Here is a 72,089-nt window from a genome sequence, read left to right on the forward strand (position 1 = left end):
TTAACAAATATCTCCTCCTTCACCCACCCTCATTAAATGTCATCCACTTGCCTATCCCTAAGCTAATCCTAAACCATCCTAATCCATCCTCTAATCATTTGCACAAGCCTAAGCAAGCTTAAAACCCTCCTAATCAAGCCCAAGTCAAAATTGCTCTCATCTCCCTCAAAATATCTCAACCATAAAACTTTATGAAGTCCACTAGGCCATAAATGACTCTTCCAAGCCCTTTAATTGCTCTTACAAGCCATTATGAGGGTCTTTATGAAGATTTTATCCCTTGAGCCTCCTTTGTTGACTCATCCTTCCCCTTTCCTCCATCTTCTCACCTTGTGACATGTGTCACTCCCTGATTGGCTATAAGGAAGCACAATCCATGTGCTCTCTTCTCATGCAATCTGAGCCCTCCATGAGCTTTTTCCCATCCTTGCATCTTAGCCCTCAATCCCTCAAGCCTCTTGCCTATAAATTGGATCCTTCCCCTTTGCAAAATAACACAATCTATTAAGTAAAGTCATAATGCCATTTTAAGGAGCCATTTTACATCAAAACCATACACCCACACCCAAATTTCAACTCCATTTGAAGCCCTTTTTGAAGCATAAGCTTGAGCATACATCCTATCTATTTAGACAAAGCTACTCAACAAGAGAGCTTCTCATTGAGAGAGCCCATTAGTGGCTCATATTCTCAATTGAGAGCTCATCTTAGTCTATCTTGAAGTTTATGAATTTTTTTTAGTTTGTAGAAGCTTTATTTAAATTTAGTTTCTATTAGCATACTAACATTGCTCATATACATTTTGGCACACCCAGTGGGACCCTGCATGGGTCATCTTCATTAGTTTTTTTAGTCAAATTTTGTATGTCATTTGCTGATTTTGGCTAATTTTGCTTGTTTTTTTTATTGGTAGGATTGTATAAATTAATTTTGTAGGTCTACATGAGCATGAAGAAGACAAAGGAACTCATAGTCTATCTCATAGTATTTGCAAATTTTTCAAGCTTATAGGTGGACAAAGCACTTGGAATTCTTCTTCCTCTTCTTGTCTATATTCTTCTTATTCCATCTACTTCTTCTTCTTCTTCTTGTGGGAGATCTTGGCCATTTTTTTTTAAGGAAGCAAAATCATACACACTTCTTTTTAGTGCCACTTCTAGGAGGTAACCCACCAATCCAGCCAACCACCAATTATTTGTAGGTACCATCCCAAATGGGGGCGCAGCCCACATACCTTGGTCAAACCCCACAAGCCCCCCGATCCTTTCCCCAAGCTTCACAACCATCTTATACCTTACCTCCACAAAGCCATTCATTTATCCCACAGCTAGCTTATGTTCCTCAATCCCAACCTCAAATCCCATATCAACAGCAAGCCTCGCAGCACATGCAGCAATATGCGCCACATCCCCCTCAACAACCCATCATCCACCATGGAGCTGCCCAAACAATGTACAATCCCTATTAGCAAATCCCTCACAGCCATCCATATTCAGTGGCCCCATCTAGCGCATATCTACCTCAAGGAACTCCTACATTGGGGGCACCCCAGCCATCACCTATCAATTCAGAATGGAAGCAAATGAAGACAGCTTTGAAAGCCATCCAAGAAGGGAATGATTCGAAGACATTCAAGTTTGAGAATGTGTGTCCTTACCCATTTGACAGAGCCATTACCATGACACCATTTCCCAAACACTTTGAGGTACCCAAATTTGACAAATTCAGAGGAAAAGGAGACCCTGTCACACATATCAAAGAATTTTACATGCACTACCAAGACATGGCATACAATGATGTCTTCCTCTTGTGCCTTTTTCCCAAAAGCTTGGCTGGACCAGCTCTTGAATGGTTTTACAGAATCCCCTATGGCACAATTAAAAACTTTGCTGAATTATCTGAGGCATTCGTAGCCCAATATGCCCATCTTGTTGAAACAGAGCTATCAATAGTTGACCTGGTCCACACTAAACAAAAAGGTGGAGAAAGCCTTGCTGAATACCTGCAAAGATGGCAAACCCTTACCACCCGTATATCCTGCACCTTGCCAGAGTGCCATGTGGTGAAAATGTTTATTGATAATGCCCATCCCAGCTTGGCTCACCACATGACCATGAACTGTTTGTAGACCTACAAAGATATCAAAGAGAAAGGAATGATCCTTGAGCAAGGACTCATTAAAGATGGTGTGTTCAAGATTTACAAGGAAGCCAACCAAAATCAATCACATTCCAATGACAAGTATAGGTATTGGAACAAAAACAAGCATGTTGCAACAGATGGTGTCACTGACACCAGACATATGAATATTGTTGGTCCTTCTCACAACTAGTCCAACCCACCCTATCAACCAAACAATCAGCAAGCTGTCAACTAACAACAGTAGAATAACCACAGCTATCAAAACCACAATCTAAGGCCAAACTTTCAAGGGTCTAGCAATCAAGCTAATGCCATCAATGTAGCTGCAGGACAAAAGCCCATATTCCAACCTACACCTAGAAACTATACACCCCTTGGTGAGCCATTGGATATCATTTTTGAGAAATTAGTCAAGGAAAACCTCATCAAATTTCCTCCTACCTAGCAAATTGACCCAAGCCAATCCAAAGTTGCATGGTACAAAGACAATGAGTATTGCAAATTTCATAGGGTAAAAGGTCACACTACCCTCAGATGCATGAAACTGAAAGACTATGTGCAAGACCTCATTGATCGGAAGGAAATCATTGTTGGTGCCCAAACCTCTCCCAATGCAGGCTTACAGATCTATCAAAATGCTTTTCCTCCACACAACAACCAAAATCCTAGAAAAGCACCTATCCAAACCAACAACAACAACACCAACAACTGTCAGCCAAACCAACAGCATGGGAAGAACAATGATCACACTTCATCCTATATAGACTATGGTAGCCTTATAGGTTGTATATCCAAGAAAGAGCCTTCTGTCAATGTTATCAATATCCAAGGACCAAACAATGAGTGTGCAGTCACCACTCGAAGAGCGCGATTTAACATTGCAGGCCCACCAGTTTCACCAGCACCATCAGCTCTGTCAAAAAGCCAGTATAATATCTTGGAACACCTTGGGAACATGCTAGCCCAAATCTCCATTTTAGACCTTCTTCGCAGTAGTCCTATGTACAAGAACATCCTTGACAGTGCTCTCATAGAATCTCGTGTCCCTTCTGATATCAATGCTACTGATTTTCGTAATCTTGTTGGACACCTTTCATCCTCATGTGCCCTATCTTTCAAACCCACCGACATACCCGTGGCTAAGTTAGATCACACCCTTCCGCTTCGCATAGCCATCATGGTATCCAATTTTGCCGTGAAAAGAGTAATGATAGATAATGGATCAGCCTTGAATATTTGCACCCTAAAATTCATAAAACAAGCTAGGTATACTGAGGCAGATATCATCAGTGAGGTTATCACCATCAAAGCTTATGACAACTTGGAAAGAACCACAGAAGGAACTATTTTGCTGCCAATCAAGGTTGGGCCCATCATCCAAGAGACACTCTGCCATATTATTGATCTAAACCTACCATTCAACATCCTCCTTGATCGCCCATGGATTCATGCCATGAAAGCCATTCCATCCACTTACCATCAGTGCATCAAATTTTTGCATCAAGGCACTGAGGTAATCATCCATGCCGATCCAAAACCCTTTGCTTACTGCAATGCAGTTGAAGCCTCATATACAAACCATTGCCCTGGAATTGATATCGGCATAGCCATCGCCAGCTCATCCCACACTTGTAATGACCCAGAAACTATCCTCGCCTCCACCCTATCTACCATGAAGATCAATAACAAAGGTTGTGGAGAGTATAGTCTATCAGATGGCTTTGTTGTCGAGGCACTCCCACTTGATCCACATGCCCATGGAAGACCAACATATCACAAAGCTAAGGAGATTCCACCTCCTCGATACAAATAGTTTGGCCCAAAAACCTTTGTATCCTCAAAAATCCCTCTTCATGAGGACCTCACTCTGGATATCAACAATTGGTTACATAAGGATGCACCTCAATGAAATCAAGCACGCCTTGATCAATTAAGCCAAAAGTATCCCCAAGAACATAAGCTCATAACTAACAAATGGAACTATCAAGGTGGTGGTCTAGGACCAGAAGAAAGAGGCATGCAGTGCCCCATCGACGCACACAAGTGGGAATCGAAGTCAGCTCTTGGCTTTGGCATACCCACAACTGGGGGCACCAATGAGAACGGTCACACTTTTTCAAACATTCACCAGGACCTTGTCAAATTTGAAGACATTCTGAAGAAGTTGAAAAGAGAGCCTACGACGATATCCTAGACCAAATCTCCCTCGGAGACTCTGTTCTCCAAGAACTATCCATCCACCTCATTGACCTACCACTCGCCCATCCACAACTCATAGATTGGGACCAACCAAGCATCATACACATTGATGAGTTCACATCAGAGGAAGTGCTTCTGAGATTCATGGGAGCTGAAACACCTCACAAGAAAACAAAGCTAGATTTTTCATATATCTACAAGCTAGATCCCAAGGGGTATTTTGGAGAAAATCCCCAACCTAGTTCCGATACACCCAAAACTAGAGCTAAGGTGAATCTAAGATTAGCTAAGGCAGTGAAGAGAATCCCTCAACAAGAACATCCAGAGCCACAAGCAAAAAATGAAGATTTAGCATTGCCTCCTCAAGATAATCGACTAGAGGTGTCTTCTATTCTAATTGAGGATACTCGAGAAGTCAACATTGGTTCTTCGAAGATCCCCAGACTTGTTCACATTGTTGCATCCCTATCACAAGACCAAGTTGATCTCCTCTTTGAGGTCTTAAGAGAGAACATTGGCCGATTTTCATGGTCATATCAGGACATGCCAGGACTTGATCCAAAGCTTGTAGTTCATCATCTTGCAGTCGATCCAAAGATCAAGCCCGTCAGACAAAAGCTTAGAAAAATGCACTCCAAGGTGGCATTACTGGTCAAAGCTGAATTAGAAAGAATGTTAGCTGCTAAGGTTATTTGACCTATCGACTACTCAAAGTGGATCTCCAACATGGTCCCCGTCACTAAACCTTCCAGTGACATAAGAATCTGCACTGATTTTAGAGATCTTAACAAAGCTTGTCCAAAAGATGATTTTCCCTTGCCCAACATAGATATGATTGTAGATCTTACAGCTGGACATGAAATTTTGTCCCTCATGGATGGATTTTTTGGGTATAATCAAATCAAGATTGCAAAAGAGGATCAGCATAAGACAACATTCACTACCCCTTGGGGAACCTTTTGCTACAACATGATGCCTTTTGGCCTAAAGAATGCTGGGGCTACCTATCAAAGAGCTATGGCAGCCATTTTTCATGATCTCATCCATAGCATTTTGGAGGATTATGTGGATGATATCTTGGTCAAGTCTCATACCTTCATGGATCATCTTGCTGACCTAGAGAAAGTCTTTGATAGGTTAGCCAAATATCATCTCATGCTAAATCCCAATAAATGTGTCTTTGGGGTCACATCTAGCAAGCTTCTAGGCTTTTTAGTTTCTAAACGAGGTATAGAGATTGACCCCAAGAAGGTCAAGGCTATCTTAGACATGCCTCCTCCCCAGACACTACGACAACTTCGTTCTCTTTAGGGAAAGCTTCAATCTATTCGGTGCTTCATCTCCCAGCTTACAGATAAGTGTACACCATTTTCACATTTACTAAAGAAGGATGAGAACTTCAAGTGGGATCCTTTATGTCAGTGCAGCTTCGACCATCTCAAGTAGTATCTCATCAATCCCCCTATCTTGGTTCCACCAGTTCCTGATCGTCTCCTGATTTTGTACATATCAGCAACACCTACTGCTCTAGGGGCACTTCTAGCACAGCTCGATGACTACGGAAGAGAAAGAGCCATCTACTACATCAGTAGAACCCTAGTTGGTTATGAACTCAATTACACTCCTATGGAAAAATCTTGTTTGGTAGTTGTTTTCTCAACTCAAAAGCTTCGCCATTAGATGCTAAGTCATACCATCCAACTAGTCTCCAAGATTGACCCTCTCAAGTATATGCTCTCCAGAACAGCACTTACAAGCCGTTTGGCCAAATGGGTTATGCTCCTTAGCGAATTTGACATCCAGTATGTGGACAGAAAGGCAATCAAAGGGCAAGCTATAGTAGATCACCTAGCTAATGCACCTCTAATAGATGCTTATCCGTTGATCACAAAATTTCCAGATGAGCATATCTATCTAATTGAAGAACAACCCCCATGGAAACTTTATTTTGATGGCTCATACACATCTCATGGATCAGGGGCAGGAATATTGTTGGTCACACCTCAAGGAGATTACATTCCAAAATCCTTCAAGCTACAATTCCCTAGCACCAACAATATAGTTGAATATGAGGCCCTCATAGCAGGATTAAAGATAGCTGCAGAATGGAACATTGCTGAGCTACAAATCTTTGGCGATTCTCAGCTCATCATCAAGCAAGCCCTAAATGAATATCAAACCAAAGATGAAAAGCTATTACCCTACAAAGAGCTAGTTGATCAACTAACCCAGCATTTTACAAGGCTTTAGTTTACACAAGTGCCTCGAATACAGAAAAAAGTAGCAGATGCTATGGCTAATATAGGCTCGCTCTTGGAAATTCCCCAAGCAGCTACACGGTATGATTTTTTAGTGGAGCGGCTCCTCACACCCACCTATGCGAATGAGGATTCAAACTGTGTTTGTATCTTGGTTGGTCCCCAATCCCCTTGGTACCATGAGATTCACGCTTACCTTAACGATGGTATCATATCCCATCACCTCACACGTACCCAACACTAGAACCTCATCCAAAAATCATCCCGCTATGTTATCATAGCCAATACCCTATATCATCGAGGTTATCATGATACTCTCTCTCAATGTTTAGACCAAAACGAGGCCGCGATGGTGTTAAAGGAAGTACACTCTGGACTTTTATGTGCCCACACGAGTGGTATTGTCCTAGCGTGACAAATCCTTAGAGCAGGCTACTATTGGCCTACCATTGAAGAAGACTCCTGTGACTTTGTCAAAAAGTGTCTCCCGTGTCAGCAGCATGCAAATCTTGTGCACGCTCCAGCACAGGATCTACAACCTATTGCACCACCTTGGCCTTTTGCTTGTTGGGGCCTTGATCTAGTTGGAACTATCACACCCCTCTCATCTGATGGACATAAATGGATAATAATAGCTACAAACTATTTCACTAAATGGGTGGACGCAATCCCCCTAGTCTCAGCTACAAGAGTTCAGGTCTTCAAGTTCATCATGTACCACATTGTTTGCCGCTTCGGCATCACCATCTTCACCGACCACAGAGGTAACTTTGAAAATCTCAACATGGAAGAATTAAGCACTTCCCTCTGCATCCATCACCACTTTTCTAGCCCATATTTCCCACAAGGTAACGGCCAGGAAGAGGCAACTAACAAAACCCTCCTCAAAATCCTAAAAAAAGTTGTCAATAATTTCGGCCGTGATTGGCACCTACAAATAAATCCAGCCCTATGGGCCTATCAAACTTCCTTCCATACATCCACAGGCACAACTCCATACTCCTTAGTCTATGGTGCCAAAGTGGTACTACCTATAGAGGTTGAACTTCCCTCCTTGCACATATCTTTGCAAGTGAAAATATTAGATGAAGAATATAGAGTAGTTTGGATCACCCAGCTAGATCTCTTAGACGAGAAGCGACAACAAGCCTATGATCATCTCACAGTCTATCAAACTCATCTCAAAAGGAATTTCAACAAGAAGGTGCTTCCATGACACTTTTAGCCAGGTGACATGGTCCTCAAAGAAAACATGAAAGTCCAAGCAGATCGAGAAAAGAAAGGCAAGTTTGAACCTACATGGCTTGGTCCTTATGTTTTCACTGCTTCCTTTGGCTCTGGATCCTATCAGCTATCTACACCAAAAGGAGAACTCTTGAATGATCCTACTAACATCATTCATCTCAAGAAGATCTATGCTAGAAGATCCTTGGTATACTCAGCTTTTGAAAAATACAAAAAAGAAAAAAAAAATAGTAAAGAGAAATAAGCGTCCAATGGTGAAAACTTGGCAATTCAAGCACCTTGGATAGGTACCTTGGTGAAAACCTAGTAATTCAGGCGCCTTGTGTACTAAGACTAATCCATTATCTATCCCTATTCTATCCCTCATCCATTCACCCACCATCCCATAAAACACTTGCTTGTTCCCTTGGTGTTCCAACCAAATATCCAAAATCTATTGGAGCTTGTAAATACCTCCTGTACATCTTGTAAAATCTTGTACCTCAGCTTGTAAAATCTTGTACCAAAGCTTGTATTATACCTTGTAAATCTTGTACCATACCTTGTATATCCGAATCTTGTCCAAAGTTTGTACCATATTCCAGCCTGTAAATAATCTTGTATCCTAGCTTGTATACTATCACGTGCACACACAAAACCCCATTTTCACTTAAGCTTTTCACAAACCATCTACCTATCCAGCTATCACCTATTATAGACATCCCATCCTTCACAAACATTTCCATCTCACAAAAACCAAAACATGAACAAACTTGTACATTTGCAACATATCTTGGTCCATCAGCTTGTACATCCTCTTTAGCTTAGTACCATTGTATCTATCCAGCTTTTGTGTCAGTTCCTCCTTGATCAACATCTTGCACACATCGCACAAATCTTAGTTAGCTATTCCAATGCACCCTTTAGCTAGATCTCCTATCACGAAAGTGTTATCCTTCTTAGTTCAACTTGCCAGATGTATCACTCATCTAGATCCACCAGCTTAGGTGCTCTCCGATAGATCCTTGTAAGATATAGCTTTCCTCATGTCTGATCTTGGTCCATTAGTACCTCGTCTTACCCATCTCATTGGAAAATGTTTCTCTTTTGGATTTTCACTTTCTTTTGATTTGGAATCTTCCCTTTTGGGTCTTGAAGTATCTTTTCCAAACAATCTTTTTGTTCCCTCCTAAAAGTTTCCACGATCTTCCATATCATGGTATGCTACGAATGGGGCTCTCTGAGTGTATGGTTTTGATCAAGTCTTTCGTTTGTTTCTTTTTTGCTTGTGGGTTACCCAGTGTCGGTTCTACACTATTTCCTTCAGGAATCATGTGTGATGCTGAGGCAATCCTTGTGTGTTTGTTTTGAGTCAGTTTTTCAGTCCTATGGATAGTTAGTGAAAAGGCCTTGATGTTCTTGGTAACCTTGGCAATTAACCAACAGTCCTATAGCAAATCTAGTGCTCAACTACATAGTGGTACTTTTCTTTGAAGTATCCCCCCGCTCAAAAAGCTTCAATGGTTTTCCTTCATCTCCATTGTCCCCCATCCATATCCAGCATCTGTCTCTCCTACCCCAGCTTATGCATCAGTATCTCTTTGAATCACTCCTCACCTTTAGCTTTAGGGATCCACAATCCTAGTCTTAGGGATCCACCAATCCAAATCAATCCACCAAGCCTCATCTTTCGAGATCCACAATCCTAGTCCTAGGGATCTCTGAAACCCATCTTCCGCCAATCTGACTCTTTGAAATCCTGTTGCATCAGCTTTTTAATCCCCTCATCCATCTCCCCATCCTAGATTCCTTTTATAGCGCTCTGCTCCTTCATCCTCTGCAATCTCTGAGATCTTAAGCTTGCTTCCTCTTGTGCCTCTGATTCTCCTTTATCATTCTCCCATAGTGAGAGTTTGAGTTAACTAAACCTCTTCTCTTAAGCCAATCTGATTCTTCTTGCTCATCTCGGATTCTTGTACTTTTCAAGAAGTCGTCGAGCCTCGCTTTCTCTCCCTGCCGCCTTCTTGAGGGGGCATCTTGCAGTCCATTCTCTCCTCTTCTGCTCTAGCCTTGGGCATCTTATTTTCTTATCTTTGATGTCATGCCACTTGCGGCATCACATCAAAGAGGGGCAAAATGTAGACACCTAAAAACCTTTAGAAAATAAAGTATTTTTATTTTCTAAAAAATTCCTGATGACATCATCATTTATTAATTAATTAATTATTTTATTTATTTATTTATTTTTATGCCATTAAATCCCTTTATCTTAATTAAAAATATTTAATTAAGGAATCCCTCCCAAAAATGTTTAAATCTTATTTAAACATTATGTCCTTATTTATTAATTATTTAATTAATAAATTGACCAAAAAACCCAAAATAAATAAATAAATTATTTTTTGCCCAAAACTTGGCCAATTTCCTTAAGACCACTAACCTCTTCCAAAATCTTCTAATCCTTCTTTAATTTTGATTAAAGGCTAATCCCATCATTTCCTACCCCTAATCCAAACTCAAAATATTTAATTAAGATTAAATATTAATCCTCATGTTTATTAAAAAAGTTTTAATAAATATCTCCTCAATCCAAACCCTTGAAATAAATAAAACTTTATTTATTTCCTAAAAATCTAATTTATCCTCATCCTAAGAAGTTCTAGACTCTTCTAGAAAGTCTTCATCCTCATCCTAGGAAATTCTAGACTATTCTAGAAAGTCTTTATCCTCATCCAAAGTCTAGACTCTTCTAGAAGATGTCTTTAAACCTAATCCTAATCCCCTCCTAACCTTGTCACATTCCCTAAACATGGGTTAAAACTTACTAACCCAAGCCAAAGTTAACAAATATCTCCTCCTTCACCCACCCTCATTAAATGCCATCCACTTGCCTATCCCTAAGCTAATCCTAAACCATCCTAATCCATCCTCTAATCATTTGCACAAGCCTAAGCAAGCTTAAAACCATCCTAATCAAGCCCAAGTCGAAATTGCTCTCATCTCTCTCAAAATATCTCAACCATAAAACTTTATGAAGTCCACTAGGCCATAAATGCCTCTTCCAAGCCCTTTTATTGCTCTTACAAGCCATTATGAGGGTCTTTATGAAGATTTTATCCCTTGAGCCTCCTTTGTTGACTCATCCTTCCCCTTTCCTCCATCCTCTCACCCTATGGCATGTGTCACTCCTTGATTGGCTGTAAGGAAGCACAATCCATGTGCTCTCTTCTCATGCAATTTGAGCCCTCCATGAGCTTTTTCCCATCCTTGCATCTTAGCCCTCAATCCCTCAAGCCTCTTGCCTATAAATTGGATCCTTCCCCTTTGCAAAATAACACAATCCATGAAGTAAAGTCATAATGCCATTTTAAGGAGCCATTTTACATCAAAACCATACACCCACACCCAAATTCCAACTCCATTTGAAGCCCTTTTTGAAGCATAAGCTTGAGTATACATCCTATCTATTTAGACAAAGCTACTCAACAAGAGAGCTTCTCGTTGAGAGAGCCCATTAATGGCTCATATTCTCAATTGAGAGCTCATCTTAGTCTATCTTGAAGTTTATGAATTTTTTTTAGTTTGTAGAAGCTTTATTTAAATTTGGTTTCTATTAGCATACTAACATTGCTCATATATAGGCACAACACATGGCTTCTACCCAAAACACTTGATCTAGAGACTTATGTTGAAGCATACAAGTGGTCATTTCTTTAAAGATTCTATTCTTTCTTTCAGCTACACCACTCTATTGTGGTGTGTATGCAACTGAATGTTGAAGATCAATACCCTCATGAGTGCAAAAGTCTATAAGCTTGGAGTTGACATATACCCTTCCATTATCTGTTCTTGAGATCTTGATGGCTTTCCAAGATTTTTTTTCAACTTGAGCTTTGAAGGTGACAAAGTTATCAAATACTTCGCTCTTATGAGTAAGAAAAAAGACCCAAGTGTACTATGAAAAGTCATCAATAAATGTCAAAACATAGTGGGCCTTACCAAAGGATGGTACTAGAAATGGGTTAGCTACATCACTATGAACCAATTCAAGAACAAAAATTTCTTTCCAAGACTTCCCCTTGTCATATTTCTCTTCAGGATGCTTGCCTGCTTCAAAACTTGGACATACACCCTCAGAATACTTGACTTGAGGTAGATCAATGACCATTTCCTTGCTGTTGCGTTGTTGAAGATAGCGATAATTAAGATGTCCAAATCTCACATGCCATAGTTTTCTTTGACCATTTGAATGAGTCAACAAGGCAAGGGAAGTGGACTTAGGCACAAAATGTGAGAAAGAATAAAGCCTTGTCTGATGATTAGCCTTTCCAACTTCCACTATAGAATCATCTTGGAGATTTTTCACCACAACTATATCGAGGAGGAACTCTACTTTGTTACCACATCCATAGTGATTTATCTGATAGATGGAGAGAAGGTTGGTGCTAAGGTTAGGAACATGAAGAACATCCTTGAAGATGCCATTTTCCAACTCAACATTCCCTTTACCTTCTACTTGCACTTGATTATCATTTCCCACATAGATGTAAGGTACATTAGATGGTTTCAAAGAGAAAAATTGCTCCCTTGAAGTTTCCATATGATGTGTTGCTCCTAAATCAAGAACCCATTCCTCAGTATTGTTTGTACTTGTTATCAAAGCTTGTCCCTTGCCCTTTGAAGTGGATGAAGATCCCTTATCCTTATATGCATTTGGTACATCAATTTTGTGTTTCCTCGTTATGTTGACCAATTCATCAATCTACTTATCCTTGCACTCATGCTCATCATGACCATTCCTCTTACACTAGGAACAAGTTTTCTTCTCCTTTTTTTTGGAATTGTTCCCCTTTTGATTATTTTTGGAAGAATACTTCTCTTGTTGTGAAGAAGACTGTTGAGTGGAAGAAGATTGATTTGAGGAAGACTGTTGTTTTGAGGAGGATTTTTGTGTGTCATCTTGTGGCTTATCCTTCCACTGCTTCTGTTTCTTCTTGGAGTTTTTACCACTTGAATTACCTTCATTTGGTACCAAGGCTTTGGTCTTGGAAGACTTGAGAATTCCCATACCCACTAGATTTTCATGTTCTAAGATCAACATTTCTAAAAATTTCTCGAATGTAGGCTTAACATAGGCACTACCCATTGTTAATTTGTGTGTATTAAAACTAGAAACAAAAGGAGCATATTTAGGTGGAAGATGAGTCATGATGTGTTTGATCATCTTTCCATCCTTGATGGGTTCCCCACAATCCTTAAGTTGTGCCCTATACATGTCTATTTGGGTAAGATAGTCTTTGATGGTGTTGAAATTCTTAAGATCCAACTTGAGAAGTTTGTCATCTATGGTGTAAGCCATGTCTTCATCTACTATCCCATACAATGCTTCAAGTTTAGCCCAAACCTCTATTAGATTGGTAAGCTTCCTAATGTGAAATTTTATAGGATCAGAGATATTTTTCAACAAGGTTCGTAGGGCCATCTCTTGTTTGGATTCCTAGTCTTCTTTTTGAGCTTCATCAGCATCAGCAGGAGGTTTCTTTGTTGCACCAATTACATAACACAGTAAACCTTTTTCTGCCAATGATTCCTTAATGTTTTCTTTCCAAGTAGCATAATTATGTGGAGTTAACTTTGAAAAAGAACCCATAATGCAAGAGCACAAGATCAAGGAGACAATATACACAATACACACCCTCCTTTTCACTCAATCAAACAACCCACCCCCCAAATGAATGATTTTGGCACTTTATATATAATGTGTTTACAATAGGCTACTTGTCAAAATGGACAATGTGGGCTTCTGATTTTGTTGATTACAACCTTAGTATAGAGTACAAATCTAAAATTTTACAATGTAGCTCAAAAATATAACAATTGTGAAGCAATACAATGCAAAACAGGACCTATTCCTAAAAGTGATATTTATGTCCACACAAGCCTACAATATGATTGCAGATCTAAAAAGTAGACCAAAAAATGGAACCTAAAAAGGAGTCCAGATGAGCCCGTACAGAGCGTTTGAAGTTGCAAAATGTAGGATTGGATAGGTATAGTCACCAAAAAATGTTATTTCTAACAAATCTATGCACCCAAACCAAAAAAAATTGCACCACTAAAAAGTTCAAATTTTTTTACCCAAAATCAAAAAAAAATTGTACCTGATTTGGAGTCCAGATGACCAAGTTATGGCCTCTCAAATTCGGTTTTCCAAATCAAAACTGCATCTGAAAAGGGGTCTAGAGAGGAAAACACGATGTTAAATTTGACAGTTAAACAGCCATCACAATAGTTCAAAATTACCCTAAAATGATGGTCAAATGACCATCAAATTTAATCTAGCAATTTGCTGACATAAGTGAAAATGCAAGCCCCTCCTAATGTGGTGATGATGTCACCCATACAGCTAATGACATTGGCATGCATGGTTGTATAGAAAAAATCAACGTGGCACTGCTGATTCAACGTATGAAAGTTTGACATGTTGTTGACTATTTTCCTGCACAGGGAGTTGACTATACTATTTGCATGGCAAGGTTGGTGTCTTTTGCTAATGTGTTGATCCAATTTTGGAGGGTGAGTTAGCATTGTGTGGGAGGGTCCACGTGCTTGCAGACATGTCCTATATGGATAGCATGGCAAATCAGCTACCCCATGTGGAAGTCATGAGTGGAAGCACAGGAGCAGACTTTCTAGTTGCCGAAGTTTATAAACGGTGGGAGGAGACTTTGACACCGGCAATCTTCAATAAAAATTATCCCACATTCGTGGGTTAAAAGAACCTATAGATAAATAAAAAATGAAGCACACTTTGTTTAAATAACAAAGCCACTCACTACCAGTTGCAATTGCTCACTAAGATTGGGTTCCCGTCCGTCGGACAGCTTTCTGAATGAAATTAGACCACCAGATTTGGTCGATCAGCTTGATGGCTTGCTATTGCCGGATTTAGTGAGAGCCTAAAAATTAATGTTGTTTGCGGGTAAGATTTGGTGATGCCAATCGAATTAAAAGAATATTCCCTAAATCAAATGGAATATTCCACATTGCAGGGCTAGGGTATGACTGCCCAGTGCCTATAGAAAAAAAAATTTCTCTATCCGCCCAACTGGGCTACAAATCTCAAAAAACTATTCCAAAAATATAGAGAAAAATCACAGATCTGAAAATTAATTAAACAAATTGAACAATGACCATACTAGATTTGCAAATCAGGACTTCGGGTTCCAATTTGCAAAAAAATTTTGCCTCACAATCAACTATGGCCTAAAATAGGCAATTTTATAGTCAATTTCACCGAATCGTCACTTTAGATGCAATGGTGAGGTCCGCTTCGGCTCTAGATGCTTCAGATCTGAATTAGGTTCCTTTGAGAGATGAAGCAACAAGTTCTTCAATGGATTTGTGATGAGAATCTCCCTTAGCTCTGATACCATGTAAGAATTTTCCTTAGGAAAAAATTCACCCAAGACCAAGGAACTCAAACACAAGCACAAAATAGACCATAGTATGATCAGAATAATTGTATAGTATTCAATTCAATGTACAAGTACACTAGGAGTGCTTGTATATAAAGGCCTCTGAGATGCATCTAAAATGCTTAAGAATCAGCATCATGATAAGTCATACAACTAGGCACATGTCCACTAGATATGGGTTATCCTTCATTAAGCACAAAAGTAAGTGCGATGACGAGAGAATAAGCCTACAATGGTGTAACATACAAATTAATGTTGTAGACACCATGTGCTAAATTAGGAGTGTGAATGACTATGTTGTCTACATGACAACTCAGTGAATGATGCAAACTCCAGTGTTGTGTTGAATTAGAGTTGCATACTTTTGTGTTGTCAACATGACAACTTTAAAAAGTACACAAACTCCTAAGTGTCTCACAAAATAAATAATAAAATAATGCATTAACCTAAGTAAACTTAAGTAAAGTGTAAATAGTAAATATCTATTTACACCAACAAAATCTAGTTGTTTTGGTCAACATTTGTGCCTTCAAACTAGATTTTTATTGTTCAACTCGATCTCTTCTATCTAACTCAACCTCTTTATCAGTTTAACTTCTAAAGTACTCAGTCCATAATGCATTGCTCAGTCAATATAGACAATTTTACTAATGTTCAACATTGTCTATATACATGATTCTTTTGCTTTGATCCTTTCATAAATATGTTCTAATGCATCTTCACTTATGCAAATATGAACTTCAACACATTTTATGTTAGGAACTAATGTAAGTTATATCATTAAATATACAATTATGTTCATACCTTTCTTACTTAGTTTGAGATGATGTGATCACCTTCTCAATTGGATTGGGTGATCTCAACTCCATTTGTTCCACTGTTTCCATCTTCTTAATTTTTATTCCATGTTTGGTTCATCGTCTTTCTTGTTTTCTCTATGTCCACTTTTCCTTTACCCTTGGTGTTGTTGTGATTTGATGTTGATACTTGATTTCTGTAGTATTTTCTTGAATGTCCAAACTTATGACATTTGGAACATCTATTGTTAGGTGTATGGTTATGCCTTTTATTAGTCCAGTAGGGATTTATCTAAGATTTGCATTCATATGCTCTATGTCCATAGTTTTGACAATTGTAACAATAGCTTTCAAATCTAGATATAGTTGATATATTATTTGTTCTTGTTCTACACTCATGTATTTGATGTCCTTGCTTCTTACAGTAAAAACAATAACCAGTAAACTCAAGTTGAGGATTTTGCATACTATTTTTGCATTGGCAAATGTTTGCAGTATGCAAGTTTCCCACAATGATAACATCTTGGTTTTCACTTTGACTTTCCATTTCTCAGTTCTCCATTTCTAGATTATTCTCCTTGCCCAGTCGATAAATATCCTAAACCAGTAGTACTGTCAAATGACCTCATAAGTTCTTCAAAGTATTTCATTGCTTTACTTGGCTTGTTGAAGCTTTCCACAAGTTATTTTTTAGTTCTAAATTCATTCTTCAGTTAGTCCTTTGTGATATCATATTTTTTATTTCCACATCCTTCCAAGTCTTGATTTGCAAGCATCAGTTGATTCATCATGTCGAGTCGAGTGTTTGTGAGCTTTTATACATCAAATATCCTTTCTTCAAGTCTTGTTGTCATTGTCCTTTTATCTTCCTCAATGACAATCTTGTCTTCCTCAGCTTTCTTTTTTTTATTAGCCATTTCACATAACCTTATTGATTGAATCCCATATTCCCTTTTTAGTCCTCTGACATCTTCATTGAAGAGTTTGTTCTTATCTAGTAGATCTGTAGTTGTTGTGTCATTTAAATTTATTGGTTCAAATAGTCCTTTAGTTTCAAATTCTTCATATGAAAATTGTTTTTTCGAAATAGAAAATTTCTTTCTCCTTTTTAGGGATTTCTTCAAATCTTGTCTTGTTGTCTAAAGTTTCTGTAGTAGGAGCTTGATATCAATCACCTACTTGTCAATAGTTTTGTCCAATCTAAAAGCCTCCATCTCTGAAATCTTGACTCCAAGTTGTTAAAATTCTCCAAGAGAACTCTTCTATGATACCAATTTTTAGAAGTCTTAATTGGACACTAAGATACTGAGAGGGGGGTGAATCAAGATCTATAATACTTTAATCTTTTCAACAATTCTAAAATGCATTTGCCATATTGACCATCTCTAATGCGATTGCTTGTGCAATACTATATTAGCATATAGATCTAATATATCATTTACATGCATGAAAAGTAATCACATGAAATAAAGATTTTAGTTACCTAGAAACACTTAAGAATGAAGGTAAACCTGGGGTAGGGATGGCACCCAAAAATATTCACTGCTATAATAATAAAGTTAACCTGCTAGGGTTACAATGTTTGACCATATCAATGATCTACCTTGTGAGGGGTTGGCCAGATTGTTAGATCTCACCTTGTTATAGGATTTCACACTTACAACAAAGTAAAGACTCTATTAGGAGATTTATAAAAGATCTATGAAGAACACTCTGTTAAGAGATTTTCCTTGAATTAATCTATTAAAACTGATTCAGTACTTGGCTAGGTTGCTTGCTCTATTCTAGAATAACAAAAATCTTTGCCTCTTATGCAATGTTTGCACATTCACACTTGACTCTTTTCACTCTATATCTATACAAAATAGGTTAAGATCTTCTCTATTTAAAGATTTCATAAAGAGTTTTCTAGATGCTTCCTTATTTTGCCTCTCCATCTAAATCATTCATCATAGGACATAGGGATCTATGATCCATGTTATAAAATGCATAAAACTCTTTCTAAAAAACTCTACAAATATTAAATATCATGTCCATGTCATCTTGAAAATGATTTACCTCAAAGTTTGCATCATTCCTGACTTGAATGTAAATTATGTGTTGCTTGGCACTTACTCTTTCTAACACTCAAGACACATTATATATGTTACTGACACTCAGTCTATATTATGCTCAATACATTCTATATAACTCATCTTTAACACACTTTAACTACTCTATTGGCATTACACTTGGTTTACATAGAAAATACTTGGTGGCCATATACTTACTCAGCTCCTATAGAGATCAGTATATACAAGTTTATATACATGACTCGGCCTATATAGAGTAGCTCGGTCACAATGATGACTGCCTAACTCTTCCTAGTAAATGACTAAGTGTTTGACACTAATAGACAACAACAATTAGAGAGACCAACACATTCAATATTTATATCTCCTCGTAGACATTTGCTTCTACAGATTATACAACCATTATCAATCACTTCTCCTTCAACTAATAACTCCACTCTCACACTCTTTGCAAAGTAATTATCTTCAATATGCATATACTTTGCATCATTAGGTAGCCCAAATCCTAAGTATGTTACCCATGGAAATTTAACAAAATTTGACCAAAGTGTGTTACACAATCAACATCTTCCATTATCTGTTGATCTAGCATCACACATCCTTCCTTTTCACTTTTCTAATGACCAAACACATTTCAAAGAAATTCTATCACAATATTTAATGCATAACCAATCATTTAAATTTATTTTCTTCCAAGTTATTACCATATCAACAACAATATTGCCAACTTGAAAGATCTATGATAAATTTAACCTACATGTTATTGGTTCATGACCAAACTTAAAAATTCAAATTGTTCTTCACTTCTCTTCATGAACTATATTCTCAAATCGATCTAAAACATGTTTTCTTATAAAACTAAATATGTAGAAGTTGTCAATCCAACCATAGAAAGATAACCTGTCACAGGGAAGAATAGAATAACAAATAAATCATTTGTGCTTTGAAAATATGAAAGATTATATTATCAGATAAAATGAATACATAAGATATACAATGATCAATCCTTATAAAGGAGATCGAGTACAATTCCAAAAATAAGAAACCCAAAAAAGAAAACATTTAATGATTAATATAATTATTAAATATCACTAATGCATAAAGTGGTATATTAAGAGTGAAGTGAAGGTAAGTTAATAATTCAAGATGACTTAATGATTAAGTTATTACTTTATTCTAACACCCCTTTAAGATGAACAACAATGCAACTATAAACAATGCAAGCAAAGCAAGAAAAACTATAATAAAGCAAACTTTGGTCACAGCATCATGGCCTGATGAGGTACCCAATCACAACTAAATATCTATAAAGCAGAGAAATAGAGAAAATATCATGGTTAAAACTCTACACCAAGTAGAGATGGGAACTAGTGAAGAACATAAGAAGCATCCAAACTAGAAAATGTCTTGGAAAATAGGAACAAAAGAATGGTCATAAAGAACACCACTAAAGCATGAAGAAGCTGCAAAAATTATCTAAGAGTAATTGTTGATCTAAAGAACCTCAACTAAAATAGAACATGACCAGGTTGAGAAGATTATAATATGGATGAGTTCCCTCAAATGATACTACTCAAATTAGGAGAGAAACAAAGAAAAATAATTAAACTCAAAGATACAAATGGATTAAAAAATTAAAGTTTGAAGATTTGATCAATTTCAAACATGGAAGCCAATAGTGGCATGTTGTGATGGTTAAGTTGTTGTGTTGATGTCCTTTCCATCAAGGTTCAAATCTCATGGGGATGAGGTCCCCTGTTTGTGGCCTCACTGGTTCATAGCTCCAGGTCAAAGCATTTACCCCTCTTTAAAAATAAAAATAAAAATTCAAACATGGAAGATTGACTCCAAAATTGGAATGAAAGAGTGTCCATATGGTAATTGATCCATCTTACATGTGTGTGTGTGTGTGTGTGTGTGTGTGTGTGTGTGTGTGTGTGTATGTGTGTGTGTGTGTGTGTGCATGCGTGCGCCTAGTCATCACATCTACCTAATACATAGGAACAAATATTATATACATAGCTCACCTCTAATTAGAGAATAATTTGAACCAATTGATAGAAGAACCCCCTCCCCTGCTCTCCCCAATATTGCAAACAAGGAAGAGGTAACATGCAACTTGAGAAGATGGCCAACAAGAAATGCATGTCAAAAAACTAGGAACATCAAGATGCAAAGAAAGTACATAATAGTGTTGTGAGGTGAACACTCTCTTGATACATATCATGAGGCTAATTTCATGGAAGGAATTCTCACTTGAACAATGTATATGACAAATGAAGGTGAATATCAACCCCATGACACTTTATAAATAAGTGCATGTACACTAAGACCTAAGATGTGGTAGATCGAAAGTATACAAGGCATAGTGGCACTATATTATTACATTTGCATAAAAATTCTTACAAAATATGTCTTCAAAGATCAAAAGGTTGGTAAAATAGAAAGAGCAACTAAAGATGAGTCGTCCCACTAAATGAACATGATCCCCAGACCTAAAACATCCAACTTATTTACTAGAGTGTAAAAATGATATAAACTAAATAAGTTGGAGTAGAACTAGAAAAATAGACATATCATTGGAAAGAGCACAAATCCATCTTTCTAAGATGTAAAATTTTCAAATATGGAGTTTGGATGCTCAAGTTATGTCACTCAAAGTGTAAAATGGAACTTCTGGCTTTGATAGTGAAAAAGATATCAAAAAGAAAAATAGAAAAATCTAACCTCCTGAAATGAATAGATCTTGGAAAGAGATTTCCAATGATACACAATTTGTCAGAAAATGCCTTTATATGCCCAAGATATGACCAAAAAATTGGAGGGTTCTTTAGATGGGCTCAAAAGGGACTTAAAGGGATGTTGATGTAGCATTAATTCTAGTAGTATGTAAAGTTAATTTGATAGTTATATGGTTGTCACTGCCAAAATATCCAGTCGCCAAAATAGCCCGCTCTCCAGAAGAATAAAACCCACTTGCCAAAAAAAAAAATGATAAATGAAAAGATTTCACTTTCCAAAAAATTTAAGGGCAACACCTTTGTGGCAGGTGAGTAATGTTGTTGCAATGGTGTGGAATTAGACCCTAACAGTGGTGAAAAAGCATGGTGACTGTTGTGGAGAAGGCCAACAATAAAGGTGGCTAGCAGAGGAGGCTAACAATGGAGGCCTATGGTGGTTGGTAGTGTTGAAGGGCCCTATGAACTAACAATGACATCCTATAAATCTGACATTGATTGAGCAACTTAGAAACCCTTATAAATCTTGAATTTCATCACTTAAAACAACACAAATTTGATAAACCAATCAATTCATTCACTTTTTTTTATACCATAAATAGACCAACCCAATAAGACTTTCACTTCAATCATTCATAACTCACTCAATACTTTTGTGCAATGCCTAAATTTACAAACATGAAAACTAGAGATATCTTTGAGTCTCTCATACCAATCATACCAATCACATACACTCACTCACCATACAAATCAATTGTATGCTTGATTTTTCACCTACACAATAAGAGCTTAACCTTATGATAAACAATTCAACACACACTATTAATTTGACATCAATGCCAACACAATAACTAATTCAATCATCATCAAACATGTTCTTCAAATATTATAAAATCTTCTATCAACTCTTGAAGACATCTACATCAAATATGTCAACAAACTTCCTATAGAGAGGGTGGTGCATCAGTCATCGAAGGTAAAGCTCAAATGAATGGAAGGATAGTTCACATGGATATCATTTTATTCATAGATATCATTTTATTATTTTGATCAAAATGCGTTCATCATAAATAGATCAATCTTGTTACTAAGATTTATAGGGGTATACATCAAGGATCAAAGATAATCTCAACCATTTTTGTAATTATATTTTCTCAAAATTGATTGTGATGTTTTACATGCTCTTCCACTTCTGTGATGATTTCAAAACCTATGTTCAGTTATTTGGGCTCCTTCAACGAGAACCCCAATTTCTCTAGACATATTTATGAACACAATCCTAAGTTGAAACTTTGTATTGAAACTTATCTACAAATAAAAAAATACAAAAAAACAATTTAAGCTAGCATGAAAGGTTACTCCAGTGATCATTTTCCTAATTTCTCATAATCGTAGATTAGAAATTTTCTTGTCCATAACTCAATGATATATACTAATCCGTTTTCTTGATTATTAATGATTAATTAAAAACTATCTTATTCTCAAAGAAATGAAAAAGTTTTATTTTGCAATAATGAATTTATTTTATATTTGTTTGTAAAATATATTCAAATTTTCATATTACTCTTAGTTTAAAGTTTTGAAGTGTAAAGAATTCATACTTACCTTCTTGACATAACAACTTGCTTCACAGTATGTAGGAGTTAAAAAATCATGCAATGGGATTTATTTAATAGTAGTCCTACGTTTATGAATCAAATTCTTTTTTTCTTTTTCTTTTGAATTCATTCTTTAATCTTAGTTTGGTTTTAAAAGGATGAAAGAGTAGATTCTTTAAAATTTATAGGAATAGTGTCAAATTAGTTAAAGATTTTTACTAGGTATTGATGGAATTTGTTTTATAATTTAGATGTTATTAAGTTAATTGATAGTGGATTGTTTCAAGCATATGGAGTTCGGATTAACATCTAATTAAGTATTAATAAATTAATCATTCTACATATGAGAAATTGATATCTTTTTTAAGGTACTTATATTATAGAATAGATATTACAAATTATTTATTAGTTAGTAATGGTATTTTATTTGTTTAGTGAGTTTTATATAATGTTTAAAAATAATAATTAATTAATATTATTTTGAGAAATTTGGATTTCTTGTTTGTTGGGAAAAAAATCATAAAAGCTTAAAGAATTAAGTTATATTTCTTTCTTTCCTAGATTCTAGATAGATTTTTTTAGAGCATTGTGATGAAATAAATGTTATACCCAATAGTCTAAGGACAATGTTGATCACCTTATTTGGTAATGTTCTAATAGTATATAAGTAGAAAATTACAAGGATAGTATTTTATCATTATATATTGTTTTAAAAGTAGATGAAAAAAATAGAGAGTCAATCACATGATGTTTTATTCTTCTTTGATTCATTTCTTATTTGTAAGTATTTATCCTTGGTTGATACTATTAGTTAATTGAAGGTATTCATGTAAGGTAGGTTTAAACAAGAATACAAGGCTTTATAGGCCACATGATTGTAATAAAAGTTTTCATATTTGAATATAATCACCATCAATCAATTATTGAATTGAATCTATTAAAGTATACTATGTTTTCTTCTTTAACCACTCTCACATAATAGTGCTCTACATGTTAGATTTCTATTAGCACAGCTCTACCAAAGTTGGCCACAACCATCAAAACCTTCTAATCAAACCATGCTTTACAAATAAAGCAACATTCACATCCACCTCATGTAGGATGTCCTCCCTAAAATCAACTTTAAGAGGGGATTTGATCAGCTAAAGATTTTGAGGTGGTGTAGGAAACATCTGATCATGTGGAGGGCACCACCATTCCTCTTCTAATGTGCCCTAGGCATCTTCCAACTCACCTCATCTAAAAGACTTTTGCATTGTGGGATGACCTTAGAAGAAAATTAAGGTCTTCTCTTGTCACTACATCCCCTATGGATAAATATTCAAATCCCTATAACAGTTGGCCCTAACCATATTAGTTATCTTTGATCTTACTATAGGGCTCCATTTGTCCACAACATGGAGAGGTTGAGTTCCATGAGTGGCATAACATAGAATAGAGGATCGTCGCTAGTCATCATTCCAGAAGATTACATGGAACCCTAGCTATGAAAGGATGCGAGAAAGACATTGTAGTAAAATAATTTGCAAACATATTCATAAATATCTTAACAAGTGTTGTTGTTGCTCCTTTATCATGAATTGTCTACACAATAATTAGATGCTTTTTATCATAAATATATCTTTTGCCTTATAAATGATTTGCTAGTCTTATGATGATATTGTGGAACCACATACTTTGATCTCGTCCATATTTCAATAGTAATATGTTTAGATAATAAAACCTTTCTTGACATGACTTTGACATCAATGACAACTAATCCAATAGTTGTTAATTGTTGTCTTCTTTATACTTGTAATCTTATAAATTTCCATTTGTTATATCTCTCTCCTTGTTGTATTCCTTTTTGTCTTAATAAATTTTTACCCCTCTTTTTGCAAAAAATAAAATAAAAATTGACCTTTTAAAAGTATTATATATTGACAATATATCTTTTATAATTACTAGCTACATCTATATCAGACATTAACTCAATATGAAAACCCAACTTTCATTAATTAATTTAGAATGATGTATTGAACATTTATTCCATACTCTAAAAAACCCAACTTGCATTAATGAATAGACCACGACACCGTGTCTTTTGTTATCCTACATTAAAAGAAACGATCGGCATAAAATATGATATCAATGCCACCCATATTACTCGTGAAATTCACATGGTAGAATGCGGCTTCCACATAGATTGGACATCCTATAATATTATATTAAAACTTATCAAATTTATTTATTTTGGAAACAGGCATCCAAAGTCTTGAGGATTGAGATGCTTTTAAAGTAGGTAGGCCTTTAATGCATTAATACAAGAGAACGAACACAATTACTTCCATATTCAAATATACAATCATTAACGTGGAACAGAAGTTGTCGTGATTGATCAATGGGGACCATTTCACTGCTTAGCTTTAGTCTCTATGATGTTTTGTACCCCAGTGCAACTTGTTTGAAGATTCTTCATCAACATGGCTGAGAAAAAATCTGTGATTCCTCCAACAAAAAAATCTGTAATTCCACCTACAGTACGAATTTGTTATATGTGTGAGAATTATATAAACCATTACTTGCTTATGAGTTTGATCAGATAAAGTTCTATTGTTGTCTGCCTCCTCATACTGTTCTCTCAGCTATTAGAGAAAACTGTAATAAAATCTTAGGATCATATGTTCTTCGAGATTATATATAGAGAGAGAGAGAGGAAGAGTTATTTTCTAAGATTTGCAGTAATAGTACTAAAATTTATGAGTGATTGGGTAGTTTTGGATTTGTAAGAGGGATATAGTTAGTACTGTACTTGATAGTATTTGACCTGCTGACTGGTGGCGATTGATAGTCAGAAGTGTGCCCATAATTGTTTCTTGTTGAATTTTTGGCAGTTTCATTGCTGACATCCAAAACCCCACTTTTGAACCCAGAATGGTCATAGAAATAAATTGATTCTGCTGTAGTTAAGTTGTTTTATTAACACCCAAACAGGGTTTTGAACAATTGATTTTATCCTTAGGTAGCAAAGTTAGAGGTGTGATAACACATAATCATGACAATTAAAGTAGATATAGAGAATGGAGAAATTAGTGAGCAGCAACAAGATATCATCCAAGCACTTCTTCCAGCTGAAGAAAAGTATAAAAGTTTGAATGAGAGTGAGAGCACCACAGATGACAATGGTGGATCCGTACAAACTGTCCTTCTCAGCACCCTTGTGGTGGTCTTGGGCTCTTTGGAGTTTGGATATTCTGTAAGTATTTTGGTTAATGATATCTATCAAAATTGTTTTTGGAAACTATTCTGTGTAAGTTTTTTCCGTCATCATCATTTTAGATCATATTCAATGCTCCATCATCAGGATGGAAGAATTGAAGAAATTTGATTTCTGTTCAGCATTAAATATATAAATAAGTAATTCGTACAAGATTGTTTCAGAATCAATTGTATATGTTTTTTATTCTATGAATGTTTTGGATCACTGAAAATGCTCTTGTATCTGATGTTATGGATAATGGACAGCGATACATCATCACTTTTTATTAATTGTAGATCGTACTCAGTAGTCACTCTGTTCTTCTTTGAAATATATTGTTAAGTGTAATACTATATTCATGCTTCTGGGTAAGATTGTATGTGAGTTAATTAGTATTAATATTTTGGATCATACTCAATGATCCATATCATGGACAGTGTGTACTTTACATTCTTGGCTCTTTCATCCTGATGATGGATCATTGAATATGGTCTGAAACATTAATGTTGATAAACTCGTACACAATCTTACCCAGAAATATGAATATAATATCAATAGATTGTAAAAATTTGTTACCTTAAGTACTTTTCATTTGATGTGATGAATCATATCCTGTAACCTAAACATCAAATAACATTATTTTTAAAAAATTTATCACAGGTCTTTTTCAGAAGAATTTTTCTATTACTCTTGGGCTATTATTATCTTAAAACTCTTAGTATATATGCACTGAATATTTTTAAAGAGGTATGTGTTATATATAAAAATTTCTAGAAATAAACTGTGTGCGCTTTTTAAATCCAAATTTCCTGTTGTACTCAGCAATCCATTATCAAATATAGCTCCTGTTTATTATGGCTCCAGTTAGCGAAAGGAACAAGTAGAGCTTTAATGTAATGCACTCACAATCACTATGAGGAAAAAATGATGAGAAGTTTGCAGATTGATTAACATAGATGGCATCCACATGGAAGAATCAGAGATAAATATTTACTTTTAGATATTTTTCTTATAATGCAAGATACTAGGCTTATACTGTATTGTTTCTTGGTGTGGTTTATGCAGGTGGGATTCTCTTCCCCCACTCAGTCTGCAATTATAGAGGATCTTGGCCTCACTATGTCTCAGGTACTTTTCATCAATCTCTTGAATGCCCTGTATCATCTTCTTTGACTAATTTTACTGGTAAGTTGAATACAATTTCTAATAAATGATTTTGGTACGTAAGAATTAGCAAAACGACATAAATACTACTATTGGTTGAAAATTGAAATGCTATCTTAAATAGTATCAGATGTCTTATTCCCTTTTACGTTGTCATCAAACAGAAATTTCATTACACATGTCCTCCAAAATTGGTCCAAAACTAGTCTATTCTAGCAGATTTGTTGGGTTCTGAAGATCTCTAAGATCAATATATTTAGGTTTGAACTGATTGCCTCGACGTTCTTGTGCAGTATTCTACCTTTGGTTCCCTGCTGACCATAGGTGCCATGATTGGTGCAATTACAAGTGGCCGTGTTGCAGATTTCATGGGGAGAAAAGGGGTAAGTGATTTGCCCTGTGATGAGTCCTCGGCATCTTAAAAGTATTGTAAGAATAAGACAGGAGATTAATTGCATTGGATTAATTGTCAATGTTCATCTTTGGGGTTTGTGACATGATTTAATTGTCTACTGTCTTCTATAAGTGCAATGGCAATTATGACTTGTAACAAGTGGTATTAGAGCTTGGTCATAGGTTCGAAATTCTTTGGATAACACTGAGGGGAATGTTGAACTAACCACCAATGTTCTCTTTCAGAATTCATGACATGGTTCAACTGCTTCATATGTTCTTTAAGTCTACTTATTTTATCGAACATTAAGAAGTCAATCTTCTTATACAATGACAATCACTACTTGTAACAAATTGAAATGAGTTCTACTCAGTGATAAAAGAGGGTTCACCGGTCCTGGATCTCCCAATCTAAAATACCCATCTTTACTTAATGCAGGCACTCAGAGCGGCTTCAGCCTCCTATATCATTGGATGGCTTATCATAATAATCTCCAAGGTATTGGGTATTCTTTATTTTCCCTTCTTGATTTGATTGCTCTAAATTAGATTATCCTAATCAAACAGATCTGACATTACTTTTAAGTTAACCTATGGGAGTCTTGAAAGAGTAGATTGTTTGATAATCTTGAGCTGTCTTTCATCCTCATAAATAGTTTGTGAAACCAATATGTTAATAATTTTATCTTCTGCAGGTTGCATTATCACTAGATATTGGAAGGTTGTTTGTGGGATATGGGGTTGGCCTTACTTCGTATACAGTATGTCTCCTTTCTATACATGGTTTTAGTTCTGATGTTTATCCCCTAAAAATAACATGGATAAATCAACATCTTCATTTGCATGGTATAGCTAACCTTGATAACCTTGACTTATTGCATTTTGAATACCGATTATGCTTGTTTTGGCAATTGTTCATAATTCCTTTTATTTTTCAATACCTGGATAGGTTCCTGTCTACATAGCTGAAGTAAGCCCCAAGAATTTAAGAGGAGCACTCACAAATACAAATCAGGTCAGTGTCTTTAATCTGAAATTGTCCCATGTACTATAACTTCCTAAATACTGAATATCTATTTCCATCCTTAGATATGGAAACGATCTTACAAAATATAATTATATCAGTTAAATGCTAGAATCAGCATCATTGTATTAAAAAAGAAGTAATACTATCTGCAAATCTGAGATTTATTGTTGCTCGACTCCTCAACAGTTGTCGGTAACTGCCGGGATACTAATAGTATATCTTCTTGGAATGTTGGTGACATGGCGCGAACTTGCTATTATAGGTAATGTGCTTGGCAAGTTTTCATCACAAAAAAAACATTAAATGGTTTCCATCCAGGTTGAAGATTAGTGAAAATCACAGCATTGAGATTGTACTTATGCATTTTAGAAAACTCAACAATGGTCCACTTATATGTTGCATGAATGCTCTTTGCAGGACTTGTCCCCTGTTCTATTTTGGTCTTTGGTCTCTTCTTTATTCCAGAGTCCCCCAGATGGTTGGTGAGTAGCTTTTTTTTCCTAATAATTTCCTCATGGTCAGTGGTTTATGTGAATTGGTAGTATTTTTAGAATCAGAAACTTTTTATATAGCTTAAATCCCATGATATAAAAACGAGAAATATAACGGCAACGGCAACGTGATGGGAAACAGAGTTTGTAAATGTTGTGTATAACGCCATTGCATTTCTGATAACATAGCTTAAACCTCGTGCAAGAAACCATATTTTGGATATATTACATGCTTATTAGCTTGCAAAACCATACCAGATCTATGTAGGTAATTAGCAGAATGAATGAAGTTCTGAGAAACTTAATCCTAGATTCCAAAGCTCAATTCTACTTAGTGGGTTTAGTTTAGTGAATCCATTTTACAATCCCAATTGATTATGTAATTCACTTACAGGCAAAGGTTGGACGGGAGAAAGAGTTTAGAGAAGCATTGCAAACCCTTCGAGGAAAAGATTGTGATGTTTCAGCTGAAGCAGCTGAAATCAAGGTCTTTATTTCGAACTTAGATTATATATATATGTATGTGTATTAACAGAGAAAATTATAAAAAATATATATATCTAAATCTTGAGCTCAACTAATTGGCCATGAAGAAAGCTTACATATTGATTGATTTAATAAAAGTTAGTGATCTAGAAAGAACGCTATAATCTAATTTTGTTGAATTCGATTCGGAATGTTACTAAAATATGGACCTCTCTTGTTCAGGAGTATGTGGATGAGCTAGAAACCCTTCCAAAGGGTAGAGTATTGGACTTATTTCAACCCAAATATGCACATCACATGATAGTGAGCATTCCTAGTTAACAATGTGGTTTTCTGAATTTGTGTGTCGTGACGAACCGTTCGTTCATCCTTATTATTCTCAAAACATGTATAGGTTGGAGTTGGCTTGATGGTGTTCCAACAATCATCTGGAATCAATGCTCTCATGTTTTATGCCAGTAGAATTTTCAAAGCTGCCGGTAAGAAATTACAATGAAGTCATACTTTTGATTCTATGTAGCCCTTTTTATTTATACGTTGTCTGTTTTGGGTGCCTGAATTGTTTGGGTTGTCATGTAGGCTTCAATTCAGATCATGCAGCATCTGTCAGTATTGCTGCCCTTCAGGTGACAACCTTTTCTCCACTGATGTATTTTTTTTTCAATTGATATTCTTTGATAAAGATGATAGTAAATTTGAGCTGAATAATCCAAGTTCACATTGAGAATTATATATCTACTCACGTTGATCTATCTGTGTTGAATGATTAACAATACAAAGACTATTAAATTTTTTGTAGGAAGTTTATTTATTTTCATTCATTTTTATGAGAGATAGATTCATGTGAACATTCATGAAACAAGGGTCAATTAGTTTAACTCAAAAAACTATACAACTGAATCCTGATAATAATATCGCTATTTGACATGATGTAGAAAATAATATCACTATTTGACTTACTATTGAAAAATATTTCCTACTTATCAAAACCAGACATTTTTGTACTTGAAAGACATTTATATTTTGTACTGTGATAAATCGATGCCCTTTTGGTTTTTTAAGGTGCCAATGACAGTTATAGGTGTTCTACTGATGGACAAGTCAGGAAGGCGGCCACTTTTGATGGTATGTAATGAGAATTTGTGTAACATGAACATATTGCGAGAAGATTGGTCAATACAAATCAAGTGATTCAAACATATATTTTCAGGTCTCTGCTGGAGGGGTAAGCTTAGGTTGTTTCATGGTCGGAGTTTCATTTTACATACAGGTAACTCTCAAGGCCTTTTCAAGCACACGTAATAAAATTACTCCTCTTCTATTAATTAGAGGACTAATATTAACCTCATAGATTTGGAGCCATGCCAGTTAAAATCCTTACATGTGATTGATGTTGTGCTTCTTGACCCTAACTCAGGTGTCAAAATCAATAAGGATTCTAGATCATATGTAAGTATTAATTCATGAGACTGAATTTTCCCAATGTATATTTTTGAGCTATCTATGACAGGGGCATGAATCTTATGCTCATCTTGGGGCGCTAGCAAGCATCTTGGCTCTATGTGGTCTCTTGGTGAGTAGTATAAATCCAAAAGAGTGAAAGACTTCCCATTCGTCTCAATCTACCTTAGATTATCTTTAACTCTTCTTTCCTAATTTTCCATGATCAGATTTATATTGCAACATTCTCCCTGGGCTTGGGTGGAATTCCATGGATTATCATGTCTGAGGTATATTATATATGGAATAATTTAAAGAATTCATTGTAGAATATGTGTAAAAAAATCTTCTTTTTTTCAGAAGACGGATATATCATCTACTCATAGTGTGCACTTATGGATTGGCTTAGATATTTCCAATAAATATGAAAGGAGTGGCTGGAAGTTTGGTGACCCTCGTTGCTTGGTTTGGCTCTTGGGTTATAACCTTAACCTTCAATTTTCTTCTAACATGGAGTGCAGCAGGTAATCCACTTTCTTCAATGAATATGTGAGCTTGAAACTTGGCATTTATGATAAATTGACTTATGAAGTAGCCTATTTGGAATGCTAATTTTATGCTGCTGCCTTGTAGGTTCGTTCCTTATCTATGGGGGATCTGGTGTAGTTGCAGTGTTGTTTGTTGCAAAACTATTGCCAGAAACCAAGGGGCAAACTCTCGAAGAAATACAAGCATCATTCCAAACCTTTTTCTTGAAAAAGACTCCCAAATCTTATAATGGGCTTCAATAAACAATCATTATATTCCAGCGCAAAGCTATGGTTTCATTGTTACCTAGTTATGTTAGTGCTAGCCATCATTCATTACAAGCTCTTGGATCTCATCTCCCATGTCGATTGAAATGTGTTTAGATTCAGCCGTCTCTGCGAAAATTAATATTGATATTATTATCTTTAAGCAAGAGCAGAGTGGAGAGATGATGCGATTTCCAAAGCATTACAAAAGTAAAGATACTTTTGTAGGCGGAATTGAATGTATTCAAAGTGAAATTATTGTTTATTCTTTACAAAAGTAAAGATGCTTTTGTAAGCGGAATTGAATGTATTCAAAGTGAAATTATTGTTTTTTTTTTTAATATGTAAATTTATTGTATTTATTTTAATATAAGGAAGGGACTCTTCATCAAAAAAATAAATTATTGTTATTGTTTTTTTATGTGGATCTTATTTGATTGCCTTTATTCAAAAGTTCGAATTGCAAATAGTGGGAGAACGACATTTTAAACTCAAAAATATAATTTATTTTCAATAACATATTCGCATATTATACCTTGTTCATTTAAGTAAGAATTGTCAAGTTCAAAGCTCAAGTATAAGTTTGAATATCTATGAAGATAAAAATTAGAATTGATACTTTATGAGGAAAAAAAATTCAAATTCAAAAATACAATTTAATTTATAATTCGGTTTGAATTTTTAACAAATGTCAACATTCTATTAATTAGGAAATAAAAATAAAGATGGGTGGATCATAAAAGATTATATCTTGAGACTCATGTAAAGCTAAGATTGGAATAAAATGATGATATCATAATCAAAATTGTTAAGAGGTAGTATGTGTGTGGCTTATCATATACATTGGAAGTGTCTATTATTGCATCAATGGCATCCTACATGTTATTAGTTTCTTTATTTTGTCTTTGTTTTCAAACAGAGTTGGAGAGTTTGTTATAGCCAAAAGGTATCATTAAGAATAACCAACAATTGGCCACGTCAAAATATTACTAACTAACAGCTCAAAACCCATAAAAGGCCAATAAGAAGTAGTGGCTATGAGAGGAGGATAGATAGAAACAAGAGGGCCTTGGAAAATGTGCATGTGGCATTTCCCAAATGATCAAGCAGTTCATAAAGGTGAGCCCCTTCTAGAGTGATATTGTTTTCTTGCACTTGGATCTGTAACTATATATTAGAACAAATGATACTTTAGAACAAAGTAAAATATTCTAACCGGAAATGAAATGAGTAAAAGTAATAGAATTTATATTCTTCTAAATGATAAAGAGAATCTCCACCTTGAAAGAATGTCAAATCTAAGTAAACATGTAATGAATGTGAGGTGAGTCCCCAAAAAGAGGTATGTGAAAAGAAAAAGGCTTTGACCTAAAGAGTTGGAAGAAGTCCTAAATCCAATTCCAAAGTTGTTAAGTACACAAAAAGGTGCTTAAAAGATTTTGGTTGTCCACAAAAATGGTAACGAGGGTCTTGGAAAAGAATATACTAGCCAAAGTTATACAAGCCTTAGAAAAGAATATATTGGCCAAAGTTTGCAAGTTTGGGCTCAACAATAGCTAACCAAATGTTGAGAGATCTATATTGCCAGTTGAGACTAATGATTGAAGATTCTATCTCAAGTTTAAACTGGGCAACATAGAAAGGTGTTGAGATAGCAAATAACAACCAAGATACAACTTGTGGTTATAGAAAGATGTATTTGGACTTCATTTCCAATTGATCCACCAAATCTAAAAGAATGGACACCAATTTTTTGAATCATCTAATAGGCATGACCCTCTTAACATCATCAAACATCTCTAGTAAGGACAAGAGAGACAAAACTTATCCTTGAGTTTTTCCAAAGTCATGAGACTCATAGAAGTTTGGGAGAACAAATTTTGTGCATTAGATACCTTTCTTGTGGAATTGTAAAGCCTAATTTTATCACAATCGTGCTAATGAGAGACCTTAATTTTGCATCAAAGAGGACAATAAAATATTATGAATTGATAAAAGGAGAATTCATACCTAAATTTCTAGATCAATCCAATTGAAGCAAAGGTTCAATAGCTTCTTAAGCATCCTCTAGGTAAAAGTACAAAGTTGTGCTACACTTTTAGCCAACTTATCAACACAAAGAATTTGAGCATTTCTAGTGCAAGCCACCTCCCTAATTTTGATTTTTAGTGCGATTAGAGGTTATTTAGGTTTGTGAGTGTGTAAAATAATCTCCAAGAGTCCTTGGAGTGCAACTCATCCAAATGTAAGACCCAAGTTGCTAAAAAGTTGCTCATTGAACCAAAAGTTTCTCATTGAACCAAAAGTTACACAATACATCAAATAGGATTAGGGATGGGTAACTAAGGGCTTTGATGGTTTAAATAGGTCCTAGGTGTCTTATCTAGAGTCCTAGGAAGGTTCTAGGTGAACCCATTTGACCAAAAGGCCCAAAGAGAAAAAGTTTCTCAAAAGTTGCAAAGTTGCTCAAAAGTTGCTTGAGCAACTTTTATAATTTTTGCAAGAAATTACATTTAGTAGTTTTGAAGGTTGTAACTACCCATGCTCAAATATATAAGCATGGTAGATCATATTTTGATGGCTTGGAAGAAATACCATCAATTTGTGCAAATGAGGGACTACTGTGCGAACATTTTGCAGAACTATCCATTATTTGTGGTGTAGTACGATAGTGTACACATTGGCACAAGAGATCAAGTTTATATTTTTGATAGATTAGTCTTTCTTGGTTATTTTTCATAGTCACATTTTTTCTGGAGTTCTAAATTTTGCAAGTTATAGATTTTTCTTGTTGACTGGCCTAAGAATCATCCTCACAGGGTTGTTTGTGCAAAAATGGTTCTAACCTAATCACCCACTATGGAAAATGTATGAAACTTGGTGGTGTCATAGGTTAGAATGTGTATTTAGTGTTTTTTTTTTTTGTTTTGACCTTTTTTGGTAGGTTTCCAAGCCATGGAATGAAGCCCTAGGCTGACTGCTAGGAGTATGTTAGCCTAGACAGGTTTGTAAAAGATGTTCTAGGGCACACCCATGATCATGTTGGGTCTAACAAATGGAGTTCCTAGAAGCCCTAGGATGTCATCCTAAATGTTCAAGTGGATTGGAGGTTTGATTTGAAGTTTGTAGAGCTTGAGAGGGTTTTAATTGTTGACTGGACTGGAGGCCTAAAAAAATAGCTAGAAACTAGGGCTTAAGAGTAAATAAGGTTATGTGTGTCTTTAAGCTCTAAAATTTTGGAATCTTGGAGTGTTAGGAGATAGCTACCAGATTCCTAGGGTTGTTTATGGGATCGTTTGGAAGAATTTGGAGTATGAGAGCAAAACAAGGTTACTAGACCTAGAAGCCATTAGGCCTAATTAGCCCTATGTGAAGAAACTGAGTTTCATTGGGTTTTGTTGTGACTAGAAGTGTTAAATGAGGTCAAGTAGGTTATGGAGGGTATCTATATCATCTATAGTCTCCAAGGTAGTGGAAGTACAAGATCCTAACTAAGGGTTAGGGTTCTAGGGGAAAGAAGGACTAGTAGGACTAGTGCCTAAGAAGGGAGATTAAGTCTACACTAGACCAACTACACCTAGGAGGCAAGTTGGAGAAGAAGTCTTGGAAGCTTGGACTGGTGGAAAGACAAGTAACAAGAATCATTGGATGATTCAAGATTGAAACCTTATTTAATAATGATCATTGTCTAGAACCCTAGGCCCTCTACATCAGAGTTGTACCAGAGCCTACTTTCAGTTTGGTTTATGTTAGACGAGGAAGAAAGCCAAGAAGTTGATAGTATGCCACCCAAGGAAATGAGCACGGGTGCCATAGTGAATTTGGTCATAGATCTATTGTCCAAATCCAATTAGGTAGACACTAAGAGTAATAAGGGGATCACAGAGTGGGGAGATGAGAGTGTTGAGGAAGATGAAAGCCTCATAGGGGGGACATCTAACAGAAAGGATCTTGAGGTGGATCAAGATAAAAAGGTGTTTTTGGATGCCTTCAAGTCTCTTAATAAAGATAGTATGGAGCACATCCCTTATTATAGTAGTAGCTTGAATGGGAGGAATTGCTAGATTGGTTGGAAGCCATAGACAATCAGTTTGACGACAAGGAGGTACAAGAAGAAAAGATAGTCAACTATGCTAAAGCTAGGCTCAAGGGATCAGCAGTAATATGGTGGAACATGATGCAAGATGATAGGGTAGCAATAGGGAGAAGAAGATAGTGTCATGGGAGAGAATGAAAACTATAATGAAGGTACAATTCTTGTCACAAATTATGAGATCTAGATGTGTCAAAAGGTGTAGAATCTAAGACAAAGAGACCTGACAATAAGTGCCTATACTGAAGAGTTTAATAGATTGAGTCTCAGAGATAGAAGGAAAGAACAAGAGGTGGAAAAGGTAGCAAGGTACCTTAATGGCCTAAGACAAGGGATCCAAGATGAGATCACAATGATGGCTCCTGAGAGTATGCATAAATGCTTTCAAATGGCATTAAGAGCAGAGGATAAAGCTAAAAGGAAGAATGAGTCATATCAGAGAGGAAGAGGCAATAACAAAGGGTTCAGAGGAAGAGGTAGCTTTGGAAGAGGACACAATTCTAATAGGCCTGATGAAGCTTAGTTTTCGAATAGTAGTGGAAATAGACAGTATAGGGGGTCATCTCAAAGAGGAGGTTTCAAAGGAAGGGGACCACTTAGAGGCAAATTCTAGTCACAAGGTAGAGGCATTACTATTTTTACTAGTAGATGTTACCATTCTAACCAAGTGGGCCATACTATGAGAAAATGTCCTAAGAAGGCTTCCTCTTCATCTATGAGAGACAGAAGAACCCAGTTAGTGCAAGAGGATGTCACTCAAAGTGTCACATCATCCATTTCTAAAGTAGGACCAATATTGGATGGTGAGAAGTTGATGTTAAGAAGGACTTTATTGAAGATGCCAAATGTGGTAGAACCACCTCAGAGAAAGAGCCTATTTAGGACTACTTGCAGGTCACATGGAATGATTTGTAAGGTGATAGTGGATTCTTGTTCCACTAAAAACATAGTCTCAACTAAAATGGTGGACAAGAGTTGAAGCTTAGGAGAATACCCCACACCACACCATTAAAGGTGGCATGGTTGAACAAGGGTCAATAGGTCTTGGTGGATGAACAAGCCCTAGTGGAGTTTGAGATTGGGGAATACAAGGGTAAGGTCCTATATGACATAATGCCTATGGATGCATGACATCTCTTGTTAGGGTGTCCATGGCAATATGATGTAAAGGTCATCCATGATGGTGAAGAGAATAGTTATGTTATAACCAAGCAAGGGAAGAAGTATTAAATGGACCCTTTGGTAGAATCTAGTGGAGAGAATCATGTACAGGAAATAGTGTTATGCTATTGAGTGGCAAGGAATTATTAAAGGTCATGAAAAAGGAGAAAAGGGTATGTTGTGCATTAGCTGTGAAGGCAAGGGAAGAAACCAAGGCAAAAGTTAGTATACCTCAAGAAGTGCAACAATTATTGGAGAAATACCATGAGATAGTGGATAATGGGATGCCCGGTGCACTACCTCCTATGAGGGACATAAGTAATCAAATAGACCTAATACTAGGGGCAAACCTACCTAATAAGGCAGCCTACAAGATTTGTTGGAAAAGTTTGAGCCCTTGTGTAGTCCCTACAATCCTTGCACCTAAGAAAGATGACAAATGGAGGATGTGTACGGACTCTATGGCAATCAATAAGATCACCATTAGATATAGGTTCCCTATGCCAAGGATTGAAGATTTGCTAGATAATTTGGGGGCTCTTGCTAATTCTCCAAGGTGGATTTAAAGTCAGGGTATCATCAAATGAGAGTGAGGCCTAGTGATGAATGGAAGACAACCTTCAAGACAAATGAAGGGATGTATGAATGGCTAGTAATGCCCTTTTTCCTAATGATTCAAGAGCTTTTAGTGGCTTTGTAAGTAGGAGCTTTTAGTAGTTTTTTAAAGCTTTTAATATTTTTCTTAGTTTTAATGAAGTTGGTTTTTATTAATAACCTTGAAATATTACTTCCAATTTTGAATGTTAGTTGGCAATTCATCTTATCTCAGTTTTAGGAAGCTTCACGAAAAAAAATCATCTTTTTTGAGTTGTTTTAAAAATTACCAAAAATGGCAAAAAAGTTTTATGGAAAAATTGTCAAAATGGTAATTTAGGATTTGTATTTAAAATTATAATTTCTCTCATTGTAAGAGGAGTATTGGGATGAATGATAAAGAAAAGTTTGGAGTTCTAATATGTATTTTTGTGTTCTTTCTCTCTTATGTTTATGTTAATTATTTAAGGAATTTTGGCTGCATCACTCCTACTTAGAAAGCCACTAAAAGCTCCTACATCATTCTACTCTAGTTGAAAGAACGCAACTCTTGCAAGTTGGTTTTTTTAATGTGTATAGTTTCTTTTCTAGAACTTTTCCTTGTACCAAACATTGATTTTATTGACTCAGAGGAATGCAAGTTTGTTCATTTTTCTTGATCTTCCAATTTTTTGACATTTTATCATTCACCTTTGCAACTGTCACAAGATCCCTCTTCCTCTTATTTTTCTTAACCCAGATTCTACTCAACATCTTCTCAGATTTTAAAATCCAAAATTTTATTTCTTCTATATAAATCTTTGCACCATAATCATTTATGTCTTCAACACACAATATATCAACATATTCTCCATTACCATAATTTTTATAATATCCTTGAATATATATATATTCCATATTAAAAAATAAATTTGAAACATCATCATTAGAAACCTTCTTATAAAAATGCACTTCAACTTTCTCATTCTGAACATAAGATTCAAATACTGGAGAATGATAGGAAGACTCTTCTACGACTATGTTTACTATGTCTTCTTCAATGCTTGATGTCGAAACAATCATAGGTATACTTTCCATTTCATTTTCTACCTCTTCCTCTTGTAATATTTTATTTTTCCTTTCTTGCATTTTCCTCTTTTGAAAAATCTTTTTAACAGGCCATGTGATCTTCTTGACTGGTAGATACCATTTTTGCATTTCTAATTCCATTAGCTTTCTTAATTGTTGCCAACTTTCTTGTAATTCTCTTAACATTTCTTTCAACTCTAATAGCCTCATCTCTTCCTCCTTCATCTTCCTCTCTTTCTCTTTTATTTTATTTTCTTCTCTCCTCTTATGCAAATACATCATCAATAAATCTAGTTCTTCAAATGAGTCTACTAACCTTGCTTCTACTTTGCCTTTGCCTCAACCTAGGTATTTTATCTTCTCTACCTAGTCTTCAGGAAACTAGTTCCTCTTCTCAACCTACATAAACATAAACTCAAAACCACACAACCATAAAGATCTCCTTTTCCCAGACCTTTTGTGTTTTGATACCAGATGATGTAACCAAAATTCCTTAAATAATTAAGAGAATCATAAAAGAGAAAGAACACAAAAATAAATATTAGAACTCCAAATTATTCTTTATTGTTCTTCCAAATACTCCTCCTCCTACAATGAGAGAAATTACAATTTTAAATACAAATATGAAATTACCATTTTTAACAGTTTTTTCATAAAACTATTTTTTGCCATTTTTGGTCATTTTTTAAAACAACTCAAAAAAAGCTGATTTTTTTCATGAAGCTTTCTAAAATTGAGATAAGATGAACTGCCAACTAACAGTCAAAATTGGAAGTAATATTTCAAGGTTATTAATAAAAACTAGCTTTCTAAAAACTAAGAAACCCTCAAAATATTACTTCCAATTTTGAATGTTAGTTGGCAATTCATCTTATCTCAGTTATAGGAAGCTTCACAAAAAATATCAGCTTTTTTCAAGTTGTTTTTAAAATTAACAAAAATGGCAAAAATAGTTTTATGGAAAAATTACCAAAAATGGTAATTTTGGATTTGTATTTAAAATTGTAATTTATCTTATTGTAGGAGGAGTATTGGGAAGAATAATAAAGAAGAATTTGGAGTTCTAATTTTTTTTTGTTCTTTATCTCTTATGTTTCTATTAATTATTTAAAGTATTTTGGCTACATCACGTAACAAATGCCCAAGTACCTTCATGAGACTAATGAATGAGGTGCTGGCAGATTTCATAGGTAAGTTTGTTATTGTGTATTTGGATGAAATTTTAATCTTTATCAAGTCCAAATAGGATCATACGAGGCACTTGGAGATGGTATTGAGGAGGCTACACTAGAAGAAGTTGTTGATTAGTCAAGAAAAATGTGAGTTCCTAAAAATTGAAATAGTGTACCTTGGTTTTGTTATTGCCAATGGATGTATCAAGATGGATCCTAAAAAGGTAAAATCCATATTAAAATGGCCAACTCCCAAATGTATACGGGATGTTATAAGTTTTCATGGGTTGGCATCCTATTACAGGAAGTTTGTAAGAGGTTTCAGTCATATATGTGCACCTACACTGAACATCATCAAGGGAGGGGTGAAATGTCATTTCAAATGGATAGATGTAGCAGATAGGGGGTTTGAAATGTTGAACAAGAGGATAGAAGAATTGCCTAACCTTAGGTTTCCTGATTTTAATCAATTATTTGTGGTGGAGTGTGATGCTAGTAAGCTAGCTATTGGAGCAGTACTAAGCCAAGAAGGACATCCTATGGCATTCTTTTCAAAGAAGTTAAATGAGGCCAAACAAAAGTACCCAACCTATGATTTGGAGTTGTATGCAATGGTTCAAGCCTTGAAGAAATACATGCATTGCCTCCTACCAAAATAATTTGTGGTTTATACAGATAATGATGCCCTTAGTTTTTTGAATGGGTAGGACAAACTAAATCGAAGACACCTCAAGTGGGTAGAATATTTGTAGGCATTCACCTTTGTGATCAAACACAAGAAAGGTGTGACCAACAAGGTTGTTGATGCCCTCAATAAAAGATTCCTAGCCATAAAGGAGGTCCAATTGCAAAGTGTAGGAATGGAGGATCTAAGAGACCTCTACAAGGAGGACAAGGACTTCAAAGAAGCCTATGAGGTATGTGTGAAATTTCAACAAGGCTTTAAAACTAATTTTAATGAGTATATGTTGCAAGAGGGTTTTTTGTTTAAGGGGCACCTATTGTGCATTCCCATTGTTCCATGAGGGAGAAAATCGTCAAGGAAAAACATCAAGGTAGCTTGGGAGGACATTTTGAGGTAGACAAAACACTTGATAGGTACTATCATTGGCCTAGATTGCAGACTGATATAAGGAAGTTTGTGAAGCAACGTCATGTGTGTCAGAGAGCTAAAGGACATGGTAGTAATGCAAGATTATACCAACCACTCACCATACCATAAAGGCTAGGGGAGTGCTTGAGTATGGACTTTGTTTTGGGACTCCCAAAAACACCTAGAGGGAATGAAAGTGTGTTTGTGTTTGTAGATCGTTTTAGTAAGATGGCACATTTCATCCCATGCAAAAAAAAAAAATGATGCTTCACATATATCAAGTCTATTATTTAGGAATATTGTGAGGATCCATAGTTTGCCACTCAACACTGTGAATGATAAGGTTACTAAATTCATAGGACATTTTTGGAGGACCTTTTGGAAGATGTTGGGAACCAATTTTTCCTTTTCTTCAACTTACTATCCTTAGTTTGATGGACAAATAGAGGCAGTGAACATATCTTTGGGCAACCTATCAAGGTGTTTGACCAAGTAGCACGATCAATCATGGGATCATATTATAAGGCAGACATAGTTTTCTTATATTGACTCCATTAATAGGAGCACTGGAAAGAGCCTATTTGAAATTTTGTATGGGGCTCATCCTAGGGGTTTCTTGGAGTTGAGGGGTCTCAACATACATGAAAAAAGGAGTAAACAAGGAGAGTCATTTGCAGAGCAGATGGAAGAGTTGCATGAGAAAGTTAGGAAGACACTACAAAGCCAAGTAGAAAAGTATAAGAGAAAGGTAGATAAGACTAGGAGAGACTTGTAGTTCAAAGTGGGAGATTTAGTACTTGCCTATCTCAAGAAAGAGAGGCTACCAAAAGGACATCCAACTGAGTTGCGGATGAAGAAGATAGGACCTCTAGAAATCCTACACAAATATGGCAATAATGCCTATGAAGTTGAACTTCCTCCTGATTTAGGCATATCACCTATTTTCAATGTGCGTGACTTGTTTCCCTCCAAAGGTACTTATGTTGATGTTGATCACTACACTCTTGTAGATTTTAAAGGGGTTGACTGGGTACAAGACTTGCCAACACCCCAACCTTTACAACTAGATAGCATTGTGGATTCTAAGGTGATCAAGAAGACTAGGAAGGGTACCTACAATACATACTTGGTGAAATGGAAGGTACTACTAGATGCTGAGGCCACTTGGATGACTGAAGAAAACATACTAAAGCATGGAGTCACCATTGAAGACCTCCTAACTCAAGGGACTTGAGTTATTTGTCCCAGGGGATTATGGTGCAAGGCACCTCCCTAATTTTGATTTTTGGTGTGACTAGAGGTTAGTTAGGTGTGTGAGTGTGTTAAATAATCTTCAAGAGTCCTTGGAGTGCAACTCATCCAAATGTAAGAGCCAAGTTTCTCACTAGGTCTTAGATTGCTCAAAAGTTGTTCATTAAGCCAAAAGTCACTCAATAGGCCAAATAAGATTAGGGATGAGAAACTAATGGCTTTAATGGTTTAAATAGGTCCTAGGTGTCTTGTCTAGGGTCCTAGGAAGGTTCTAGGTGAACACATTTGACCAAAAGGGCCAAAGAGAAAAAGTTGCTCAAAAATTGCTTGAGCAACTTTTACAGTTTTTGTAAGAAATTACAATTAGTAGTTTTGGATATTGTAACTACCCATGCTTGGGTATATGAGCATGATAGATCATATTTTGCGGGGTTGGAAGGATTACCATCAGTTTGTGCATGTGAGGGCTTACTACATGGACATTTTGCAAAACTTTTTATTGTTTTATAGTGTAGTACGATAATGTACGGATTGGCACAAGAGATCAAGTTTATGTTTCTAATAGATTAGCCTTTATTGGTTCTTTTTCATATTCACATTTGTGCTAGAATTCTAAGGTTTGCAAGTTATAGATTTTTCTTGCTGACTAGCCTTAGAATCATCCTCATAGGGTTGTTTGTGCAAAAATGGTTCTAACCTAACCACCCACAATGGAAAATGTACAAAAATTGGCAATCTGATAGGTTAGACTATGTATATAGTGTTTTGTTTTTGTTTTTCACTTTTTTGCTAGGTTTCCAAGCCATGGAATGAAGCCCTAGGCTAACTGCTAGGAGTATGTGAGCCTGGACAAGTTTGTAAAAGATATTACAAAGTACACCCATGATCATGTTGGGTCTAACAAATGGAGTTCCTAGAAGCCCTAGGATTTCATCTTGAATGTGTAAGTGGAATGGAGGTTTGATTTTAAGTTTGTAGATCTTGAGAGTTTTTTAACTACTAACTAGACTAGAGGCCTAAAACAAAGGCTAGAAACTAGAGCTTAATAGTAAATAGGGTTATGAGTGTCTTCAAGCTCTAAAAATTTAGAATCTTGGAGTGCTAGGAGATAGCTACTAGATTCCTAAAGTTCTTTGTGGGATTTTTTGGAAAAATTTGGAGTATGGGAGAAAAATAGGGTTACTAGACCTAGAAGCCATTAGGCCTAATTAGCCCTATGTGAAGAAATTAAGTTTCTTTGGGTTTTTTTGTGACCAAAGTGTTGAATTAGGCTAGGTAGGTTATGGAGGGTATCTAAATCATCATTAGACTCCAAGGTAGTGGAAGTACAAGATCCTAAGTGAGGATTATGGTTCTAGGGGAAAGAAGGACTAGTAGGACTAGTGCCTAAGAAAGGAGATTAAGTCTACACCAGACCAAATGCACCTAGGAGGAAAGTTAGAGGAAAAATATTGGAGGCTTGGATTGGTGGAAAGAAAAGTAACAAGAATCATTGGATGATTCAAGATTGAAACCTTAGTTAAGAGTGATCATTGTATGGAACCCTAGGCCCTCTGCATCAATTTCTAACCAAATCAAATTTGATCAATTATATGAGCTACCAAGACTCATTTTAGTTAAGTTGGATATCTCCACAATTTTTTCAACTAAAACTACTCACCAAATACATATGCAACACCTTTTTGAAGCCAATTTACCCAAAATAAAAATTACTCAAATAATATGATAAAAATATAATGCACTAGGTAAAAGATTATGTGTCAAGATCTAGCATAATTTTTTTTAAAGATAAGTTGTAAAGACAAAATATGACATCAAATATAATAGTTGTATTTTGAATACTCACATATTATAATCGTTATTTGCAAAAATGTGGGAAAATTAAATTTGTGCACTAAAATGTTAAGTTATAAATACACAAAACTTGAGAGGCTACTTTACACCAATTTGAAATTCAAACTGTATATGTGACATTTTATTTGTCCAAGTTAAAAAGTTTGATTAGTGTTACTTGATTTTTCATAAAAATATGATAAACTTTTTACTTTTGTCAAATACTCTTAAAAAAAAAAATATTGTTGATATGAACTACATGTCCTTTATTCGGAAAAGAGTTTTCAAACCAATCCCCTTCTAGGAAAGCCTATTGACAATGTAGCAAAAATAAATGCAATCATAATAAAGAATTTTTCATGGTTTGTTTTTTATGAGGGAACGTATAATTCATTTGATGCACAAAGCCAACCTTTGATGCTAAGTACACAATACCCTAAGCTTCTAAGTTCATGATGGAGGCCCAATAGAATTCCAAAAAAGTAAAACAAAAAACCTTATAGTCTTTGAAGAAGGCTTTTGAAAAATCCTAAAAAAGAGTCTTTAACTTTAGGCATGGAGCTTACAACAAGGCTAACATGAGTAATACACATGGATCACTACAAGAGTTTTAGAAAAAACTTGAAAATTTTCCAACAAAGAAAGAAGATTGACAATCTAATACATGCTTTTTTACATTTTGGTATGTAGTGTGTCATCATACTATTAGCAAAGTTTGAAACCCAAAAGGGATGCCTACAAAACCTAAAAAACTTTTTCATCAATATACTTCTACCCAATGTTGTGAAGGCATTTGGAAGAATTGATTGGAAATCTAACACTAGGTCTTGTGTCATTAAATGAAAGAACTAGAAGTGTGGGATTATGTAGATCTAGATTAATTATAGTTCTTGATTGATCATCTTCTTTTCTTCAATGAGAATGAGGAAAGAGTCATTAGAAAGTGAGCATTGACCATTAGTTTGATGACTTGAGCATGAAAATTCCATGAACAAGCCCTCAATAAACATGATAAACTAAGATATAGACAACTATGCGAGAAAAATCAACCAAAAAGTATGTTAATAGATTAAATATCGAAAGTTACCATATAGTTAACCCAACATTTCTCTTGGTCTTTTGTGCAGAGGCTCTCAATTGAGCTTTCACTAGGAAAATAGTGGCATTCATCTTTGATTTTGGATGTTTTTTGTCCTCTCATTTCCTTTTTGTCATTTACTACTTTTCTACCAATTAATAGTTTAATATAGTTTATGTTTTAACATTCCTAGTCCTCAGAATCAATACAAGGTCTCTGCAAGCCTTTCTAGAGACCATCATGTTTTTTGACCGCATAGGATAACGATTTTTCATATAATCATCCACATTGTGCCAATGTTTGAGACATAGAGCTTAGTTGACCATCTAGAAAGTCTCCATCACATCATTCTATTTATGGAGACCCCTTAATTCAATTTTCTTTATGTTGATAATATAAAGAGAAACTTGCAACACTTCTATAACTAAACTGAAAATGTATAACTAATTGGATAAATTTGAAGGTTGTAATTAAATCTTTATTATATTTTAGTTGTGAGAATTTGAGCTTTCAAGGAATAATTATTCTTTAATAGTAGTTCACTTTTCCAACTCTTCACTTTTCAATTTTCTCCTTGCTCTCTCTTGCTTCATCATGATGATGGATCACAGAGTGTGATTTGAAACATTGATGCAAAACTCTAAACATAATCAAACCTAGAAATTCTTACAATAATATAATCGAGACAATTCAATTCTTGATATCAAAATAATATTACTTTACTATCATCAAAGACCAAACTAGATACAACAATTTAATCTATCTAAGTTTTGTATTTAATAATTTCATCCTAAAATGTCTTATCTAAATTAATTGCATTGATCATTATTAATTAATACATATCTATAATATACAAAAGATTTAAACTAAAACTTATATTATGAATATAATCTATTATTCATTTATATATTATATTTATATATAAATAAATAATTATATTAATTTTAAAGGATAATTAAGCACAATTAGCATGTCTCAATATGTAGATAGCTCGAATTTATGGAAAGAGAATATATTTATTTAGCTTACTTGGTTACAAAACCTAACACATGAGATTTGGTGGACAATATCAAAATCCAAGTTAGAGGAAAGAAAAAAATTAAGGCGATCTTCAGTTAGTGCACCAACATTAGGTAGTCTAAAGGTTTGTTTTGTATAACTTAACTCTTGTTATATTTAGATTGAGATGAATTGTCATATTTTTCATTGATATCATAGTCGATGAATTGCTTCTTAGAATCAAAGAATGATTAATATTTTATCTTTAAATACTTTCATCATTATGAAGTTTTTTCCCTCTTATTTTAAAAATTTAATTGATTCTTTTTTAAACATAGACAATGAACAAAACCAAAAACATTTTGACTCTTATTTTAAAAATTTAATTGATTCTTTTTTAAACATAGACAATGAACAAAACCAAAAACATTTTGATCTCTTCTTGTTAAAAATGTTTGACCTTTACCAAAAAATTTCACAATACACATTTGCTAAAGAAACCATTCTCTCACTTTCCTATTTCCAACATCATACAAGAGACGCGATGCATCACAGTTCCTGCCATATGTTCAATGGTTATTTTAAAAATTGGGCAAGATGTAGGAGGTTGAGATATATGTAAAATAGATTTTTGTACCTTGATAGTTTAGTAGGAGTTTATGTAATATACATTGACTAATCAAATAATGAAATATAGATTCAGCGTAGCTAATGCTTGTTTGAGAATATTATATCTAACCGTCAAATAATGATTTGGGAGGAAAACATTTACAAATTCTATTGGCTACAAGAAATCTAGAAAGAAGCTTTTAGAAATGCTTCAAATTAAAAACAATATATAGCATATATATTAATAAAATTCCATCTAATATACTCTCGTAGTCAAAATTAATAAAGAAAAGATAGTAATAAAAATGTAGTACTGTAGCAATTTTATGTGTCATCATGTACGTGGCATACGGTAAAGAGGGTACTGCCTGATTTAACTTTGTTTGAAAATGGCAAATGCAACCTTGCATAGTGGTGTACAAAAAAACTACAACCTGATATCTTATGTACACAAACTCCTACTAATAAGAGATGAATAGGTGATCCTTTTGTTAAGACAAAGAAGACTTATACTGTCTGTGTCTTTAGAGAGAAAATTATAACAACGTAGTATGAAGAGTTCAAATAGTTTCCTCAATAAGATTTCATCTTTTGGATATATCAAATTCCAAGAATAATTGCATTAAGGAAGTAAGGCAAAATTCAAATTTAATCTAGAGAATAGTACATGTAAAGCTTGGAAATATTAATTAAAACTAATTAATAGTCTCCCAATGCACATGAGCTGGAATTGGATCTAACTCTTGCATACCTGTATTTGCTGATAGCTCCACCGAACTTAACTCTAGTTGAACCATTTTTCTTTTTGCAGTAATTGTAATTAACTTGAATAAGTGTTAAATTGTACACCTAGTTCTGCTACATGTCCATGCAGTTTCAAACACATGCAAAGTCCAACTTTCTCTATTTGTATTGAGTAAAATGAAACACATTTACGAAGTTGAAAGGCAAGGAAAAACAAAATGGTGTCTACAACATTTTTGAGGTGCTGCTCTAAAGTTTTTTGCCTCTGAAGAATTTTTAAGATATGGTTGTGTAGTATGTCTCCAAATAATTTTATTTGATCATGTTGACCAGCGAAGTTCTCATTTTGTTCATTCATTTTTGGATTTTTAAGTTTTTCTTTGTGGTCATGATATTCAAATGTAGATCTGAAAAAATATTTGTAATTTAATTTATGAAGGTTGTAGGTGATCATGAATATGAAATGTATTGATATTTTTTAAACCTATACATTGCAATGATGCTAGTCTATATGTTTATTTGGAGTAGGCTGGTTATATGTTTTGTTGTTTAGTTATAATTCTTATTCTATTTTTTTATTAATTTATAATTATCTGTTTCTTTTTTTCAAAAGACATAAGCCTGAAAATTAATATAATTATGTCACTTTGAACATGTTTTCATATATAATAACATATATGAATTCTAATAATTTTGTGACAGAGTGGATAGTTATTTTTTGTGCTTATATTACTTGGAGGCTTCCTTGTTGATGCATAATTGGGATGCTTAAAAACTTAGTATGATAGCTCTAAGTCCTTGTAGAACTTAAATTAATAATTAGTGACATCTTGGTAGTTAATTTAATGTCATAACATTTATATTTAATTTTCTAATATTTGTACTTAAATTATTATAGGTTAAAAGAAATCTAAAAGATTCTAATAGAGAATGAAAAAGATTGGAAAACAACTTCAATTTTTTTCAAGTATAAGATATATTTTTTCAAAAAAAAATGAATAACACTATGAAGATAGAAAAATTTATATTTTTTATTCATGTAATGAGTTTGTTTTATTTTATTGAAAATCGAATTTCTTTTAATTTTTTATTTTAAAAATAAAAACATTGAATAATTTTTTATAGTCTTAAGTTATCTCTCAAAAAATTTATTAATAAAAACAAAAATAATGTATATTTTTAATTACTTTTAATATATATAAATAAAATAATATCATTACATAAAACTTCGTTTAATATAATTGTTATATTATAATATAGTATTATACAAATAATCAAATTTGATAAAAGTATACATAAATAATTATTTTTTGAAAATTATTAATATAATAATTTATGATTCTATTTATTACAAGAAATGATAAAAATTAAATAAATAATTTGTAAGACTCTAAAAAAATATAATTGTCAGGGCTTATGTTGCAACTTGAGAAAAATTGTTTCATGTTTAAAAAAATTGTAAGAGTTTGTTTTTTTAAAGTAAAAATTAGACAGAACGAAAACAATAAAATGAAAAAATATAAAAGAGCACATTAATGTAAAAAATCTATAACGATCAAATGTATAACATTATATGAATTTAGCCAAAACAACACTCAAATCACTTACGACTAAAACAATATTGGTGAAAAAAGTTTTTTATTTCCGGCTGCAATAATTTTGTGTTTCCCTCAACTAGAGATGAGGCGCATGACAAATTGTAAATGGTATTTTTTAATATTTCTTTTGGAGTCTGCGATACAATTGGAACTTAGATGTAGTCTTTTGGCCAGACAAGGCTCCAAGTGAAAATGTCTGGCAATGCAAGTAAATGACAAGTTTCACAATAAGCCATCTCAACGTGTCAAACATGATCATTTTGCCACATTGAGAGAACCTTGAAAATTCATGTTTAATTAGTAGGCACCTATTCAATTCCTGGTTGCTATGGTCTTGAGTCACATAGATGTCAGCAGGGCAATGTGAATTTGATAAATTGAATGCCATTAAAGTTTTTTTGATCTGGTGTTTCAGGCAAATGAGCAGCTTTTGTAATGGTTGGATGCATTCAATGTTTGAACTAGCTATGAATATGCATCTGCCCAAAAACATTAAGGGCACTATGACTGCCACATTTTCTGTGAGCCAAAATAACCAGACAACTTTGGCAACATACTATAGTTTTGGTAACGAGTCAACAAAGAGTGGAATCTTACATCCATTTAGTACCTCATCAACATTGAATCCCCTCTGAAAAAATGGAGAGGCTGCATTGTGAATATGCAAGGAGGATATGCTTTTGGAAATCATCTCATATAGATTGGGTTGATGACTGGAAGCAGTGGTTCTAAATTTATTGTAGATATTGAATGCGTTGCTTCATGTTCATACCCTATTCCCAAGGTCTCATATCCTTAAGCTATCACATCAATAGGATCAGCGACACCATTAATGGAGGGGGAAGATGTGCACCTGGTAAGCATTAGAAACTAGAAGAAGCTTCTAGATTTCCAACTGTACATTGTCATAATAATTAATACAAGCTTATCTGTTCTTTTTTTCTGTCCATAGCATTACAACTACTGCAAACACTAAGCATTGATTCACCCAAGATTGCAGTTAATGTAAAATAATATTGATATAATAAGCCTGTTTCAGGTAGGGTTTCAATGGAATGGCTTAAATGCTATAAGAAGAAACACAGAATAAAGACTTTTTCTGAAACTTGCTTTACCAGATTTCTGAAAAATCAAGTGAAGTTTTCAGGAAAAGAATGAACACCTTTGTTTTCGGTTCTCCCAGCTCAAAGAATGAACACCAGTGTTTTTGGTTCAATTTGGCTAAGTCTAAAATCCTAAAGCCCCGAAATTTGGCTAAGTCTGAATTCTCGAAGCCCTGAAATTTTCTAAAATCTTTAACTAGTAATGGTTTGGAACCTAGTACCCATACAATGCTTTTCTAGAATCGTACGATACTTTTCACTACTGGCATGTGATACTTTTCCAGTATTGCACCATGCTAAACAAATGTCACCCATATTTAGAACATAAGGCCAACTGGCCAACTAAGAGGCAAAGTAGGGTTAGAACCTCCACATCGGGGAGTATTGGAACCACCAAAGTCAAGGAGTAACCACTCGAATGCATAAAAGAAGATCAAATTTTTGGAAATATATGAGTAGTAACTGAGAGGGGAGAGGTGAATTAGTTGTACCACAAAAATAATTCCAAGTCCCTTAGATGTCAATACTAACTTCTTACTAATTCAAATCCTTACACTACTCAATTAGAACTAGATATGCACTATAACTTGGTTACCAAAGAATACTTAAGATATTAATGGGTAGTATTCTTTAGTAACTTAGTTACAGAAACATAAAATAGTAAGCAAATAACATGAACACATGAGACAACAAGATTTAATGTGGAAACCCAATTTGGGAAAACCCCCAATGCAACTAGTTACAACATTTTACGCTTATGGAGTGAGTCGTGTTAGGAGCCAACTCTGTTAAAGGTTACAAAACACACAATTAAACGTGACCCTATTAGAGGATTTGTCATCACCCTGTTGGGAGTGGCCTTCTTAGAGGTCTTTAGACACTTAAATCTAGAAATGTCACCTTGATAGAGGATTTACAAAATGATTGCTCAATCAACTCTATTAAGAGATTTCTTCACTGCTACAATTGTTAAAGAGTAACAATGATTGACCTAATTTGTAATTCCCCGCCCAAAGATCCTTGGAACACAAGGATAAAACATGCACTGAATAATTTTTTTCTTAAGATAGGTTACTTAACAATAGGATAAAGTAACCAAGTGCAATAATGAAACACCAAGACAAGGTGATGAGAATAGGGAACATGGCAAGACTCACATGTTCACCTACACCAACAGAAGTCTTACAACTACTTCCAAAGATCTCCAAGCTCTAAACTGAAACTCACAAACCAAGACCACATGAATCATGAGAATATACTAAGGGGATGCTCTCTTCCAAACCCAAGGTAAAATCTCCTAGCATGGTTAGACATACAGGTCCATATCCACTAAACATATCATACTCAAGAATCACAAGCAGAGACCAACAACAGTCATGTAGAAGACGAGGGCTCAAAGTTACAACCACTCATCTACTAAAAATCATGTTGAAAGATAAATGTTGACTCCTAAAATTTGGTTGTCTGAAATCTTGAAGTCCTATAATTTCCTATAATTTTTATCTTAACTTAGAGAGCTCTAGAACATATCTCAAATGAATCATCTCATATATTAAAATATATCTTAAGTACATGTCAACTTAAATGATATATTTTAAACCTCATAGAAAGTTTGTTTTGAACTAGAAAGGTATGAAATCCAACAAGGTGTACAAAGCCAACATTCAAACATTCCTTGGCCAAGCCTAAATGCCCCATGTTTCTCACACGAGGAAGTACATTGGTCTCTAGTTTCGCACAAGGAACTACATCACTACGTGTGAGGAAGTGCACTACTTCGTGTGAGGAAGTGCATTACTCCACGTGAGGATTTACATCACATCATGCAAGGAAGTACACACTCTATGCAAGGAAGTACATTCTCACGCGAGGCAGATTGTATGTCTACACGAGACAATACATTCTTGGGTGAGGAACTACCTTTCCCATATGAGGATTGCCAACAACGCAAAAATGAAGCAAGAAAAAAATGCATAAATACATAAAACCTCCACACCAGGGAGTACTGGATCCATGTAAATAGAGGAATGATCAATAGAGAGCATAAAAGATAAGATACCATCCAACAGGAAGGAGAAAACATCTATCCATTTAATCTGTAATTACATATGAAAGAACATGCAAAAAGCAACATCGCAATGAACATACGTGATTCATAAACCAAACATCACATGAAGGAAAGCATAAGCATCTAAGCAGCAACACAACTAAAACTTGTGAGTGGTTCCTCCCAACCATAATAGCATCATGAGACCTCCAAGGCCCTAGCCATCCCCCGAGTGTAACATCCCAAACTGCCAACTAGATAGTCAAAGTTGTCTTATGAGGGCATTACCACTACAAAAGTAAATAACATCAAAAGAACAAGAAGATCTAACATGCTAATCCAACAAAGCATAGATACTCCAACTAGCAGTGAATCACATACTCTAACCATATGCTACAACATCATAATAAAGGAATGCACCAATAAAACTATCATCATCTAAACATGATATCCATACATTCCAATGAAATCATAAATCACAAAGAAACATACCAAGTGAACATCAAGCATCAATCTCAACTACAAAATAGACCATCTTTGTACATTGGTCCCTAGAAGTGGTATAGGTAGCTATGCCTCCCAACCACATGGAACCCATAGGTCCACTCTCGCCGTGTTGATGGAGATAATGATCCAACCACAAACACACATAAAGCAAACATTCATGGCTAACACTCATGCCAAATAGTAAAGATCTCTGAAACCAAGATCATGAGACAATGCAAGTACAACAAGTCTTGGTCAGACACTCAATGGGTCAACTATGTAGGTATTCATTAGAGGGTAAATCGCTTGGCATCAAGTACTCAAGCTAAATGTCATACGGTTCAACTCCCCAATGAAAGGCTCTTACACTGTGTCATTGGACTAAACTGGGTGCTCACATATCCTTTTATTATCTTAAATTCATTACCCAATTAATTTATTTAGTTATCAATTGTTTAGAACTTCTTCACGCCAACTTTCTAGGCACAATAGTCACCAGGCTGCGAGAGAGAAGCCCCCACGATTTAATGTGGAAACCCAATTTGGGAAAACCCCCAATGCAACTAGTTACAACTTTTTACGCTTCTGAAGTGAGTCGTGTTAGGAGCCAACCCTGTTAAAGGTTACAAAACACACAGTTAAATGTGACCCTATTAGAGGATTTGAATCACCCTGTTGGGAGTGGCCTTCTTAGAGGTCTTCAGACACTTAAATCTAGAAATGTCACCTTGATAGAGGATTTACAAAATGATTGTTCAATCAACTCTGTTAAGAGATTTCTTCACTACTACAATTGTTAAAGAGTAACAATGATTGACCTGATTTGTAATGCCTCGCCCAAAGATCCTTGGAACACAAGGATAAAACATGCACTGAATAATTTTTTTCTTAAGATAGGTTACTTAACAACAGGATAAATTAACCAAGTGCAACAATGAAACACCCAGACAAGGTGATGAGAATAGGGAACATGGAAAGACTCACATGTTCACCTACACCAACAGAAGTCTTACAACTACTTCCAAAGATCTCCAAGCTCTAAACCGCAACTCACAAACCAAGACCACATGAATCATGAGAATATACTGAGGGGATGCTCTCTTCCAAACCCAAGGTAAAATCTCCTAGCATGGTTAGACATATAGGTCCATATCCACTAAACATATCATACTCAAGAATCACAAGCAGAGACCAACAATGGTCATGCAGAAGACGAGGGCTCAAAGTTACAACCACTCATCTACTAAAAACCATGCTGAAAGATAAATGTTGAGTCTTGAAATTTGGTTGTTTGAAATCCTGAAGTCCTATAATTTCCTATAATTTTTATCTTAACTTAGAGAGCTCTGGAACACACCTCAAATGAATCATTGCATATATTAAAATATATCTTAAGTACACGTCAACTTAAATGATATATTTTAAACATCATAGAAAGGTTGTTTTGAACTAGAAAGGTGTGAAATCCAACAAGGTGTACAAAGCCAACATTCAAACATTCCTTGGCCAAGCCTAAATGCCCCATGTTTCTCACAAGAGGAAGTGCATTGGTCTCCAGTTTCGCACGAGGAACTACATCACTACGTGTGAGGAAGTGCACTACTTTGTGTGAGGAAGTGCATTACTCCACGTGAAGATTTACATCACATCATGCAAGGAAGTACACACTCTATGCAAGGAAGTACATTCTCACGCGAGGAAGATTGTATGTCTACATGAGACAATACATTCTTGGGTGAGGAACTACCTTTCCCATGTGAGGATTGCCAACAACACAAAAATGAAGCAAGAAAAAAATGCATAAATACATGAAACCTCCACACCAGGGAGTACTAGATCCACGTAAATAGAGGAATGATCACTAGAGAGCATAAAAGATAAGATACCATCCAACAGGAAGGAGAAAACATCTATTTATTTAATCTGTAACGACATATGAAGGAACATGCAAAAAACAACATTGCAATGAACATACGTGGTTCATAAACCAAACATCATATCATTTTATTTTAAATAATATAAAATTCAAATTTTTCTTAAATATAATATTCATTATTTTGTCTTTTGACTTATGTGCATAGAATTGACTTAGACTAATTGTTTGTATATGTATTTAAATTTGAAAAGTTTAAATTCATTTTAGAAAAAATATATCTATGTTTTATTCTATTATAGAAATTAGGGTATAAATTATATTAAAAATTAATTAACTTTTACATCATCTAAAGATTCAAATATGTAGAAATTATTACTAGATGATTAATAGTAGATTTTTTTTACATCTGTATATTTTTGGATTAATGTAAAAAGAGATTTTGAGAATACCTGAAGCCTCACACAAAAATTATCCAAGAGTAGGCATCAAGTTCACAGAATCAACAGAAATAGTAGGTTTTGCAAGGACCTGAAACCTAAGTGATAAAAAATTACAATTCATAATAAAATCCCCTAAGGGAAACACCTAACTGCTACTAGATGAAACGAGAGAGAAAAAAGAAACGAATGCAGCAACAACCTTATTCAACAAAAAAATGGTACAGGGTGCTGAAGTCCGGGTTCGAATCTCTCTTGCTTTCATGCAAAGTTTGATTCTTTCTATTCTTCCTTCTAGAGAGAAACAAAGGCGGTGCTAAAAGCTAGAGAGGAATGGCGTTGCAGTGGGCAATGTTGGGTTACGTGTTGGTGGCAGAGGCGTTGCTTGCTTTCGCTCTGACGATCTTTAGTGCAATGGACGTGAATTTTTGGGGAAGGGTATTGGAGACAAAGATGACTATCAATTAGCATTTAATGCACCAGCTTTCCATTCAGTATACGGACTCCACCGCCTTTTAATTTCAGCCCAATTTTTTGTATCGGGAATATATTTTTCCCCTTGCCTAAATTACTCTCTGCGAATCAAATGTGAAATAAATAGTAATTTATTTATTTTAAAAATGTATTTTAAAAATGAACTTTTAAGTAAAACTTGGTAACGTAAAAATACTTTTATTTAATTGGTTAAGTTAATGTGACTTTAGCATCTACATTAATGCGTTAGTATTCCTGCCATGGGCAGGAACTAATAATAGATTTGGCTTCCACCACATACTTTTATTTAACACTTAAAATTTCTTAATTCAAAACTTAAAAAATATATTTCAACACACTCATTACTTCCCTTATCGAAAACTCTCACATCACTATTTGTCATCTTTATTTGCATCAATGTCAATATAGTAAAAAAGGTGCTAATAAAGGCTATGAATATGCTAAAGATATACTACCAATGTAAAGTAGAAGAAAATTCCCTCTTTGTTGGGGATGGATAAAGATGATGTTGATCCGCAACAAAAGTGTTATAATGATGTTTGTACGTCTTATAAATAAGACTCTAGTTTTGAGGATTTTATATTTGAAGTTGGATATTTAGAAACTTCGGCCACTGATATATATATTTTCATGTCATTTGTCACTTATTTTAGCTGTGGACACTCTCTAGATATTTCTTGTTTTAAAAAATATCACAAACAACCTGGAATTTGATGGCCGTATTTGTCGGTTTTACACTTTTTAATCATATAAGAGAGGCTGAAAAATTGTATGACCATATGGACAAATAGGCTAAAATTTTAGAGAAACATCAATATGAAAAATAAAATTATTAGTATACCGTCAATACTTGTTATAGGTAACTTAGTATTTTATTTAATAATATACAAAAATGTGATTTTATAATATTTATAATACATATGCATGATAAATATGTATTATTTTATTTTATACATATTTATATTTTTTTGTTTGTTTCTATTTTGATGATTGTATATTTATATTAATTCAAAATCTTTGTTGAAATAAGAATATAATAGATTTTAAAATTTTATTTTATGTATTTTTATATTACTAATGTAGAAACTTCTTCTTTTATTTGAGATTTTTGTATATATTATTAATTTATAATTTTAAGTTATTCATTAAGAATTTTGCACATATTATTAATTAGTATTTATTATTGTCATTTATAAAATATTTAAATTTGCAATGATCTTTTAAATTATATCTTAAACTAAAAAAATTGACAATCAATTTTTTTCTTAAAACATAATATGAAAGGCAAGGAAAAAAAATTAGCCATCATTGAAAAATCATATGACAAGCAGAGGCGACCGTCAAATTCAAGGCCTGATCACAAATAAACAAATGCATAGACCAAATCTGGTTGTGCTTCCAAATGTAATCGTCATGCTCATGTTTTTGGCTATTCCTTGGATTTTTTATTGGACTTACTCCAATTTAATGGAAATTAAACTTTGAAACATGAATGAGTGAGAGTTTATTAAGACCATTGGTATGGCATACTTTTGTATGAAGCCCTCTATCCTAACACAAAAAGTGACATGTTTGATGGTGAAAATGATATAAAGACATGCGTTCCAAGGATGGTCATCCATTGGGTGTGGGCCCAAGATGACGACTTCAAACTCTTTCTGTCAAACAAATTTTAACGAACACAGATGACCCTCAATGATAAAGAAGAGTGCGCTTGCCAGAGGGAAGAATAGTTAACTATCCAAAAAGAAAAGGTTAAACCACGCAATTTTGAACAAAGGGCAAGAACGTGCTCCATGACTTATATTCACAAACAACTCGTAAGTTGTGTTGATGCAATCATAGCATTTTCAAACTAGTTTTTGCTGCTCATTTTGAGTGGAGCCTCTCTGGCAATCTGGATATGTAACATCTATGCTACTAATGACTACCGTGATAGAGCAAAACTTTGGGACTAGATGGCTAGTTCCCTACCTAAAGCATCTAGTTCCCTACCTAAAGCATACGAGATCATTGCAAGGGATTTTAACATGATTGAGTTCTAGAATGATCAATGTGGGGTTGTTAAAAATACTTGGAAAGGAAGTGAATCTTTCTTTTGGAATAAATTCAAGAGAAGATTAAACCTCTTAGATCCCGTGGTAATTAAAAAAACTTTTTCTTGAAGGGTATAGAGACCATTAAAAAACTTATTCAAATTTTGCATATGGTAATTTCTATTAGGAATGCTTGTCGTCTCTATGCATCATTCTTAAAAGATCAATTCATACTATAGCAAGTTAGTCAGATACAATTTCCCAGGAAGATTGATTATGACAATGACTATGAATTTATGGAAGACTATACTAGCTCTCCACAAATCATGCAAAATCGAATATTTGAGTTCTACTTGCACAGGATGCTGATGGGTAATAATTTTGAATCAATGCTTAATTTGTATGTCGGAGAGGTGTAGTTGAGGTATTTCTTTTATTTCTAACATCAAGTTGATTTGCAAGAAAAGATGGACAATTCTAGGTTAGTAGAAATAGGGTTTGGCCTATTGATTAGAGATGAGTATCCAAATACAATGTCCTTTACAAGTCAGTTCCAGGTCTATCATGTCAGATGTGCCTTTTCTACCATTTTGTACACTCATATTAGCACTCATAATTATATATATTTTGTATATGTATGTTCATATAATGTGTGTATATTCTCGCATTGCAATAATGAATGCCACACATTTTGTATATGCCTAGTCTGACTTGCAAATATATCTCTCATATAAATTGTCTTCTCTATCCATTTATAATGTGCACACATGCATATTATAACGATCAAGTCAATAGCATGCATATTTATGATAGGTAGGCACGTAAAACCTATCACTCTTTCCATTCTCACCTTGGGGACCATACAAAACTTGTCTTGGCATATATGGAAATTCCATAACATCAATAACTACATTGATCATATATGTAATAAATATAGAATGTCCCAGTGTGCATTCAAATACAAATTGTCAAGTGGGAATACATCAGTCATATATGAAGATGTCAAGGCACAAGGTTGTCCTAGAAGATAAAATTATGGCCTGTACATAAAGGATCTTGAGGAGTATGACCTCAAAAGCTCCATTCTAGTTGATACAATGTGTGATTCTATGTTATTAATAGCTAACATGTTCAATCAAATGAAACATAACATATAGAAGCGTGTTCATAAATGTGAAATGTGCCACACAAGTTATGAAAGCAAGACACGAGATAAGAATGCAAAGGGTGATATATGTATCTAATAAACAATAAAATTTGTGAATGGATTGATGATAAGAATGACAACCTCTAATTTATTGATGCTCCCAATGACTGCCAAAGTGTCCTAACAGATGAACAACTTGAGTGGACCACTAGTCATAGACATGGTTTAGAACTAGTAAACAAATCGAGGCACCACATAGGTTTCTTATATTCCCCTAATCACACAAGTTGTGTGTACACTACAATCTCGCGAAGGGAACATGGTAACTGAAAACATGTAGAACATGTGTCATTTATCATTTTTTTTGTAATTCGAAGAAAGGAAATGTATTTTATGAATATAGTAGTGACAACATTTCAGCATGTGTGATGAAGCATGCAAGATATGTTGGTGAATTTTTCCCATGGGGGTGTGATAGCCCATTGGATTGCCAGCTTTTCCCTCTTTCGATACAAGATGAACCTAGCCACTAAGAGAAATCTGTCGCACATTAATAAAGGTTGTGTGTAGATTCAAGAAAAATATGGACCTTATCCTACTACTAATGACTATAATGAAATAAATGACACTTCAAGATCACACTTATCAATAAGGCTACCAGCATCAATATCCTTCTCTTGAGGAAGAAATAATGACTTTTGAGCCTATACAAAAATCAGAGGACTTGTTGCAAGAAGATGAGGAAGAAAATCAACCGTTGTAGCTAGAAGTCCTCCATTATATGACAGATAAGAAAGAGGACCCCAAGGATAGCTCTATCCTTGAGGAAGAACATCTCAATATGCACAAAGTCGCCCTTCACCCTATGCATATTACTGCAAAAGAGAAAGATGGATATGATGACAATAATTTTTGGGATAAGCTGAAAAAGTTGTGCTTATCCACATGCACCAAGAAATCTGTCCTGTCATCAAAAGACAATGATTTGCAACATCAATGAGTGGAGAGTGATGCATCATAAAGGAAGTGGTACATGAGCATCATAAAGAAGATATGGATATCATATCTTCATAAGAAGAAGAGGAGACACTTAGAGACCAATGGTATACCATCATTGCCTAGAATAATAGTTAGGTCAAGGTTGATTCCTTAGACCTTGTACCATCAAGAGGATGCCCCATCAGGCATCTAGCTCTACAACAAAACAACTTGCCCTTGATCATTTCTTGTTTTGAAGTAATAGGGTGAGTTTACCAAGGAGGAACAAGTGTGTCTTGCTCAAAATCAAGGTTTCCAAGTGCTGGAGAGTTTTTCTATTTCAAAGGGTACACTTTTTATCCCTTGCAAAATAGAAAAACCTTCAATCTTAAGCTCATTTCACTATTTAGCAAGGTCAAAAAAGTGTGTCTTGTGAACTAGAAAAAACTCAGTTAACACAATGTTTTCATGATTTGTGACATGTTGGCCCACTTTAACTTCCCAAAATCTACAACTTGAGCAAAAAGGAAAAAGATCTGGAGGGAAAGGTTGTGTACATGCACTTCTTGGAAACCTGAAAAAAATACCCTACTATGTACATGCATTTACAACAAAATGAAATTTAAAAAAGCCACTAATTGGCTTGCCAAAGTAGTTGCCCTTCCTGTAAGTTTTGTGGTCACAATTTTAACGAAGTTGACCTTCTTTGGAGATTCAACCTCAAAGCGCATGTCCCACACTTGGAGGTTGTTTCTATGTTACCTAAGGTCTCCGTGGGATAATGCGTCGTGCATGGGTGATAAATTTTGTGTTAATAGTTTTTGGCACACATGGTGGGACATAAATTCATTTACATAAGTCCACCAGTAGCCATTTAAATATTTTTTCATTGAGAATTTTGATCTTTTCTCACTGACATTAGCCTTACAAGGCATTTCATCAAACTCCATGGTGACTCTAAGTTCAAATATCTACTAGCTTCAAGAAGACCAAGAGCTGGTATGTAAATACCATTCCTAAACTTTTTTGGTTTTTGACAATTTATGTGAATTGTAGCTTTTATGAATTTCTAATCATGGACCAATTTCATACATAAAACCATTCCCCCCTATTTAATGAAAATGTTTTTGAATTAAAAAGCCACCAAAATAAGGGCGTCAACCCTTACAAAGAAAAATTGGTAAACAACTAGTAGATTACCACCTAATAAAATTACCCCCTACCACTACTAATCCAAGCAAAAATAACACCCAAAGGATCATTAAAAAAGTTTTACTAGGAAACACAGTTAAACTATAAAAAATCATAAAAAAAGGAAAAACTACCTTAAACCAAATTAAGTTTAGTAACCAAGAAACCATAAAACATAAGAAACCAAGGAGAGCAGACCCTAATTAGGATTCTTCTCATCCTTCCCTTTAAGAAGGATGTTGGCCCATTCCTCCACCAAGAAGTCAAACAACATTCTAGAGTCATCATGGGTGAGGTCCCCCTCTTGGTTTTCCTTTAGCAAGTGCAGGGTAGTAGCCACCGCGTGTGTCACCTTGATGGTGAACTTTGCCAAAATTCTTACTCTTTCCTCTAGGGTGTGCACCCTCTCTCTTAGCTCCTTGTCATCCAACTTGGACATGTTCTCGAGGACCTGCTACTTATCACTCACATTACCATCCAAAATGTCCTTCTGAATTTCCTACAAAACCAGAGGGTTTAGACATAATCTTATCTTTATGAACAACCCTAGTAGGTGAAGACACTGTCATAGGGGAGGGGGCTCTTTCCACTATATCAAGGAACTAGTCTTTCATGAGGTCCATACAACCCATAGTAATTGAGGCCGAGACATGGGTCCTCTCCTTACTACTTTTAGTCATGCCACTCAAGCCTAACTTCAAAGAATCTAAGACTTCCACTATCAATACCAATCTCAACCTTAAGATGGCTATAATCCTTACCATCCTCCTTCCCCTGCTCCATGAGTCCTAGCAACCCCATATAAAAAGCTTGAAGATATGATGTTGGGATTTTAGAGGCAAATAAACCTGAAGCTATATGAAAGGGGTATGCAAATGGAAATTAGGCTTCATGAACAAAGTGAGTAATTGTTGGTACAAGAGAGGTAGCTTGATGAGACCAAGAAGAAGCATGAGATAGACCGAGAAATGGAAGAATGTGAAGTCCTCTATAATATAGAGCATAAGAAAGAGGACCTCAAGGATAGCTCTATGCTCAAGGAAGATCATAGCAACATTCATGAGGTTGTCTATCAACCTATTCCTACTAATGCAAGAGAGAAAGAAGGATATGATGAAGATAACTTTCAAGATCAGTGGAAAAAGTTTTACTTTTCCATAGACAACAAGAAATATGTTCCTTCACCAAAAGATCAAGAGTTGCAACAACATCATAGGGAGAGCCACATCATACTAGTAGCTCTAAATGAGGTGGTTTAGGCGAGTCACATAGAAGATGTGGAGATCAAATCTTCACAAGAAAGGGATGAGCCACTTTCAAACTAACACGACACCATCATTGTACAACACATTGGAGAGGTCAATGCTAATTACTTTGACCTAGTACCATTAAGAGGATTCCCCATAAGGCATCTAGCTCTACAAAAAAAGAATGAGTTTCCTCTAGTCATGCTTGTTTCAAAGTATGAGGGTGAGTTTAGCATAGAGGAGAAAGTGTGTCTTGCTCAAATTCAAGGTGTTCCAATGCTAGAGAGATTCCTTTCTCTCAACACTGGGAAGGCTTTTCTAGATACAATAGTATATATTTCATACTTGATGACATTTTTAGTTGCCCGAACACATGAAAGGAACAAAAAACTTGTAAGAGCAACTACTTTAAAAAGCCAGTTAATCACTTTGTTTGATTTCTTTTGTTGTATATTTTTGTACATAGTAGGGTTGATGTTGCAACTTTCCAAAAAGTGTATGTACATAGTGGTTCCCTCCTAGAGTTGTTAGGAGCTTTTTATTTTTTCCTAAGGCCATAGACCCTTTGAAGTTGTTGTGATTTAACACATCACAACAAATACGCTTTCCTGCCCTTTACAAATAGAGAACCCTTAAATGTTAAGCCCATTTTGCTATTTCGCAATGGAAGAAAAGTGTACCCTACAAAATAGAAAAACATGTGTAATGTAAAGGTTTCCCACTACAAGGATGCACTATCATACTTTAACTTCACAAAATCTACAACCTTGGTAAAAAGCAAAAAGCTCCTATTAGCTGCAATTGGAAGCAAATGTGCATGCAAACTTCTTGGACAACTAAAAAATCTACCCTAACATGTACATGTTGGCTATATTTGCCTCCATTCAGCCCAACACTTATAACCAATCTAAGAAATATTCAATGGGTTGTATCCTTTATAGTGGGTTCACACACAAAATTATAGGTTTAACATTTCATGTTAACATTATTTCTTCTTTTGTTGAGTTGCTTTGAACCTGATGATTCTCACATTTTTGCGTTGCTTCTTTTGACCTTTTTTGAAGATGAGACAACCATTAGATTTGATCTCACCTTGGGAGATTCTTTTTTGCCTTTCAACTGCCCGTTTCAAATAAAAACTCATCTTGATCAACAGTTGTGTTGTAATCTTTGATTGGGGAGATTCTTGCAGCATCTGGGCCGTCCATTTCAAATGGAAGATCTACAATGACAATTCATTGTATTTGGGGGCAAATCAGGTTTGATGCAAGTCATTGAATATATTCCAAGTTTGAGGGAATGATGTAATTTTGGGTTTTGAATCTATTTATACCCCTCTTTTTGGCATTTTTTAGTTGGCTCTTTCATTCCATCTCCTAGAGAGATGGTGTTTTGTAGCTCAAGTCCCATTTTGTGATGTAGTTTTGATCATGTTGGCTCCTTCTAAATAAATATGCAATAGTGATCCTCTTTGGTCTTATATCTAATTTTTTATTTGTCTTCTAGGTGTTGTTAGCTTTAAGTATGTGTAATTTTTTACAAATCCTTGGCTTAAAAGTTAAGTGTTTATGAGGCATGTGAGAGATAGTTTTAGAAAATAAATGTAATTTGTGTGTAATCTTGGTTTAAAAGTTGTGAACAATTTTCATTCTTTAAAATCTTGCACCCTTTTAATATTTTATGCACTTAATGTTAGTAGGATTTTTTCGTGATCAAGTGGTTACATTTATTTTAGTTTTGATTTTTCCCTTCAAAGTAGCATTACCTTAATAACATTGGTGAATCACCTTAGTTTAAGATCAACTTATGTAAAATGCATTCTCTATATCTCTTTTCCTATCAATTTTAATTAAAGTTTTGAGAGGTGATTTAAGGGAAGATGGCCCTTTATACCAGAGGTTGATCCTTAACATTACATACCCACAGGCAAAGGATCATCCCATGTCTCACTAAATTGTTGGAAGTTACTTTTCAACATAAGGGTACAATCTAAGTGACAAAAATACAAGCACTAACAATGAAAGAAATTAAACATAGTGAGTAACTGGCTTGTTAAAGTAGTGTCCATTCCTTACAAGTTTTCTAATCTTTTATGAAGTTCTAATCATGGACACACATCATAGAAACAACTACCATTCCCTCCCATATAAAGAAAATGTTATTCGTGAGCCCTAATATTCTCAATACCAATCTCTACCACACAATGGCTATAGCCAATATGCTCAAAATCCTTTCCATCCCCCTTTACTACCCGCTAGTCCCAACATCCCAATATAAAAAGGATTGAAGTTATGATGTTGGAATTCCAAAGGAAGACTGACTTGAAGTTTGATGAGGTTGGACATGAGGTTTCATGAAAAAACTCGTGCAAGAGATATCCTAACAAGAGGAAGAGATGAATACTAGGCCCATCTCCCAAGAAGAAGAATTGGGGAGAAAAAATAGAGACATTTTGAGGAGAAACTTGCAAGGACAATGTTTTTCCTGCTAGACAATGACATGGCCATGAATAAACATACATTGCAATTTGCAACATAATGTTATTTTTAGAAGGCATCCAATAGTGACGAAAACCAAAATAGAAGTGTGAAGGACAAAAAGACACCATAGTAGAATGTGATGTTTATGAATAATTCATTGACAAGAAAATGTTAGAGCTTCAAACCATGGATAAAATGCACACCATGGCTTTAAAAAATATTAGAGTTTAAATCCCCAATGATAAATGGTGAAACCCCTAGTCTCAAAAAGATCCATCTATCCTAATGCAAAAATTGACATGGTACATGGGTAAAGCCAACAAAAATAATGTGATGCTAATGAATCATTAATTTATAGAGAATTTTTTTGGAGCTCCAAACCATATTAAAAATAGATACCTTAGTTTTAAGAATCTTTAGAGTTTGAAACCCTAGAAATAAAGCTTGAAAACTAAGAAACCTTTCTCTCGAAAGGATAGCTATCTATCCTTTCAAAAACATGGCATGGTACATGAACAACAGAAAAGCATGACATTAGATAAGAGATGAACCTATCCACTAAGATGTTGCTCAAACTATCAATACTAATCTCAACCTCAAAATGACATAGCCAATATGCTCAAAATCCTTATCATCCTCCTTCCCCTACTCCACAAGTCCCAACATCCCCATATAAAAGGCTTGAAGATATGATATTGGGATTCCAGAGCCAGATTGACTTGAAGCTACATGAAAGGAGTAGGAAAATGGACATGAGGCTTCATGAACAAGGTGAGTAGTTGCTAGTGCAGGATAGGTAGCTTGATGATATTAAGAGGAAGCATGAGATGGACTGAGAACTAGAAGAATATGAAGTCCTCCATGATATGAAGGATAAGAAAGAGGACCCCAAGGATAGCTCTATGCCCAAGGAAGAACATGCCAATATGCATGGGGTTGTCTATCAACCTATTCATATTAGTGCAATAGAGAAAGAAGAATACAATAAAGATAATTTTTGGGATCAATGGAAAAGTTTTTCTTATCCATAGACACCAAGAAATTTTTTCATCAAAAGATCAAGAGTTTCCACAACAACATGTGGAGAGCCATATTATACCAGTAGCTCCAAAGGAGGTGTTTCACAAGTGTCACAAAGAAGATGTGGAGATCATATACAAAACATAGTATAAAATAATTGTCTAATTGTTTATATTGTTAATAAACCAAAATCAGTCAAAGTATATAAAGTTGGTAGCATTCTTACCCAGAAATGGGGACAATGCAATTCCAGAACACTTTTTAATAATGATCCAATTCATGGTAAGCAATAAAATTCAATGTGGATGGAAGTATTGATTATTTTGAACCACATAGCTACATCGTCTGCATCTCAAAAATAGTAAATTTCTGATGATTCCTACTAGACAATGACATGGCTATAAATAAACAGACATTGCAATATGTAAAGATCCATCTATCTTGACACAAAAAATGACATGGTACATGGGTAAAAACCCACAAAAAATAATGTATTGCTAATGAAACATTCATTCAAGAGAATACTATTGGAGCTTCACACCCTATTAAAAATAGATACCTTACTTTTAAGAATCTTTAGAGTTTGAAACCCTGGAAATTGAGCTTCACAACTAAAAAGCCCTTTTTGTTGAAAGGGGAGCTATTTGTTCTCTTTAGAACATGGCATGGTACATGAACAATAGGAAAACACATAAGAAAATAATACATGTTTTATGAAACATTATTTCATAGAGAAATATTGTATCTAATGAAAATTAAAAAGCTTACAAAAACAAAGTAAAAACAAACCCATCTATTTTGAAACAAAGCAATGACATGGTATATGGGAAACACACAAACATGGCAGCATAAAAGTATATGCTTTTTAGAAAGATTCATTCATAGAGAAATGTTGGATCAAAGCTTATGTGGGACTGAAAACTTTTTTTTAAGAAGCTTTAGAGTTTAAAACCCTAGAAATATAGCTTGACAACCATTTTTTTAATCATCCTCTTGATCCACAGCTTAAAAATTATGGCAAACTTAAATTCATTATTAAGTGCATATACTTTACCTAGTTATCCTGTGTTCCCTCTTGGCCTGGTATCTTTTGTTGTCCACCAATACCTATTGCCATTGTCTCTCCAAATCCCCCTTGAAACAAAGGGAGCTTGAAACAAACTAGGCAACACAACATATAGCATGACGGAAAATAATTAATCCCTTTCAACATCACATTCCTGATTGTTTGCAATGAAATCGTAAAAACTACACACCTGGTTTATGTCCAGTGAGGTGTCACATGGTTTTCCTGTGAAATTTTGTTGAAAGTATGAAATTCATGGCTTGTCAACATGTCATGGCTATTTCAAGACATTTTTAAATTTTCTTTCCAGCATATTTCCCATCAGCCAAAATCTTCTTAACCATGTAGTCTACAGTGTAATTATGGATGATCGTCTACCATACACCATTAAGACTTCTAATTTCCTCTATCCATGTCCCATCATGTCACGTATGACATGTCTTATCATGGCACATCATGGTGGTATGTTGTATATCATTCTAGCTATGCCCCATGCCATTTTTTCCATCTGATTAGCTTTAGCTCTTTTGTATTGGAGGACATAAGGATATTTTTTCCTTTTTCTCCTATTGATTTCAAATTAGGTCTCAATTAGAAGTGTAAGTCTTCCATTTTCCAATTGAAGTCTTATTAAGGAAACAATGGAAAAATAAAAATAAATGAAACTTGAAACAAAGTAAAGTTAAAGGGAAATAAGGAAATTGTGCTATAAGAAGTCAAAAATCTATGCACAACTATATTTATTGGATGTATTAACAATATATTAAATGGTAAAGTTACATGGAAGGATCTTAAATATCTTTAGTTATGAGAGGCTCATAAATTGGCATTCTAACAACATATGTCAGGAAGGGATGTAATTCGATCAAACAACGAGATAGTTAATTTGGACACCTTCAAAGGATGAGAGATATTCGATTAAGAAAGGATATAATGCAATCAAGGCATCATAGGACTTAGGGCCTAAATACAGGGCTTTCAATTGGTGTCGAAATCCTTCTATGTTACTTATGGTTCAATGTTTCTCATGGCTAGCTTTAAAGCTAAGAATCTTAACAAGTGACAGACTTGCTAAACTTAATAATTTGAATCCTTTTTAATGTGTGTTATGTGATAAGGAAATTGAAATAGTGGATCACCTCTTCCTTAGATGTGACTTTGAATAGAAATTCTAGTATCATATCATGCAAAAATTGTCAATGGTGATGTCACTTCTAGGTAAACTATGAGACTTATTCCAAAGCTAGCTAGTTCTGTTTCCCCAGACATTTTATGCATGCTTATGGCATTGCTCACCAATTGCAATAGTATGGGCCATTCGGTGGGAGTGCAACAAAAGGATTTTTAAAAATTCTTCTTCCTTGATTGCTTAAGGTCTTTTATTGGTCGAAAAAGGCCATTGTTGAAAATTCTTTCGCAATTTTTGGAAACATTCTCATTTGCTTGTGATATCTATTGGCATTATATTGTATTTTTCATTAGTTACAACACTTATTTGATTTTGAATTATTACCGAGCTCATCACTCAATCTACAATGTATACCAAGCATTCAGTGGTTACCTTGTAGGTTCATCACTTAAGCAGTTCACACCGAGCATTCTTGAAGCTACTGAGTGAGTGTGTAGTCAAAAATTTCACACCGAGCATTCCTAAAGCTACTAAGTGAGTGTGCAGTCCAACAGTATCTACTGAGCCTACAATGTTCACTGAGATTCACAGTGTCTACTGAGTCATCAGTTTGTGTGATGGAAGCCAGTGTTTAACAAGTGATGGTGTGTAGTGTTTACCGAGTGAAAGCAAGGTAAACAAAGGATTTGGTTTTTACCGAGTGACACTATATCTACCGAGTCTCCAATGGTTACTGAGTTCCAAGATACATTATGTGCTTAGTATGGATTGAGCTTCTACTTCTATTGAGTGCATGATGATGTCGAGTAATGTAGTGGATGCTGAGTATCAGAAGGTATATTTTGTTCACTTGTGTTTCAGCCAACCTTGCAATTGTAATTATTGGAATGGTATATATGTAATTTATTATATAATTTGCAATGTGTGTATTTATCAAGGAATGGACATGTAATGCTTTGAGAAGAGTAAATGTGAATCAATAGTAGAGCAGAGTATTCAGCAAGGTCTACAAGGAGCAGTAAAGATTCATCAGTCACAAGAGGTGATCTATACTTCAAGGATCTAATCAACAATCAAGTTGTAAGTAGATCCACTATTTCATCCTAACAAGTGAATTAGTTTTGTAAATCCTTTAACAGGGTAGACTTAACAGTCTTTGTATAAATCTCCTAACAGAGTGCATACTTCATTGTATGTTTGTAAATCCACTAACAAGGTGGATCTAGCAGTCCAAATTGCTCTTAATAGGGCATATCATTAGAAGTGATCAATGTAAGCCCTAATAGGCCAACTTTATACTGCACTAGTGAAGTTTTGTGGGTATAATCCCCACCCCAGTTTTGCTTTCTATTTGGAAGGTTTATGGGTCACCAAAATTTTGTGTTCTTGTGTTATAAATGTTTATCTTTTTCATGCATATAGTAGATTAGATGAATGAATGATGAATAGATTAAGTACTAAATTTATTTAAAGTTTTTGAGGTTACTGATTCACCCCTCCCCTCTCAGTAACCTAGCTAGTCTTGATTATTTCAAACAATTGGTATCAGAGCATTGTGGTTCTCAGGATAAAGTTTAACAACTTAAGCAAAGATCTAAAGGAAAAATGGAAATATTCAGACTTGACAAAGCAATTGAAAATGAAAAGCTAGATCTGGAGATGGCCATAGTTCAACTCAAGGAAGCAAAGGAACACCTTTCAAAATCCTTAAAAAGAAGAAAGGAACTTGAAAATCAGATGAATGATCTCAAGTATGTTGAAGAAAATATTGAAGACTTTTTTCCCTCAAACAACTCAAATGAAGCAAACAATGCAATCAAAGAACTCCTAGAAAAGAATGGATCTCTGCAAAAAGAAGTAAGAATGCTAAGAAGAGAACAAGAAATTTAGTTAGCAAGGTTATGTGAAATCTTGGAACAAAGAAACAAATTGGAAAATGAGACAAATGAAAGGATCAATGCAAATCAAAGTCTTATCAATCAACTATCCAATGCAAATGAAGAAATCAAGGATCTGATATCTAAAAATGAAAGCCTAAGGATTGATTTAATCACTGAAAGAAAAATCAGTGAAAGTTTGGAAAATGACCTAAATGCTAAAAAGAAAATCAATGAGAGAATGAAGAAGTCTCAAGAAGATATGAATCAATTAAATCAACAAAATGAGCAGAATCTTTATAGACAAAAAGGTAAAGTAGGACTTGGTAATAATAAAGAAGGTGAATCTTCCAAACAAGGTGCCCAAAGGAATCAAATACCTACTTGCAATCACTGTGGTAAGTTAGGTCATACATCAAACAAATGTTGGAGCAATGGAAAAGAAAAATTCAATGGAAAATACTACAATTGCAATCAACATGGTCACAAAGCTAATGAATGAAGGAAAAACCAAAATTTGAAGGTAAATGTCACAAATACAAGAAGCATGGTCACAAGGCATTCCAATGTAGATCCAAATCATTCAATCCAGTTGAAAAACTTGTTAAGGCAATATTTGGATGGGATTACAATACATGGTGCAAATGTCATTATTGTGGAGAATATGGACACATTGGCAAAAACTGCTCAAGGCATCACTTAAGAAAAAGAGATACAACAGTAAGATGTTATGCATGCACTGAACTCAATCATATAGCCAAGAATTGCATGAATATAGGAAGAATTGAAGATGAAAAGAAAGCTAAAGCTGATATCATTCGGAAGCAAATGAGACAACAGTGGATTCCTAAATCTACCAAGCAGAACAATTCAAATGATGGCCATGTCACTGAAGAAGTGGGTGACTCCACCATTTCCAATTAGATTCATGAAGGAGGATCTGGAACTATATCATCAAGCTATATCTAGATCAGTTCCAAATAAAAGAAAGAAAAAGATCCAATCAATATTTTAGATACAAAGGGTCACAAGAAATTAGGTCATACCGAGCAAGATCAATCACATACTCAACCGAGCTAGATCAAGAGTAATAAAAGTTTTGTTCAATCATCGAGTAGAAAGTTTCTATCGAACAAGTGAGTGAATGATAGTTTTTCAAGCACTATGTCATCACAACTACTTTTGTACCAAGCATTAATGGGAAAATTTTCATCAAAAAGGCAGAATTTGATTTCATTTCTCACTGCATTTTTAAAATTCTCAGAGCTAAGCAATTTTAGGTGCATCTAGGCTATTTCAAGCAATTTTAGAGCAAAGGATTTGTTTGAAAGATTTCTATCTTTTATCGAGCATCAATGGCATCTAAGATTAGTAGCAGTAGCAAGGCAAAAAGAGGTCCAAATACTAGTTAAGGGTGTGGAGAGGAAAGCGCCAAATTTCAAGCTAGTTCCAGCAATTGCAAAGTCACTTGACCCCAATGGAGCTCAATCACAAATTCCACCAAAGGTACTCTTTATCAACAATATTCATACACATTTCAAATGTTCTGTTCAAGAGATTGGAACCCTAGAGATGGACAATGCCCTGGGAGAAATGTGTGTTGATGGTTCACTGAAACCCGAGCATAAGCATCTAGAGACCAAAGGATTAACCCATATCCCGCATATGCCAAGGAATTTCCAAATTAAGTGGATTAGGTACATACTTAGTCAAGTGCACAATGGTCAACTATGGTTAGAGAAGCCAGTATTAATCACCAAGAAGATGGTTCATAAGATTACTGGTCTCCCCATGCTAAGTAAAGCAAAAACTAGCAAAACCCTAGGCTGGGATGAACTTTAGAAGAAAACCCTTGCCAAATGGGACGATAGGGGTTTGAAGGTTAGCACTATTTCTGACGTTGAATTAGGGTTTGGCATTCACATCATTTCTCACAAGATTAATAGCTTTAGTCATTTGAATAGTGTGCCTTGTGAGGCCGTGGATTTGGCATTCAAGGCTGTGAAGAAAAATCTAGAATTTGATCTGTCAGAGTTATTGTTAATACAACTGAACAAGAATATGGATAGGATTAGGACATCAAAGAACAACCCTTGAAAATTTGGTTCTTTGTTGACATGTCTTTTCTTTTATGTACAAAAATTCTTTCCATCCAAAGGATTTGTTAGGTGGAGAAAAGATATTCCTATTCTATATCAAATAAATGAGTTTGTAGCAGAAATGGGTGTAAACTTTGATAGCATCATGGATAATTATTTTGAAGATTTCAAGGAAAGGATGAATAACAGGTTCTAAATTCCACCAAAATTTGTTGAAGACTACAAAGATGATGTATTCTTTATGGTTGACTGTGATAGAGTATACATTTAGGCAGTTAGGCCCCGAGTTGCATGGGTGAAACCTCTTCCTTATGAGGTCAATATTGATGAAACTAGGGATATTATTGAAGCACTGGTGAATGAGCCAGTAGATCCAAAGAAATCAACTTTTGGAACTTATGATGAGGCAAAGGCCAAAATTGAGCTTGAAATCAAGCTACCCCATGCTATTAGCAAAGGCAAGAGGAAGATAGCCAAATTGAAAACTACAACTGACCCTCTCATGCTTACCCAAGGAAAAGGAGAAGATGAAGAAGAATCAGA

At 34.9% G+C, this 72,089-nt stretch overlaps 1 protein-coding gene across 1 annotated transcript; it reads left to right on the plus strand.

Annotated features, from left to right (window-relative positions):
- The first annotated feature begins 24,808 nt into the window (after positions 1-24,808).
- LOC149559478 (sugar transporter ERD6-like 16) lies at positions 24,809-31,706 on the plus strand. Its single transcript, XM_089833396.1, has 18 exons — positions 24,809-25,741; positions 26,810-26,872; positions 27,202-27,291; positions 27,741-27,800; positions 27,997-28,062; positions 28,251-28,316; positions 28,515-28,590; positions 28,746-28,810; positions 29,214-29,306; positions 29,528-29,608; positions 29,700-29,784; positions 29,885-29,931; positions 30,368-30,430; positions 30,516-30,575; positions 30,816-30,878; positions 30,976-31,035; positions 31,155-31,269; positions 31,379-31,706. The coding sequence occupies exons 1-18, from the start codon at positions 25,541-25,543 to the stop codon at positions 31,534-31,536; spliced, it is 1,512 nt and encodes a 503-aa protein (XP_089689522.1). The 5' UTR covers positions 24,809-25,540; the 3' UTR covers positions 31,537-31,706.
- The last annotated feature ends 40,383 nt before the right edge of the window (positions 31,707-72,089 follow it).

This window comes from Cupressus sempervirens, chromosome 5 (assembly GCF_028749045.1).
Source record: "Cupressus sempervirens isolate cs-2001-9-10 chromosome 5, ASM2874904v1, whole genome shotgun sequence".
In the NCBI taxonomy this organism is placed as follows: Eukaryota; Viridiplantae; Streptophyta; class Pinopsida; order Cupressales; family Cupressaceae; genus Cupressus; species Cupressus sempervirens.

Bases quoted from the DNA above. Each gene is read 5' to 3' on its own strand.
- LOC149559478 (XM_089833396.1), top strand. From the start codon at position 25,541: ATGACAATTAAAGTAGATATAGAGAATGGAGAAATTAGTGAGCAGCAA. The intron at 25,742-26,809 runs GTAAGTATTTTG...TGGTTTATGCAG, and splicing joins CTTTGGAGTTTGGATATTCT to GTGGGATTCTCTTCCCCCAC. The intron at 30,576-30,815 runs GTAACTCTCAAG...TATCTATGACAG, and splicing joins GAGTTTCATTTTACATACAG to GGGCATGAATCTTATGCTCA.